Source organism: Coregonus lavaretus (assembly GCF_964263955.1).
Source record: "Coregonus lavaretus genome assembly, chromosome: 37".
Lineage (NCBI taxonomy): Eukaryota > Metazoa > Chordata > Actinopteri > Salmoniformes > Salmonidae > Coregonus > Coregonus lavaretus.
Window position 1 is genome coordinate 4795186 of NC_140024.1, and position 72089 is coordinate 4867274.

At 42.9% G+C, this 72089-nt stretch overlaps 1 protein-coding gene across 1 annotated transcript; it reads left to right on the top strand.

Moving 5' to 3' along the window:
- Positions 1-1218: 1218 nt before the first annotated feature.
- On the top strand, positions 1219-57918 carry LOC311111470 (tetraspanin-4-like). The gene is made up of 7 exons (XM_084154205.1): positions 1219-1560; positions 39425-39616; positions 44417-44491; positions 53465-53566; positions 54699-54830; positions 56390-56473; positions 57433-57918. Exons 1-7 carry the CDS (start codon positions 1234-1236, stop codon positions 57499-57501), a joined length of 981 nt encoding a protein of 326 aa, XP_084010331.1. The 5' UTR covers positions 1219-1233; the 3' UTR covers positions 57502-57918.
- Positions 57919-72089: the final 14171 nt, after the last annotated feature.

The window sequence follows — 72089 nt, forward strand, 5'->3', positions numbered from 1 at the left end:
AAAAGAGGCGCACAGAAGGGAGGGAGAGAAGAGGAGGAGAGGGAACCTTGCCTGAATGCAATGCTCTACTGGCTGGACTGTGGAAATTAAGGAAATGTGTCTACATCAGAACTGATAGACAGAAAGGGAGGGAGACAGAGGTGTAGAAGGAGAGTGGGAGTGAGGCAAGTAGCAGGTAGACCTGCGAAACAGCAGCTGCGGGAAGGGAAACAGACGAAAAGCAGAGAGGGGGAGTTAGAGAGGAGGAGAAAGAAAGGACGAACCAGGACGAACAGGAAAACCAGGAAAGGAAAGTGGTAGAGTGCTCACCTAAAGGAAACCAAAGAATGCTCTCCTCATTTCAGTTACCTATCCTTTTCTCACACATCTTTTCCTTTCACTCATCCCCACACATTCAGCTCAGTGCTGTCTCTTCGTCTGCACATCTTCTCTCCTTTTAACTTTTCTGCATGTGAGCGAAAGGGGAGCCAAGACAATGGGCATTGGTGAACATTCAGAATCAATTCCAACTGAATGTAGTACTAGCGTGCGCTCTTAATGGAGAAGTGGTTCTTGTGTAAGAGAGACTGATTTGCTAAAACACTGTTGTTGTTTTCTCTGCCAGAGCGCACCTGCTCTGGAATTTCTAATGGCAGCAGGTGTGACATATCACTCAGCCGACCGACCAGATTAGAGCAGTTTGGGAAGTGCCAAGCGCTCCCGCGATTATGTGCTTATTTTTTCAAGTGATAGACAGGTGTAGTTGTGGGATTCAGGAAAGGAACATATAACGAACAAGTGTTGTAGGCTTAAGCAAAGGGAAACTGGAATATACAGGTGTTATAGGATTAAGTAACGTTAAAACGGGAATATACAGATGTAGGATTAGGAATGAAGGCACTCTGGATAACCACAGATGATGACAAGACGTCGTCCACAGACAAATTTGAGGTGATGTGTTTTAATCTTAGCTGGTCTATCAGTTGGACTACATGCCTGATCCCACTTCAGTTTCTGTGGTGAAAACACTGTAGGCTGGTTAGCTTAGAAACTATTGGGAACAGTTGCTATTCCACGTTACAGGCACCACAACTATGCACATTTGTCCACTGAGGACACGTTATTTGGACTTTGTGTTTCTGTTCAGGTCTTAAGTGACTTTTGTGTGGGCTCTCAAAGACGTCTTGAAGCTCTTGAAAGAGGGGATTGGAATAAAACTTAGGCTGTTGCTAGTGTCTCACCTCCGGTTGGTCCATGAGGCGCTCGAGCACGGAAGAGACGCCGTACCGGCGCAGTCCCTCACTGGACAGCAAGCCCGAGACGCCGCCCTTCACCTCGGGCTTCCACAGCTACAGTGGCGAGTACGAGTATAAACGGCCGCCCTTCGCGTTCGGCTTCCACACGGCGCCTGGACCGCAGGCAGCTAAAGGCCGCTACACCACCTCGCAGGGGAAGAAGTATGTGGTGTTTTACCTGGACCTCTCCTTCATCTTCCTCCTAGAGCTGCGGCGCTGCAGGATGGCTGAGGGCTGCATGAGGGGCCTGCGCTACGGCATGGTCTTCTTCAACCTCCTCTTCTGGGTGAGTCCAGCTTTTTGGTATTTGGGGTGTGTGTGGTGGGGGTGTTTGAGATATGGCAAGTCTTGGTGAGTCCAGTGTGTGTGTGTGTGTGTGTCTGTCTGACTGTATAGGTGTTACATGAGTGATTGTGTGGGTGTGCTTCATTGAGTTTAGTTTCTGTATTTCTATGTGGGTGTATTTCTGCCTGTTTGTGTTCAGCCTATGCATGCGGAAACCTGTTTGTATCACGGGTATCATTATTGATATAGTCACACTCTAATTCATTATCACATCTATCTTAATCTTTTACAAAAGTGGCTGCTGTCAATTCGGTCCATCTACTACACAATTGTATATTTTTACACTTGGGGGCTCTTGACTGTGTGTGTCTGTTTGATCGTGTCAGTCTCACGGCGATAGCATCTGTCCCCTCACTCCTTTGATGCCTGCACGGCTGTCAAATGTGTCCGCAATGCTTCAAATTCACAGATGTCTATCTCTTCTTTAGCATTCTCTCTATACTCGCCCTTCATGACCTTCCTTAATCCTTTCCTCTGCATGATCTGGGAATTTGGGTCTCTACAGCATCCTGATTCGATGGTCCCCTTTGACTAATTGAACGCGCATGTCCTCTTTGGTAATAAAATGAGGCCTTGTACATTGGAAAGCAATCACTGCCAAGGCCCATTCCCTCCTAGGAGCCAGTGACCTCCAGACCCCTTTTCTATCAGTTATAACCTGGGGGGGGGGGGGCAATACATGCTGACAAATACAATTATCACTTAGATGTGATAGAGGTCTTGTCATGGGGTATGCTTTTTACCTCTTCAGACAGCGTTAAGGTATTTATGCTTCTAATAAGATGAAACAGGCAGAGCTCTTCAACTGGAAATGGTTGCCCTTTTAAAAGTCTGGAGCTAAATGACAGGGATGTTCATTGTATCCTCTGTCTCTCTCTCTCCCCCCCATTTATTTTCTGAAATTCACTGAAGAGGATGGTCCTCCCCTTCCTCCTCTGAGGAGCCTCCACTGATGCCTATCCATGTGGTAGGCCCAACATTTTGTTAAACAGGCCGTTGCATTGGCTTTTTGTAGTCCGGATTCCTGTGACTAATTAATTTGGTTATTTAAGCTCTTAATATCAGCTACCCAACTTTATCAGGAGTTATCGTGAGCCTATTTGCAATGTGTTTATAGAGCGGGAAATGCAGAAGTATAAAAATGTTCGCTATGATCAGCTTGTCAAGAATGTACGGCTACAAACATTAAACCACTGATCGTGACAATGGGATGAAACTCCTGGACAACAGTTGTGATTGTCCATTCCGTATTGTCCATTTTACTGTGACCTGTCCTGTTTTTAGGATATGTTGTTCGTTAACATGACGGCACATTTTTTATTTGATTGGGTGCCATTTAGGTTAGGGTATTTGATCGGAGAAACCTGCATGATGTAAAAAGTGTCCGTCTCATTACATTGTCATACATTCTATCTCCAGCCTGTAGGCTACAGAAAAGGCCATATTTCTGCCATATCCTATATCTGCTACATGATTTATTATAGATAATTTTTTTACGGAACGTTGGTGGAGCGCCGCAGCGATGCATCTCTCCAACAGCACCCTGGAGAGGCGTGCTGGGAATGGACAAGCAAAATATTTTGCACCCCTGCCTTTGACAAAGTGGGCACTGCTTATCACATGGCAGCATCAGCGCTCACCTAAAAAGTCAATTTGCCACTGGTTGGGAGAAATTGTCATTGTTTTTGGGCAAAATTATGTGAGGTATAATGTGTTGTTGGAGGTGAGTCTTGGTCAGTTTAGCTCAGAAAGTTGCCACCAGGATAGGCAGTAGGACAGGATAACATAACACCAAGGACTGGGTAGAGAAGTGTCTGAACAGAAAAAATGCAACTTTAGAAAAATGATTGATCCAGCAGGCTGTCAAGCGGCGGAAAGATAAACAGATCATATACAAAAGACCCAGACTTCAAAGTTGACACACCAGACCTACCTCCCAACATCGCCTCGGTTGAAAAACCAACCAAGGAGGAGCTGGTGGCAAAACTTTTCAGCCGAACTTTGCGACTAACTTTAGCCTAATGATGGCAGTGTGATGTTATGGAACGCCATCAGTAACATGTCATGCAATCATTGGTGGCTGCGTGCCGTGTGACTGCTATGCAGACCACCTGGAACAGCACCATTCTCTACCTCAGGGGTGTATTCATTCTGGTAAACTCATAGGCATAGAAATCAGAATGAATAAAACAGGCTTGTATCCTCTAACCCTGGCAATTTGACTGGTCAACTCATGCTTACTAGGTGTTGTCCAATTAATTCTGTAACCACTCCCTCTTCTAATCAGGGTTGATTGGAAAAATCTGTTCAAAAGAGGACATTGTATTATCGTATTTTTGCACTCCCTGACGAAGGCCATGCAGCCGAAACGCGTCAGAGGTTTTTTTTCAAACTTTGTTTCCGTTGAACATGCCATTCAAATAAAGGCATTTTAATTAATTATATGAAGTGTGCCTCGGTCCTCCTTTCTTTTTGATGAATTAATGGGTACACTTGCAATGGCTGCCTGGTGTTGTCATAAAATTTGATTTGTCACATGCTTCGTGAACAACAGGTGTGGACTAACAGTGAAATGCTTACTTACAGGCTTTTCCCAACAATGCAGAGAGAGAGAAAATAGAGAAATAATAGAAAAGTAAAACACGTAATAATAAATACACAATGAGTAACGATAACTTGGCTATATACAAGGGGTACCAGTACCGAGTCGATGTGCAGGGGTACGAGGTATTTGAGGTAGATATGTACATATAACTAGGAATAAAGTGATAGATAATAAACAGTAGCAGCAGCGTATGTGATGAGTCAAAAAAAGTTGGTGTAAAAAGGATCAGTGTAGATAGTCCGGGTAGCAGTCTTATGGCTTTGGGGTAGAAGCTGTTCAGGGTCCTGTTGGTTCCAGACTTGGCGCATCGGTACCGCTTGCCGTGCGTGACGCAATCATTTCCATGGTAATGTGGAATGTTCATTCAAATGATGCTACAGATGTGGCTCATGCAATGGAATGTATTTTTAGTAATGTCAGTTGAGTTAATTAAACAAATCACAGATTGATGGGTATACTCCCTGCTTTTACTTCCTGCATTGCTCCTATGGGTACAATTGCAATGGCCGGCAGTCCACCCATTATGCCATCATTGTCTTGAATGGGAACACCCGTTCTATTCAATGATGAGGGCACGGGTGCGTAGGATTCTGTGGGAAGATCTCAATTGCATAATCCTTGCGTCCTCTTTCGTCTCTTTATTTGGCAATTCAATGCCAAGACATCAATCGTAGTTTATGTAACATTAAATACACATAATTTTTTATGCATTTTAGGTCATTTCAGAAATTCAGCATTTTGATATAAAAATACAGAAATCTAAAGACTCAACCAATGGACCTAGACACTGTCTGGGGGTACTGACAAACAGCAAGGCAAGTGTTATAAAGGGCCCAGAAGAGTTTTGGGGTGAACTTCCCCTTTAATGCACGGCTTTGCTGTTTTCAGAAACAAAAATCTGTGTGTGTGTGTGTGTATATGTCTGTCTGTCTGTCTGTCTGTCTGTCTGTCTGTCTGTCTGTCTGTCTGTCTGTGTTGCAGGGCTTGGGAATGATATGAGAGGGGGTCACTGTATTTGAGATGTTTCCAAAACTTAATTGCTATTTTTTGAGTTTTTATTATTAGTGGATATTGGCCTAATTCTGCCCTGCAGATGTGTATTTCGATGTTCTATTATTTAGTTTCAGTTTTGGTTTTAGTGTTAGGGACAGAAAGTAACCTATGCCTGGGAGGCTTTTGGGATGTCTCTTCTTGCCACTGTGGGGAAGGTGATGGGTCAGGTCATATGTCAGGTTTAAAGGTAGACTCAGTGAGGTGATGTAGATGTACGAAGTAAACAGTAGTAGTGGTTAAATTTCCGCAACAACCAGGAGCATTGAAGCGCGACTCTAAACTTCTTAGCTGTTTTGGTCCCATAGCTACCACGTTGTAGCAGTATGAAGCGCTCCCGTGCACATGTGCAGATACACTGTGTGAAATCAAACCGACTGGGTACAAAATGGTTAAATCAACGTTGTTTCAATGTAATTTGTCAATGTATTGTGACATGGAATCTATCTGGAAAATACATAGGATTTTTTAATAAAAGTAATCAACGTAGTTTTGAGGGTTACATTTCAACCAATCATGGTAACCAATTTTTCGACATAGACAAACCTTGAATAAAATATGTTGAATTTGTACCTTTGAAACAATGTCAGATCTTCAACGTAATATCCACTATAAGACAAAAACAATAGGCAGGGCAGCACCTCCTACTGGAGAGTTGAACTATCTACAGCATTGATCACCAACCGGTCGATCACGATCGACTGGTCGATCTGCAAGGCATTCCTAGTCGGTCACCAAACATTTCTGTAAAAAACAACAACGGTAAAGCCCTGCGTTCCAATTTGTTTTATTCGTTTCGCACTGTTCGCGGTAGGTGCACTTGATTCAGCAGCCCTAGCACCGGGAAGTCTGAACGGTAGAGCTCTGCTTGCATTTTGACTCAGAAAGTGATCTTGACTCAGAAAAGGTTGGTGACTCCTTCGGTCTCCGATCAAGGGTTTTAACCAAGCCCAGCCCTGCTTAGCCTTGATATTTCTCACTGACTATAACCAATGTGCTATCGTGAGAATTATTGTTGAGAAATCTCCATTTAATAGGTTCACTGTTGCTATCAAAGTCATTTCTAAGGGAAGGTTCAAGAGAGCAAATTAAATGTAACCATACTTTATCAATCATATATCATCAATGATGGATTATATAGCATTTGGAAAGTCATCAACAGATATTGTTTAAATTCAGAGGTGAGCACAGAGGAACTGATTTGATACACTAGCTTACTGGCTAGACACGATTCTACTGTCAGAATGCCAGGTAAATGGGCAAAATATGGGCGAAAATAATGCAAAGACTGAAGGAGAATGGGGTATAATGAAATGGATTCAGACCATCCCAGGAGATGACAGAATAGCTTACTCTAGGTATTGCAAATCAGAAATGTGAGCCCACCACATCTATCTTATTTCTCATGCACAAACGGAGAAGCACAAGAGAAATGCTGCTCCATTTTCTAATGCAAGAGCATTGTTTGACACAGGCACTACATTTGCAAGAGGGAATAACCAACTTTGCAACTGAAGATCACCTGGGATGTGTTGTTGAAGACATTGCAAAAAAAGGAATCAATATCCACAGAACAAAATGCACAGCGCTCATAAATGCAGTTACAGTGCATTCAGAAAGTATTCAGACCCCTTGACTTTTTCCACATTTTGTTACGTTACAGCCTTATTCTAAAATGGATTAAATACAAAAAATATTCAGACTGTTTGCTATGAGACTCGAAATTGAGCTCAGGTGCATCCTTTTTCCATACATCCTTAAGATGTTTCTACAACTTGATTGGAGTCCACCTGTGGTAAATTCTATTGATTGGACATGATTTGGAAAGGCACGCACCTGTCTATATAAGGTCCCACAGTTGACAGTGCATGTCAGAGCAAAACCCAAGCAATGAGGTCGAAGGAAATGTCCGTAGAGGTCCGAGACAGGATTGTGTCAAGGCACAGATCTGGGGAAGGGTACCAAAAAATTTCTGCAGCATTGAAGGTCCCCAAGAACACAGTGGCCTCCATCATTCTCAAATGGAAGAAGTTTGGAACCACCAAGACTCTTCCTAGAGCTGGCCGCCCGGCCAAACTGAGCAATCGGGGGAGAAGGGCCTTGGTCAGGGAGGTGACCAAGAACCCGATGGTCAATCTGACAGAGCTCCAGAGGTCCTCTGTGGAGATGGGAGAAACTTCCAGAAGGACAACAATCTCTGCAGCAAGCCACCAATCAGGCCTTTATGGTAGTGGCCTGATGGAATGCCACTCCTCAGTAAAAGGCACAATGACAGCCTGCTTGGAGTTTTCCAAAAGGCACCTAAAGACTCTCAGACCATGAGAAACAAGATTATCTGATCTGATGAAACCAAGACTGAACTCTTTGGCCTGAATGCCAAGCGTCACATCTGGAGGAAACCTGGCACCATCTCTACGGTGAAGCATGGTGGTGGCAGCATCATGCTGTGGGGATGTTTTTCAGCGGCAGGGACTGGGAGACGAGTCAGGATCGAGGGAAAGATGAAGAATTCCACACCTGGAGCGAAGTCATGGAATTCGACTTGACAGATTAGCATCTCCTGCCACTCGAGGTTGTGGACTTCGGGGTTCAGTTCCCCCTAGCCCTCTCTGAAGACAGATGAATATACCCACCAATAGCGCAGGACATGAAAATGGTAGTTCTGACAAGGGAGAGAAGAGACTTCCAGATAACATCAAACAACTGGAGGTACTCAAGTCTCTCTCCCCGAGCATTGTGCTCAGTAGCATCAAGCCACATCTAGATGCTCTCTTCTTCTTCCCTCTATTCAAAGGAGATCCTGGAAAGGCTGACCAACAGTGGAGAGTGATCCACACTCTAGAATGGATCAACAAAGAAGACAGTAAAAAAGAGAGGTTTTGGTGACAGGTGGCTAGACACACTGATGCTGTGGGGGTGAGAGAGACTTTGTCATTTCGTCAAACAATCATCTTTATTTAAAATTGATTCATTATTGCAATAATGAGGCTTGTCCACCCAACACTCTTGAGTGTTGGGCTGAGAACTCTCACATACAAAGATATTTTATAGCACGAGACCCCCTCCTATTCTACATAACAAACAGCAGATGTGTGGAATGGGTCAAAAAGTGAGACTTGATATATGAGAAAGGAGTATCCCCCAGCCAGATAGCATTTTGCTGTGAAGACTGTTCTCATAAAAAAATATAGAGGTAAGATGGATATCGATTTTGAGACATGTCATGTAGTATTTTTTTATATATTTTAGTATACACTTTTCATATTAATTCGAAATTCCTGTTATTTTTTGAAGATTTCTCACAAAAACAAGCGTATCTCTGTGAAATGTCAACGGAGCACTGAGCTTATATCAAGCTTTTTATTTTCAAAGCCTTTTACATTTAATTCAGCTTATGTTATGCTAATTTTGCTTTTTGCGACCCTTGAAAATAACTTTGAAGACGACTACAACAAAATGTGTTCAGAGAAATCTGTCGATGTGCCCTTGAGCAAGGCACTTAACCCTAATTGCTCCTGTAAGTCACTCTGGATAAGAGCTACTGCTAAATGAATGCTAAATATGTTTGTTTTTTAAATATACAAACAAATTGTTGGTGGGTGGACACCATGCAGCATGTTATTCCAGGACAGGGAGTTTTAGCTATCATTATTCCAGGCAATAATTTAAGACTACAAAAATCTATAGGACAAGTATTGTACAGCTACTACATTCCTTATGGCTGGACTCACTAATTTAATTCATGCTAACAAATAAGAAATGCCACATTATCCCTGTCAATAGGCCTAGAGCACCCTGCCTCTATCCTTATCCTAGTTGTTGAAATTTCTAGCTCATAAACTACAATCCTTTGCTGTGATGATTTCTTTGATTAATTCTTGTCCCTCACTTTTGTCTAACCATGATCTATTTAGCTTTCCTCTCCTCTCCTGTGTCCTGCTCCCAGAGATCATCAAGTTCTATTCACCAAGCATGGGTCAGCTGATTCCCTCACCTGTGAGGAGAACCGTCCTACTGCAGTTTGAACTAGCCCTGCCGTTACTATTAGACATTGAGACCCCATATGCATTTGCCTATTTTCTTTGTGGGTTTTCTCTTACACAGTCCACACATTCTAGTGCATTTTAGAGTTGAGGAGCACCAACTACAGACGCACATGCTTGTTAGAGCATCTCGTAGACTAAATTCAATCAGTTTGACGTTGTTTTACTATTGTAACATGCAGTGATGAATATTATATTTACCCCGTCAGGAGCCCATACTTTTGCCGTAGATGGTAGAGTTCTCGTCTTTGGGACTACACGATCTTAAGATTGCATTCGGCTAAGGCACTTCTCTCTACATCGGTTGGCTACATTTACATTTACATCATTTAGCAGACGCTCTTATCCAGAGCGACTTACAAATTGGTGCATTCAACTTATGATAGCTACAACCACCTTTTTTTATGTGGGGTGGGGGAAGAAGGATTACTTTATACTATCCCAGGTATTCCTTAAAGAGGTAGGGTTTCAAGTGTCTCCGGAAGGTGGTCAGTGACTCCGCTGTCCTGGCGTCGTGGGGGAGCTTGTTCCACCATTGGGGTGCCAGAGCAGCGAATAGCTTTGACTGGGCTGAGATGGAATTGTGCTTCCGTAGAGGTAGGGGAGCTAGCAGGCCAGAGGTGGATGAACGTAGTGCCCTCGTTTGGGTGTAGGGTCTGATCAGAGCCTGAAGGTAAGGAGGTGCCGTTCCCCTCACAGCTCCGTAGGCAAGCACCATGGTCTTGTAGTAGATGCGAGCCTCAACTGGAAGCCAGTGGAGTGTGCGGAGGAGCGGGGTGACATGAGAGAACTTGGGAAGGTTGAACACCAGACGGGCTGCAGCGTTCTGGATAAGTTGAAGGGGTTTAATGGCACAGGCAGGGAGCCCAGCCAACAGCGAGTTGCAGTAATCCAGACGGGAGATGACAAGTGCCTGGATTAGGACCTGTGCCGCTTTCTGTGTAAGGTAGGGACGTACTCTGCGAATGTTGTAGAGCATGGACCAGCAGGATCGGGTCACCACTTTGATGTTAGCGGAGAACGACAGGGTATTGTCCAGGGTCACGCCAAGGTTCTTTGCACTCTGGGAGGAGGACACAATGGAGTTGTCAACCGTGATGGCGAGATCATGGAGCGGGCAGTCCTTCCCCGGGAGGAAGAGCAGCTCCGTCTTGCCGAGGTTCAGCTTGAGGTGGTGATCCGACATCCACACTGATATGTCTGCCAGACATGCAGAGATGTGATTCGCCACCTGGTTATCAGAAGATTAATTGTGTGTTGTCTGCGTAGCAATGATAGGAGAGACCATGTGAGGATATGACAGAGCCAAGTGACTTGGTGTATAGAGAGAATAGGAGAGGGCCTAGAACTGAGCCCTGGAGGACACCAGTGGTGAGAGCACGTGGTGCGGAGACAGATTCTCGCCACGCCACCTGGTAGGAGCTACCTGTGAGGTAGGACGCAATCCAAGAGTGAGCAGCGCCGGAGATGCCCAACTCGGAGAGGGTGGAGAGGAGGATCTGATGGTTCACAGTATCAAAGGCAGCGGATAGGTCTAGAAGGATAAGAGCAGAGGAGAGAGAGTTAGCTTTAGCAGTGCGGAGTGCCTCCGTGACACAGAGAAGAGCAGTCTCAGTTGAATGACCAGTCTTGAAACCTGACTGGTTTGGATCAAGAAGGTCATTCTGAGAGAGATAGCAGGAGAGTTGGCTAGAGACGGCACGCTCAAGAGTTTTGGAGAGAAAAGAAAGAAGGGATACTGGTCTGTATTTGTTGACATCGGAGGGATCGAGTGTAGGTTTTTTGAGGAGGGGTGCAACTCTCGCTCTCTTGAAGACGGAAGGGACATAGCCAGCGGACAAGAATGAGTTGATGAGCGAGGTGAGGTAAGGGAGAAGGTCTCCGGAAATGGTCCGGAGAAGAGAGGAGGGGATAGGGTCAAGCGGCAGGTTGTTGGGCGGCCGGCCGTCACAAGTCGTAAGATTTCATCTGGAGAGAGAGGGGAGAAAGAAGTCAAAGCATAGGGTAGGGCAGTGTGAGCAGGACCAGCGGTGTCATTTGACTTAATAAATGAGGATCGGATGTCGTCAACCTTCTTTTCAAAATGGTTGACGAAGTCATCCACAGAGAGGGATGAGGGAGGGGGAGGAGGAGGGGGATTCAGCAGGGAGGAGAAGGTGGCAAAGAGCTTCCTAGGGTTAGAGTGGTAGAAAGTGGCTTTAGCAGCAGAAATAGAGGAAGAGTAAAAAGATGACAGGTCCGCAGGCTGTCTAGTTTTCCGCCATTTCCGCTCGGCTGCCCGGAGCCCTCTTCTGTGAGCTCGCAATGAGTCGTCAAGCCACGGTGACCAGGGTGGGATCCTTTCGATACACCTATAGGGCCTTGGCACATGAATGCTCCTAGAGTGAAGGGGGATACTGATGACAGTTCTACTGTCTCCATCAGAGGCTCAGCATTTTGTCATAGATGGTAAAGCTCTCATTTCTGCACTGCAACATTGTAAGATTGTGCCCCCCACGGCACTTCTCTCTCTCTACATTGATTGGTAGGTTACACTATATTTAGATACTTCAAATACTGCCTGAGGCACCTTTGCTATTTGTCTCCATACTCAATAAATGTTGAAACACTAAATGTGATGTTGTTCTTTGTTCTAATGTATATGCATGAAACGTACATTATGGAAAACATGCCTCACTCAGTCATAGTAAAAGGGGTTGGAACCCAATCGTTTCGTTCTGAACAGAACCACCATTTTTTTGTTTCATTCCACTGTTCCGACAAGCAAAATAAAGTTTGGAACCAGTTCGAACCAAAGAAAAGTACCAGTTTATATCTTGCCTTTCTGTTCCTTTTTTAACCTGTTTTTTACATTTAGCTCATTAAATTACTTCACCAATCTGTGTGGATAGCAATTACAGCTGTGACTCTTTCTATGAGTTTTCCACACCTGGATTGCAACATTTGCCCATTATTCTTTTCAAAGTTAGATTTGGCCTTGTGTATTAGCTTATTGTCCTGCTGAAAGGTGAATTCATCTCCCAGTGTCTGGTGGAAAGCAGACTGAACCAGGTTTTCCTCTAGGAGTTTGGGTTTCTTTTTTATCCTGAAAAACTACCCAGTTCTTAATGATTACAAACATACCCATAACATGATGCAGCCACCACTATGCTTGAAAATATGGAGAGTGGTACTCCTTAATGTGTTGAATTGGATTTGCCCCAAACATAACACTTTGTATTCAGGACAAAAAGTGAATTGCTTTGCCACATTTTTTGCAGTATTACTTTAGTGCCTCCCTGGTCTTTGTGGTTGAATCTGTGCTTGAAATTCACTGCTCGACTGATGGACCTTATAGATAATTGTATGTGTGGGGTACAGAGATGAGGTAGTTATAAACTATTATTGCACACAAAGTGAGTTCATGCAACTTATCATGTGAGTTGTTAAGCAAATTTTTACTCCTGAATTTATTTAGGCTTGCCATAACAAAGGGGTTGAATACTTATTGACTCAAGCAATTTCCGCTTCCATTTTTTATTCATTTGTAAACATTTTTATAAACATAATTCCACTTTGAGATTATGGTGTATTGTGTGTCTAAATTTAATCCATTTTAAAAATCTAAATTTAATCCATTTTAAATTCAGGCTGTAACACAACAAAATGTGGAAAAAGTCAAGGGGTGTGAAGGCACTGTATTACCATGCCAAAACATGATAAAACAATTTAGTTCACTGACAGAGAGAGAGTTAATGAAACACTAGCTTCCTTAGCAGGCTAATTTACATTTACAGTAGCTGGCTAGGATAGACAAACTGTAACATTGGCTAGCTTTCAATAAATTGGTTAAGTGGTCAACAGAGTTACCTCTGCATACAATGAAGACAATTCACATTGCATCCTGCATTTTTCAAGTGCACTCAAAAACAGATATTTATCTTATTTCAGCCTTCATAACACAGAGATAACAGCTCGAGTTTTCACGTGAGGCTGTGTTTACATCTTAGATAGAAGCAGGCCATTGGCTGCCCTCATCATGAGGGGTATGTACGGGAGTTCTGATTGGTTCCTAGTTTAGCAGTTCTGCACATTTGCCTCAGCAGACAGAGTGCTGAAATATTCTTTTTATGAGAAGATTTGCAGGTGGCAACAAATGTTATAGTCATCATAAGAATGTTTTACTATCATATACAAAAAATCTGCTCCTCTCTCGATGGAGATCGAGTCAAAACTTCATGACCTTTGATCACATGAGTTTTGTTCATGCAGTCGACATGAGGTGCAATTCGGACAATTTTTATCCCCATGATGCAACACACTTTGAAAGGCGGTCACCAACTTGACAAAAGTGATCCGCTTGAACGCGCCCAAGCTCAATGTACCCACTAGATTCAGAAGCTTGAAAATCCCACTAAACCCCATTAGATATTTGTCCCCCCAAAAACTAAAACTGAACATAATTCATGATGGTTTTTATTTATTTGTATTTATTTTTGGAGTCAAAGATAATAGTTTCAGTATAGTTTTAGTTTTTCTAACAGGATTGTTAATTATTTTATTTCAGTGTACTAAATTGTTCTTTCATGATTCGTTTTTAGTTTCAGTTTTAGTTTACTATAATAACCTTGGTTACAGCAAAGCGTTTAGTCCTTTTGTTGAAAGCATATTGAAAAGGGGATTGTGTAAGGTGTGTGTCAAAGAGGGAGTGTGTGTGTGTGTGGCCTTTCTGGCACTAAGACACTCACTTAATTCAAATTGAAATCCAATAAGCATTCAATTACTCCGGGGCAAAATTCAGTTATCCTTATGTAAATTTTCTCCATTACCTTAACTGGGTGAAATAAGCTTAATACATTCTCACTCTACCCTGGAGTATTAGTGTCTGCTGAACGGCAGCGAGGCGCAAGTGGTATATCAGTCCTTCTCAGACAAGCTGTAGAAAATAGAGAAATTACAGAAAAAAAGGATCCCTTCTCCCAGGGCATACAGCGACAAGCCCCCAAACGTTGCCAAAATGACTTTACAGAAGAATTACAATAACAGTGTGCCTCCCAAAATACGCCAGGATGCACGGCGCCAATCATCTAGCTTTCGGCAGCCTCAGCTCACTTGAGCCGCAAAGGGCTCCACGCACACACAGTACACTAGCAGCAAAGTCCCCAATAAGTCACTTAATTACCGTCACTATGTAATTAATCTTGTTAGTGCTGACTTGGCGTACTCACACTGTGGGGACCCACGGGTGAGACCCACACGGAGAGAAAGACAGAAAGAGAAATGGAGAAGAAGGGAGAGAGAGAAAGAGAGGGAACAGGAGAAAGAAAGAGAGAGGGATTAAGTTCCTAGTCCTCAAATGTTTTTTTTGCCTGTGTTATGTAGGTCAGAACCCAGCAGTCTACAGGATCCATAGGCTCCCAATTCCTGGAGTTTTGATAGTTCTTGGCTCCTTTCTGTCTTTCTTGATTTAGCCAGATCAATGGGAATTTGCCTGCCTTGTGATATGAGCTTCCCCTCGCCCCCTCCAGACCATCGAAGATATTCAGTAGGAACACCTTGCATTGTAATTCAGGTTTATAGACCGCAGTTTGCTGCTTTGGTGGAGGTTGGTATGTTTGCTGTATGCATCTGCATCTGTATACGTCTTAAGCCAATCACATGAGAAGTAAGACAAGACATCTATTGGTTTGCATTTCTAAAGTGGAAATTTCAAAAACGTGTAGAGAGGATTGTTGCCGCGCTGTGGTGTCAATGACACCCCCATTGAGTGCATGTTGCAGCTGTGGCTGATTTTACATTTTCATGTATCACTTATGCTACAGCTAATTGGCATACCTGGTCTATTCCTGTTCCTAGTCTACTTATAAATGATTTAAGATGCACACTACCATGGTATACCAGGTGTGGTTCCCTAGTGTATGAGAACTGTAAATAACAGGGTATATGCACATTCTACATGACATTAAATGCTAGATTGTTTACAGCATGCAATAATGTCTTTGTGACTCATGCTGCCGCATCACAATACAGGTGATACTATAGTCTTGGATACTGGACTACTACTCGACCACGCTGGCAGGTACCAGAATTAATTTGGACCAGGATTCATCTGGTTTTTGCACAGATCAGAGTACCAAATGTTACTACACAGAAAAAAAATGAACGCAACATGCAACAATTTCTACAATTTTACTGAATTACAGTTCATATAAAGGAAATCAGTCAATTAAAATAAATAAATTAGGCCCTAATCTATGGATTTCACATGACTGGGAATACAGATATGCATCTGTTGGTCACAGATACCTTAAAAGAAAAGTAGGGACGTCAGTATCCAGTCAGTATCTGGTGTGAGCACCATTTGCCTCATGCAGCGTGACACATCTCCTTCGCATAGAGTTGATCAGGCTGTTGATTGTGGCCTGTGGAATGTTGTCCCACTCTTTTTCAATGGCTGTGCGAAGTTGCTGGATATTGGTGGGAACTGGAACACACTGTCGTACAACGTCAATCCAGAGCATCCCAAACATGCTCAATGGGTGACATGTCTAGTGAGTATGCAGGCCATGGAATAACTGGGACATTTTCAACTTCCAGGAATTGTGTACAGATCCTTGCGACATGGGGCTGTGCATTATCATACTGAAACATGAGGTGATGGCGGTGGATAAATGGCACGAAAACGGGCATCAGGATCTCGTCACGGTATCTCTGTGCATTAAAATTGCCATTGATTAAATGCAATTGTGTTCGTTGTCCGTAGCGTATGCCTGCCCATACCATAACCCCACCGCCACCACAGGGCACTCTGTTCACAACGTTGACATCAGCAAACTGCTCGCCCACACAACGCCATACACACTGTCTGCCATCTGCCCGGTACAGTTGAAACCGGGATTCATCTGTGAAGAGCACACTTTTCCAGCGTGCCAGTGGCCATCGAAGGTGAGCATTTGCCCACTGAAGTCGGTTTACGACGCCGAACTGCAGTTAGGTCAAGACCTTTGACGACGAGCACGCAGATGAGCTTCCCTGAGACGGTTTCTGACACCCACAGTTTCATCAGCTGTCCAGGTGGCTGGTCGTATAGACTATCCCGCAGGTGAAGAAGCCGGATGTGGAGGACCTGGGCTGGCGTGGTTACACATAGTCTGCGGTTGTGAGGCCGGTTGGACGTACTGCAAATTCTCTAAAATGACGTTGGAGGCGGCTTATGGTAGATAAATTAACATTCTGGCAACAGCTCTGGTGGACATGCCTGCAGTCAGCATGCCAATTGCATGCTCCCTCAAAACTTGAGACAGTGGCATTTGACAAAACTGCACATTTTCGAGTGGCCTTTTATTGTCCCCAGCACAAGGTGCACCTGTGTATTGATCATGCTGTTTAATCAGCTTCTTGATATGCCACACCTGTCAGGTGGATGGATTATCTTGGCAAAGGACAAATGGTCACTAACAGGGATGTAAACACATTTGTGCACAACATTTGAGAGAAATAAGCTTTTTGTGCGTATGGAAAATTTCTGGGATCTTTTATTTCAGCTCATGAAACATGGGACCAACACTTTACATGTTGCATTTATATTTTTGTTCAGTATAGATCTGAATCAGATGGAATATGTATACGCTTCTCAGACATACGGTATCAACCCGCTAACAAAAACTAGTCCTTAGGATTGATTGCCTAAAGTTGTCAGGATGTTATGTCATGCAACATTATGTCAAACCTCAAGTTTCCTCCTGTTGTCTTAGAACAGTGTGTCTTAATCCTGGTCCTGGGTACCCAAAAGGATGCACATTTTTGTTTCCCCCCTAGCATTACACACCTGATCCCACTAATCAACTCATCATCAAACCATTGAAGGGGACTGATTGTACTGCACCGTACAAATCTCTGGATGTCCAAACGAACAAGCCATGGAGTAAAGGTTAAGACAATTTGAAGAGAAATGAGGCAGCTGTTCCAGCACACTCGTTCATCTTTGGACGCGTAAAGGCAGACTCGTCTTATATTGACATTTCTCCCCCCCTTGCCGCTTGCCATTACTGCTGTAGAGAAATTGTGTCTCCCATTCCTTTTTTTTTTAGATCAATTGTTTTATTACATGTTCAAGCAATAGGCAGAATAAACAACATTGGACAAATATCAATTGGATTGTCAGCGAACGTCCAACACATAATCCCATCATAACCAATAATGCGGTATATTCGTAGTACATGCACAGACATTTTTTGTCTTGCCCATTAACCCTCTGAATGGTACACACACAATTGTCTCAAGGCTTTAAAAAAAATCTACACTGATTGAAGTGGATTTAACAAGTGACATCAATAAGGGATCATAGCTTTCACCTGGATTCACCTGGTCAGTCTGTCATGGAAAGAGAAGGTGTTCTTAATGTTTTGTATACTCAGTGTAAGTGTGATGCACGTGACATTCCAGCAACTTTGAGAAATACAATTTTATATCAGTTGTCGCTGTTGAAATTCGGGACTTTCTACACTCTTAGAAAAAAAGGTGTTATCTATAACCTAAAAGGGTTCTTCGGCTGTCCCCATAGGAGAACCATTTGAAAAAACCTTTCTGGTTCCAGGTAGAACCCTTTTGGTTCCAAGTAGAACCGTTTTGGGTTCCATGTAAAACCCTTTCCACAGAGGGTTCTACATGGAACCCAAAAGGGTTCGAGCTGGAACCAAAAAGGGTTCGAGCTGGAACCAAAAAGGGTTCGACCTGGAACCAAAAAGTGTTCTCCAATGGGGACAGCCGAAGAACCCTTTTGGAACCCTTTTTTCTAAGAGCGTATGCATATTCTTGAGGCTAGCATAGCATCTCACTCTCCATTGAATATAGGCGTTTGACGTCGAAACCCCTCATCGAATATTCAAAAAAGTATTCAAATAACGAGATGTATCCACCAATCCATAGAGAGGAATAGGCGGAAGCTTGACAGCCCGCAGTTCAACTCTGTCGACAACAAATCTCATTGTTAGGGCAGAGACACAAGCATCTCTCCACATTAAATGATGAGACGTGTCAGGGGTCTGTGGCCTTGGATTACACAAAGTAAAGCTACGGCTATACCACGGTTACTGGGAGCCAGTGGGAAGGGTACTGGTCCCCTTAATAACCCCACAGCATCACCAGGGTTTACAGTAAGAGGGGGGACCCTTGACCCGATCTCTCTCTCTCGCTCTCTCTCTCTCTCTAACACTCAGATGAAAAAGAGCTCGATACTACCTAATTGACAGCACCTTGTCGCCAAAGGAACCGAGTTTAGGGAGCAATGGAGTCCCACTCGGAATGAATATGCCGGCAAGTGACATTGATCCAAGCTGAGTGGATCTCCTGGTGCACCATGACATACACTCTGGATGGAATCAAAGCCTGTGGAAATTCCTGGTTTCTTCCGGCAAATAAGAAAATAATCAATGTTAATTAGTGTAGAGGTAGGCTCTCAGGGCTGGGCAAGACAGTTACAGGGCACCATGGGAAAGCACTGTTGTTTTTCAGGAACAATTAAAAAAGAAACGGCTCTAAATGTTGTGCAAGTCGTGTCACAAGTAGATTTGTATATAGCACACAGTATATTAAACAAGAGCAAGAGCAAACGTGAGAGTAAAAAGAGAGAGATGTATATGGGAAGGGAGACAGATTGTACTGCACCATACAAATCCCTGGATGTCCAAACGAACAAGCCATGGAGTGAAAGTAATGTCAATTTGAAGATAAATGGATTCTCTTTGATAAATGAGGCGACTGTTCCAACACACACATTTCTCGCCCCTTGCCGGTTGCCATTACTGCTGTAGAGAAATTGAGTCTCCCATTCCTTTTTTGGGGGGGGGTCAATTGTTTTATTATATGTTCAAGCATAAGGCAGAATAAACATAATTAGAAAAATAAGAATTGGATTGTCAGCGCATGTCCAACACATAATCACATGATTATCAATAATACGGTATATTCATAGTACATGCACAGACCCACCATGCACAGATCTACCACTCTTGGTCAGTCTCCCATTCTAAATACATCTGGACTGTGGAAGTTGTGGTTTAGGGCTTATTCAGTGGGACTGAAACATTTAGAAGGTTTCAATGTTTCACATAGAAAGGTAAATGTATAGAGTGGATACAAATCTCCATTCTACACAACAGAGAATCATGGCTGGTCTATACAATACATCTCTATCTGAACTTTCTATAACGTTCCACTCTGCTGAATAAGTACTATGGTTTGATTTGCTAATGCTAATCACACATTTACAACCTGAGAAAGGTTCTTTGTCACCGGCGGTTTCTGACAAACCTTCCCCGTTGTCAAGAACATACGTCAACCTTAATTTAATTATGCTAACGACATTCACCTCATGATTACATCCATCCAGCACCTGCCACAGTTGAGCTATTCTTGTATCGCTCCAGAATCGCAGTGCTTTGGAGTCATAACCTCCCAGTGGCGCAGCAGTCTAAGGCACTGCATCGCAGTGCTAGCTGTGCCACTAGAGATCCTGGTTCGAATCCAGGCTCTGTCATAGCCGGCCGCGACCGGGAGACCCATGGGGCGGCGCATAATTGGCCCAGGGTAGGGCAGGGATGTAGCTCAGTTGGTAGAGCATGGCGTTTGCAACGCCAGGGTTGTGGGTTCGATTCCCACGGGGGGCCAGTATGAAAAATACATATAAATATATGTATGCACTCACTAAACTGTAAGTGGCTCTGGATAAGAGCGTCTGCTAAATGACTAAACTGTAAATAATGTAGTGTCTAGGGAAAAAGACTACTCCTGAAAGGGATTGAACTGGGATGCAGTGCCTAACATTGTACTGTTTAAGGCCCTATGGAGAGAACATTTTTTATGTCATGATTACCCAGCAAGAATGATTCTTTTTTAAAGGAACTCAGTCCAGCTTTCAACTTACTCTTGAAAGTTGCAATAAGTTGCAATTGGGTAGTGCATCATCAGTTTTCCTCTTGTCACATCAGTCATTGCATACCCTAGAGAGCTATTTTTTAGCCCATAGATTTTGTTGTAATGTTTGAGTCACTCAAATATCACATGAATACACATTAGACCTGGCAAAATGTATAGAATTGCAAGAAAATTAGCTTTAAAACTGCAACATTTTCTCTGCACCCCATGACAAAATGTGTAGAATTGCAGGAAACCTGCAAAAATGTTCTCTCCACCAACAAGAGGGGTGTGAACAGTTTGTGTCATGAACAGTGCTTGTGCCCATAGAAATAGATGTGGCGTTCGCGTGCAAGGGGGGTGTGGAATGTTCCCCAATGCTGGAAGGGGGGCCTGAGTGAAAAGGTTTGGGAACCCCTAACTTAATGGGTAGTCGTTTAGAATGCAATGTGGTTTGTAGATCAGCTAGTCTGCCAAGTGCCTTGCTCAGGCATATCCTCTCGAACACGTTTGATTTCCTTACTGGGTGTTGACATGTTGGGCATGAGGCAAAGACTGCTAGAGGTACAGTAAGTGGTTTGATTGTAGGATATATTTGAGCAGCTTAGAGTTGTCCGAGCAGCTTAGAGTTGTCCGAGCAGGCTTCTAATCAAACATGGAGTAGGATCGACTGCTGAGTTTTGGGGCATATATAATTGTGTATCCCCTCTTGCTTTTTTTGTCTCTCGCTTTCTCATTCACAGTCTTTCCCACACACACACATTCACACAAACACACTGGCAGAAGACATGGCCCCTACTCCCCTGCCAGGCTATAAAAAGAGGGTTTATTAACACAGAAAAAAAGTTCCATCTTATCTTATTGCTGGTCAGAAATAAGAGGGGGAGGGAGAGGGGAAAACAGAAAGAGAGAAGAAGCTGGAGTGGAGGGAGAGGGGAAGCAAGTCTGTGTTAAAGTATTAACCCAAGCAGGTGGAAAATTATAAAGAAAGAGAAGGGGATCAGGGAAGTAGTTGGGAAGTGGCTCGGCGTGGAGTGGGCTTTCAGCTCTACGATTCTCCTGCCCTCGTCCCTAATGCCCTTGTTCAGTAATTGAGCCAGCTTGGTTCTGCAGAGCAGAAGTCCACAGAAAGCTGCCTTGCCTTACTGCCTGAGCAGTGAACACTGAGATGGACAGCCCAGCCCGGGGGAGAAAGGTGACTCGTATTAGAAAGACAAACACTAAGCATACAGTGGCATAAAGGAATTAGGACGGACGACCCTAGCTATATAATGATAATGCATTCGGCGCAGCAGGGAGTCCGAATGGCATCGATATAGAAAGAGCTCGTCTGTAAACATTGCGGGACCTGTAAGCGGAATACAGGGCCGGCTGCTTGGGGAAGAAGGGAAAGAAGAGAGAGGGATGAGAGAAGGATGCAGGGATGAATATCAGTGGAACAGGTGGAGCAACAGCAGGAGGCAGAGGGGGAGTGGAAAATTATGGAAAGGGCCAGGCCAACTGATTCATAAACCACCTTGATGATCATGTAAGGGCCGGAGCGAGATTGTTTATTGAAAATTAGCTCCATGCTGTAATAAATGGAAGCAGACTCAATATGGATACAGACATAGTTTAGATTTTTGTTGGAGTTCGCACTAGCTCATCCTAGTAGCCGAAGGGCTGTGTTATTCATCTATTGATCAGTATATCTAGTAGCACATTAGTGTGTATGAAATAATAGATAAAAAAAGTGTTTATTAATTATTAAAACCCATTTATATATTGATACAATTATACTTTTTGGGGTTACACACATAACAGCATGCGGTAAACACTTAACATGACCTTGTTGGCTGCCAGATAGGGAAGGTTTCTAATATTTAAGGGTCCCCTCCTGAGGTATGTGCTGTATCCTTCTACGGTCTGATTCTCCTTACATGGACGGGACTCTGTCTGGCCTTGCAATAATGTGCTTCTATGCTGGAGATAAAGAAACAGGTTTTTCAAGTAGACTGGTCGATTTAATCATAACACATTCTTTTGAGGTCCTATAATGTTTTCAGGATGCTTTAGTCACATAACTCAAAATACACCTATTTTGTGGTTATCACAATTAAGCAGTCAAGTATAGCCTCTTTTCCAAAGGAATCTTTTTGTTGAGGAACATAAAGAAGAATACTACTGGCCATTTTCCAAGAGTCTGGACCAGAGAGAGATAATTACAGGGTCAGCCACAGTGCAGCAGCTTTGGAGCAATATAGGTGTTAGCCTAAGTCATTTAGGTGTTAAGTGCCTAATGGCAACATGGCAGTAGACAGTACGCTTTCTACGATTCTGATTCTGATATTTGTAGTCTTTTGCTTTTTCCCAACCCCAGTCCGGGCTAGAAAGACACCCATGTATTGGTTGGAATCACAGGATCAGCAACAGTACAGCACCCCATAAATAATTTAGGTGTTCAGTGCCTTGCCTAAGGGCAACAGATGTACATGGTATCAGCAACCCTCAGCTGGTAAACCTCCAACTCTGGTTCATATGTCTAACCTCTAGCCTAGCTACCTCCCAGCCTTGTTTATGTGTGTTTTAAATAGAGAATAAATAGAAGATAATTCAATCTTGAAAGGCCACACCATCTACCAATGTAAAATACTCACTAGTGGCTTCCTTTTCTCTCTTCAAAATATTTGCTAGCAATGACATGGCTAATGTTGTTTGGTTAGCGAGTCGCTGACATACAATAGCAGAGAGGATACTGCCAAGTATATTCCCTCAGCTTGGACTGCCAGTCAAATGAACCGGGCTTCCTCGCGGCTAGCTAGCTAGTTGATGCAGCAGCTGGCTAGAGAACTGTTAATTATGTATGGCTTTTCTAAATGCTTAGCAAAGTAAGCAGGCCATGGCATGAAGTGATTGTAAGTCAGTCTCTACTCATCCACGGGGTAGACAATGATGTGTCATTGTGACATCCTTAAGCTGTGACCGTGACAATGTTGATTGTTTCGTGCTTGTTTCAGCTGATAAATTATGCTAGCTAAGCCAACCACCTGCCATTCCGCTTTAATAATGACTAAGTATTAGCTATATTATGATAGCGCTAGTATAGCTCTTCTGACAGTGGCTATAATTGAAGTGTTATTTTATAATGTCTATTGATAAAAAGTTATATTTTAAATGAATACAGTACTATTAAGAAATTTGGACAAATTCAGTCATTACAGTTCAACCTAGACCTAGATGACGCCACATCAAATAAACACTTAATACAGTGGGGTCGCAGCACACGCTATACCTGCAGTGTCTTACTCAGTTCCGCCAAGAGCCATATACCGCTTGTGTGTATGATCACTGACAGAGAGGAGTGGAGTGGGTTTGATCAAGTCACATATTTCCATGCACTAGTTTTGTTCCCTAGCAGATACAAAGTTGTTTGATACAGTGGAATACAACGCCTCCCTTGCCATTTGGCTCACACCTCATTCCGTTTGATGCTGAACCCTATTGAAATATTCAACACTAACTAACTAACCTCCATCTCATTTCTTACCTGTCCGAGTGGCAAGAGAGACTAGGCCTTCCGTAATGGCACCCTATTCCCTTTTTAGTGTACTACTTTTAATGGCACCCTATTCCCTACATAGTGTACTACAGGGCACATTGGGCTCTCAAAGTAGTGCACTATATTGGGAGTAGGGTGCCATTTGGAACGCAACCAGAGATTCTCTCATAACTACACTGGCTGTGATGGGGCTAGCCTGAAACCCCTTCTATAGTAATCCTGAAATGTACTCTTCCCATGCCACTCTCTTCAGAGCAGCATTGGCTGGGTGAGCTGGCCCTGCTACTTTATAAGCTAATCACCCAGGGCAGATTTGCCATTTGGAAAAATACGTGTGTGGGAAAGATGGACTACCACAGGGTGGGAGAGAGAAAGGAAGGGAGGGAGGGAGGGAGGGAGGGAGGGAAAGAGAGGCGGAGAGAGGGAGGAATGGAGAGAAAGAGAGAGAGCGGAAAAGGAGGAGGAAGGAAGGAGGGACAAGGGAATTATGGCCGGTCTCACTCAAATTAAGCGTTAAAACACACACACACACACACACCGAGATTGAACGAGGGAATATGAGCTGTTTGCACGCACAGAAACAGACACACACACACAGTGAAGCGTCATGGTGGGGGTGTTTGATTGCTAGCTTATGATTTGGAACACATTTTGATATAGGATTTTATGGAAGAGCCCCTTGGGGGAGTGCATCCGTTAACTGTAAATGTAGGGAAATTGCCCCGTTTCAGGATCGTCACCAGCCTAATGAAACTCAATGTGTGCTCTTCAGATTCACTGAGTCCATTTTTCCTCCTATCTTACCTCGCTCTCTAGCTTCCTCTATTATAACCAATTTTTCTTCCCCAGTTCATTCTGTGTTGCACCTGCTCTCTCTTAATCTTCTTCCTGCCTCCTTCCCTTCCTCTCACAGATGTGTTATGCTGCTGTATTGTTCTCATGGGTCACGGTTTGCTTCTATGTCTCTTTGCTCTCTCTCACTCTCTTCTTCCTCCCTGCATTATTAATTTGTTATGCTACTGCCATTCTGCAGTACACTTCTCATTTGCTGTGGCGTGTATTCATCGATGCCAAGGGAAGCCAGGCTTTATTTTTGGTATCTTTTAGTTGTCACTGTATTAGACTAAGGATATGTAATTTGATGATGTTGAAGTTGAAATGGTGCTGGAAGAGTGGAGGCAGCTCCTGTTTTCTTTGCGACTTGCGGTAGTCTAACTCTTCGTGGTTCTAAATCAATTGTTGTTTAGTAGTCTGAAAATGTTGGAAACATTACCTTGCTTGACCATGCTGTAGGTCATGTAACTGTTTGTTACATGCAATATACTTTGTGGACTTCACCGGACAGATGTTGCTCTCCGGTTTTGTGATGAAGCAAAAGGTGTGGTTGAATTTATTCTGCCACTGTGTCTTCTTATAGTCTCGGCCTTAGGCCTATATACAGGGGTGAAAGAAGAAAACATTTCTTCCCGGTGCAGGACCTCCCCAAAATGTTTATGGGCCAATCATAGAATTACATATAGAATCCCTATTAATTCAATAGGATCACTGTGGGCCTAGTCGTAAAGATTTGTCATTCAACTTTTAAAATGTATGATCTTTTATTGTGTCATAAACACAAACAGTCATGATATTTTCATCTTATTGTCAAACAATCACTTCAAAGGGATCCTTTACTAGGCTACCCATTTACCCACTCACAACATATTTACAGCCTCCAAACAGTGGTGAATGGAAAGAGACATCAGTTACACAAAACACCAAGAACTGTAGTCATTAGGCCAGAATGTATGCGTCAACTGCTGTCTGCGCGCGTCTCGGTGTCAGCCACTCATCTCTGCCTTTTTCTGTGTTCTCGTCTAACCACATCACATTTTGGAGCGTAGGCTATACCACCTGTTTTGAAGTCCATTCGCTAATTTTTCATGCCTCTGACATGCGGTAATGATACAAAGTGGTGTAATAGCCTACAGTTTAATTGACATTTTGTTTTAATTATCGTGATAGGCTCATGTTTTCTTTTGTCGGGACGCTGTATTGGACCGGCTTACTTTCACCCCTGCCTACAGTATATATCACGATGGCAAGACATATGTCACGCCCTGGCTCTGGGGACTCTTAAAAGTTGAGCCAGGGTGTGTAGTGTCTGTGTTGTGTTTTCTATGTTCATGTTCTAGTTTGTGTATTTCTATGTTGGCCGGGGTGGTTCCCAATCTGAGGCAGCTGTGGCTTGTTGTCTCTGATTGGGAACCATACTTAGGCAGCCTGTTGGCACTTGTTATTTGTGGGATCTTGTTCCGTGTAAGGTTTGTTTTGGTGTTTAACCTTGGACTTCACGTATCGTTTGGTTTGTTGTTTTGTTCGTGTGTACTAGAAAATAAAGAATGTACGCATATCACGCTGCGCCTTGGTCCGTTGCTTACGACGATCGTGACAGAAGATCCCACCATCAAAGGACCAAGCAGCGTGTCCAGGAACAGAATGCCTGGACCTGGGAGGAGATCCTGGACGGGAAGGGATCCTGGACTTGGGAGGAGATTCAGGCCGGAATGGATCGCCGTCCCTGGGAGGGGACTGTGGAGGCGCGCTACAGAGAGGAGCAGCGGCAACGCAGAGGGTACCGGCCGAGGAGGAAGCCCGAGAGACAGCCCCAATAAACATTTTTGGGGGGGCTAAAGGGGTGGTTGGCGGAGCCTAGAGTTAGAGCAGAGCCAACTCCCCATACTCAGGCTAGAAAGCGTGAGACTGGGCAGGCTCCGTGTTATGCGTAGCCACGTACTGTGCCGCGAGTGTTCCGGCACAGTCCTGTACGTCCTGTGCTAGCACCACGCATGTGTCGTGCTAAGGTGGGCATGCAGCCAGGACGGAGTGTGCCGGCTCAACTCTCGTGGCCTCCAGTACCCCTCCTCGGTCCCGTATATCCTGCGCCAGTGCCACGTGCTGTAGCGCCAGTACGAGTGCACAGCCCTGTACGTCCTGTGCTGATGCCTCACACATATCTTGGGGAAGTAGGCATTCAGCCAGGACGGGTTGTGTCAGCTCTCCGCTCCAGACCTCCAGTCCGCCTCCACAGTCCGGCCCGGCCCGTTCCTGCTCCCCGCACCAAGCCTATGGTGTGTGTTCCCAGTCCGGCCCGGCCCGTTCCTGCTCCTCGCACTAAGTTAGTGGTGCGTGTTCCCAGTCCGGCCCATCCTGTTCCTGCTCCCCGCACTAAGTTAGTGGTGCGTGTTCCCAGTACGGCCCAACCCGTTCCTGCTCCCCGCACTAAGTTAGTGGTGCGCGTCGCCAGCCCGGTCCGGCCTGTTCCTGCTCCCTGCACCAAGCCAGTGGTGCGCGTCGCCAGCCCGGTCCGGCCTGTTCCTGCTCCCCGCACCAAGCCAGTGGTGCGCGTCGCCAGCCCGGTCCGGCCTGTTCCTGCTCCCCGCACCAAGCCAGTGGTGCGCGTCGTCAGCCCGGTCCGGCCTGTTCCTGCTCCCCGCACCAAGCCAGGGGTGCGCGTCGTCAGCCCGGTCCGGCCCGTTCCTGCTCCCCGCACCAAGCCAGTGGTGCGCGTCGTCAGTCCGGCACAGCCCGTGCCTGTTCCACCGGTGCTGCTCCACACCGGAGCCTGAGCAATCCGCTCCACCGGTGTCCAGTCCAGTTCCGGCCAGCGGGGCCAGACCAGACGCGCTACGGGGGAGTAGCGAGAGAGTGGTGGTCACGCCCGGAGCCGGATCCGCCTCCGAGGCGGAATGCCCACCCAGCCCCTACCCTCTTGAGTTTGGTTGGCGCGGTCGCAGTCCGCGCCTTTGGGGGGGGGGGGTACTGTCACGCCCTGGCTCTGGGGACTCTTAAAAGTTGAGCCAGGGTGTGTAGTGTCTGTATTGTGTTTTCTATGTTCATGTTCTAGTTCGTGTATTTCTATGTTGGCCGGGGTGGTTCCCAATCAGAGGCAGCTGTGGCTTGTTGTCTCTGATTGGGAACCATACTTAGGCAGCCTGTTGGCACTTGTTATTTGTGGGATCTTGTTCCGTGTAAGGTTTGTTTTGGTGTTTAACCTTGGACTTCACGTATCGTTTGGTTTGTTGTTTTGTTTGTGTGTACTAGAAAATAAAGAATGTACGCATATCACGCTGCGCCTTGGTCCGTTGCTTACGACGATCGTGACAACATATCAACTAACAGGTTATAGGGCAAACAACGCAATTATCACAACACAAAGTTTGGAATATGGCTTTTTTCCCTGGCTTTCCCAGTGATTTTACCCACACACCGCTACTGCTCTTTGGTCACTGTTACCAAATATTTGTTATAACTAACCCAAGATAGACCACAGCCTGTCATTTCCAATGTGAGCAAATTAATCATAGTGGGCAGAACAAGCAAGGAAGTGGGCAGAGCAAAGCACGAGCTAGCGAGAGCCTATTGGCGCATTCTAGCATGAATTTGCATATTTCCGTTAGGGAACGCCTACTCTGTGAAGTTGCGCGTGTGCAAGAACTACATTTACCCTTGCACTCCTTCTAAACAATGCAATGTTTTGAAACTTTGTCAAAAATTTATCCACTCTGTTCGTAACAGATTCTAGTTTTGGAAACAGAAAACTGTATTGAGATCAAAATGTTTCGTTGATGAGAAAATGTCCAGAATGTCGGCCAAAATCCATCTGGCTCCATCATTTCCCACTGCCGGCCACTGGGCTTCCTCTCACCACCATATTTGGTAGTGAGTGGAAACGCCAACCGGATGATTCACATTTATACATCCTCATTGTCCTATCTGTGCTGTTACTCTTTCTATTTCCATTTTCTTTCTTTCCCCTTCCTTCCTTCCCTCCCTCCCTCCCCACCCCCCCCCCCCCTTTCTCTTTCCCCTCTCAACCCCTCTCTTTCCCCCCTTCCCTCCTCTTCTCTTTCCTGCCTCTTTTTTCCTCTCCCCCCTCTCTATCCCCACTCTCTTCTTGTGCTGTTTGATCTCATGCTCTCATTGTCGGCTCAACCCTCAGAAAATCTCATCCCTCGTCATGTCACTGATGTGTGTCATCCATGATGCCTTTATCTCTCTGAGTCTGGGCTATATGGAACCAGCTGTGGAGGCCACCACAATCATCTCCTATCCATCTTCCATTTAATGGAGTCCTTTAGCTGTACTATTGTGGAAGGATGCTCTGCAATGCTATTAGTGCTGCCTGAATGCACAGAAAGGCTGAGTGATGAGGTACATTATCGAAGAAGATAAAGAAATATGGAAAGGAAGAGTGTCACAAGGTCATTTGTTTTAGAAATGTGATTGGCAAGTACAGTAAATAGCTTCTGATGTTACTTTTGTTTCAGGCTTAATTCAGTGTTACTGGGTTTTTTGTGTGGTTTTTTTAAGGTTGTGTGGTAGACTATTGGAGACATTCGTACATTCTTGGTGGGAAAAGATAAAACAAAACGTCTAAAAACCTTGACATTGCAGACTACTGTAAAATGAACCATGACGCTATACATCAACGGTTTCCCAGGCGTTCATGCTAAGCACCACTCAAATATTAAATAACAGCTCTGTGACAAGTTGTCGAATTGCTCTAGCCTAGCATGCCTATGAAAAATATGTTTCATAACATGTTCGACATAGCACCGTTGGTTACTTACGGCTGCTGAGTTGTGTATATGTAGCGCGTATATACTGAACAACAATATGAACGCAACATGTAAAGTGTTGGTCCCATGTTTCATGAGCTGAAATAAAAGGCCCAACAAATTTTCCATACGCACAATAAGCTTATTTTTTCACAAATGTTGTGCACAAATTAGTTTACTTCCCTGTTAGTGAGGATTTCTCCTTTGCCAAGATAATCCATCCACCTGACAGGTGTGGCATATCAAGAAGCTGATTAAACAGCATGATCATTACACAGGTGCACCTTGAGCTGGGGACAATAAAAGGCCACTTGAAAATGTGCAGTTTTGGCACACAACACAATGCCACTGATGTCTCAAGTTTTGAGGGAGCATGCAATTGGCATGCTGAACTGCAGGAATGTCCACCAGAGCTGTTGCCAGAGAATTTAATGTTAATTTCTCTACCATTCAACGTCATTTTAGAGAATTTGGCAGAACGTCCAACCGGCCTCACAACCGCAGACCATGTGAAGCCATGCCAGCCCAGAACCTCCACATCCGGCTTCTTCACCTGCGGGATCATCTATACGACCAGCCACCCGGACAGCTGATGAAACTGTGGGTTTGCACAACCGAATAATTTCTGCACAAACTGTCAGAATCAGTCTCAGGGAAGCTCACCTGCGTGCTCGTCGTCCTCACCAGGGTCTTGGCCTGACTGCAGTTCGGCGTCGTAAACCGATTTCAGTGGGCAAATGCTCACCTTCGATGGCTACTGGCACGCTGGAGAAGTGTGCTCTTCAGGGATGAATCCCGGTTTCAACTGTACCGGGCAGATGGCAGATGGCAGACAGCGTGTATGGCATCGTGTGGGCGAGCAGTTTGCTGATGTCAACGTTGGGAACAGAGAGCCCCATGGTGGGGTTATGGTATGGGCAGGCATAAGCTACGGACAACGAACACAATTTATCGATGGCAATTTGAATGCACAGAGATACCGTGACGAGATCCTGAGGCCCATTGTTGTGCCAGTCATCCGCCGCCAAATCAAATCAAATTTTATTTGTCACATGTGCCGAATACAACAGGTGAAATGCTTACTTACAAGCCCTTAACCAACAATGCAGTTTTAAGAAAAATAAGTCTTAAGTAAAAAATGTAATAACAAATAAGAAAAATAACAAATAATTAAAGGGGGTACCGGTACATTCCACAGGCCACAATCAACAGCCTGATCAACTCTATGTGAAGGAGATGTGTCGCGCTGCATGAGGCAAATGGTGGTCACACCAGATACTGACTGGTTTTCTGATCGACGCCCCTACCTTTTTGTTGTTGTTGGTATCTGTGACCAACAGATGCATATCTGTATTCCCAGTCGTGAGTCGGGCCTAATGAATTACTAATTGACTGATATCCTTATATGAGCTGTAACTCAGTAAAATCTTTGAAATTGTTGCATTTTGCGTTTATATTCCTGTTCAGTGTACTTCAAATGGTTTACGAGCTAGCTTAAACACAACGTTAGCTAAATAAACCTAGCTTATTAATGCCGGAGACCCGGGCCCTTGCTGAGTGACATGGCTGTGGACAGAGATGATTGGTGTCACGGGGAAGTGTGACAAGGTCTGACAAACTGGGCAGCTACCGCAATCACTATCACTGTTCTCTCCAAGTAGAGTCGATATAATGAGCCTAGACCCTGGGGTACCTGTGTGTGAGCCGTGTGTGTGTGTGCTTGCTGTGTGTACAATACATGCTATTGTGTGTGTGTGTGTGTGTGTGTGTGTGTGTGTGTGAGCCATGTGTGTTTGTGTATGGTACATGCTATTGGAACAGGGGAGTAGGAAGAGGAGGAGGAACGAGGGAGAATCCCCTAGAGATGAGAGCATTATTGATTACCATTTGCATCCTTCTCTCTTTCTCTCCCTCCCCTCTCTCTTTCCTTCTTTCCCTCCCTCGCTCTCTTTCCTTCTCTTCCTATCTTTCTCTCCATCTTTCTTCCTCTCATTCTCTCTTTCTTTCTCTCACCCTCTTTCTAACTGCCACAGTTTATTTATAGGGTTTTGCAGGCGCTCTGTTATTTTGTTTGGTGCTGTGCTCCAGAGAGTCAATCGTACCCCGCCTTCTGTAAACCACGCGTGCTGGAGCTCTTCTCATGTGCCGAGATCACAGCATCAGTGGAAGGAGATGAGCTTTCTTCTCGAATAGGCCTACAACCAAGCACTGCATCAACGCAAGCAGCTGTAGCACTCAGTGGAATTTCAAAATGCACCAGAGGCTTGACACATTGTATTATGCACCACCACAGTATACTTGTGTTCAGAGAAGCTGAAATGGTCTAACCACACGGACACCATAGTGAAGAAGACACGACAGCGGCTCTTCAACCTCAGGATGCTGTAGAAATTCGGCCTGTCCCCGAGGTCCCTCCCAGTGTTCTACAGGAGCACCGTCGAGAGCATACTGTCGGGCTGCATCACAGCCTGGTACGGCAACTCCACTGCCGCTGGACCGCAAGGCTGTTCAGAGAGAGGGTGATGCATGCAGCCGAAAGCACCATTGGGTGCACACTGCCTGCCCTACAGGACACCTACAACACCAGGTGTCACAGGAAGGACAAGAAGATAATCAGGGACCCCAGCCACCTAAGCCATGCCCTGTTCTCCCCACTTCAATCACTCAGACGCAGGCAGTACAGGACCATCATGGTATAAACTGAAAGACCTGCCAATAGTTTCTACACTCAGACCACCTGCTTCCCTCCCCCCTGCCAATCCCCCTATGGACATTCTCCCCACTACTCCCCCACATGGACATTCCCCCCCACACCCTCAACTCTCACTTACCTTACCTGCTACTCCCCATACTCCCCCTATGGGCCATTACTCTGCCCCCACCCTAATGACATTCATCACTGTTGCAGTTGTTAATATGTATATTATTACTTTTTTATTTTTATTTCACTCAATGGTCATGCTGCTGCTCCCCCCATGGTCATTCCACCCCACCCCCTGAAATGTCTTTACTCTGCCTCCACCCCAATGGACATGTATTTATTCATCACTGCTACAGTTGTTTTTATGTATATAGTTCTATTTCTATTGTTTTTTATTACTATTTCATTATTTTATTTCACTAGTCCTGCATGTTGGAGCTCGAAGATGTTCACTGTACGCTGCAATCACACCTGCAACCCTGTTACTATTAAACAATCTGAATCTGAATCAGTTTCAAACTCCCACTTGGCTATACTCTGAAAAAAGCTATGGTCTCAAGATGCAATACATCCTTCTTTTCCTGGAGTGCATTCTTGTTAAAGACAAGCGTTTAGATTAGATTGAATTGTGACCTCTGTCTTGAATGAACCGCCGCCTGAGTGATCAATTGCATTTTATGTTCGCCAAGGTCTCAAAATGCTTTACATTGTATGTAGGGTAAATTGCCCCATCCACCGCCAATGTGTAGCACCCACCGGAATACTCACAGCAAGTGGGCTATCACGGTGGAGAGGCGAGGACTGATGGTGTCTATTTGGAAGCTAGGGATGATAACATGGCCATGGTGGTGAAGAGGCTTGCTGCTAGCTGAGAGCTCTCTATTCACCATGAAGGGGAAACATTACAGTACTGGGGATGAGAGCATCTTAATATTCAAGGACCTTTAGCTTTTCAAGCCAGTAGTAGGGGGATGTAAGCAAGCTCGCTAGCACTTCCAGGAGATATGCAAGAGATCCACTGGTTCTCAGGCTGTGTATTCATCAGATGCTCTCCTGTGTGCCTCCATTTTTTGGGAGGGGGTGATAAAAATGCCTGACTGAGAGTTTGCCTCTAGCCTAACTGGGCTAAGAGTATTATTATTTATGAATCTTGGCTCTACTCTACAGGGAGATACTGTATATTACTCTGCAACAACTCACATCCTGAAACACGTGCTCCTTTAGTGCTGTCTTACATTGCTTGAGAATAGGAGTGTCTGAATTCCAATATCTGAGACCTTAATTTAAATGACAGATTTACCCACTAGCACAACAAACCATACAACAAACCATAAATGCATACTGAAAGCATCTTCCCTTTATCTATTCTAACTCCCACATATACAAACAGATTGTGGGAGATGTGACAGAGCGGAGGGCCACATTTGGCAGATAATACATACAGCATTACTGTCGGGACTCCTGGATAAAAATCTATAACACAACATCTGGAGGATAGAGATTATGTTATGAATACTGATATGTAAGAAGATACAAATCAGTAGCCTGGTCCCAGATCTGTCTTGCCAACTCCTATGGTCATTGTCATATAGGAGTTGGCAAGACCAAACAAAGAGATCTAGGAACAGGCAAAAAAAACTGTTGTTTGGCCCAAGTTTTAGCTATAGACACCAGAAGTCCTCAGGGGCGATTCAGCTCCCTTTTCCAACCCACTTAACAAAGAATGAACAATCTGCTTAGACTCACTAATCATTTGTCTTAGTTTGGTGTCGAACCAACTCGCTGCTGGTGAGAAATTCAAAAGGACGAGTCCCTTACTGAGTTGATGAATTTGTCCAATTAATCACCGGTAATTATGCAGAAGTTCTGCATAATTATGGCACACCTTTGCAATATTTTCCATGCTGAAAATGGAATAAACAATTTGTTTTAATACACATCTAAATCTGATTACAAGTGCACTGGGTTTCTCTTGACGTTACAGAACTGCTGGGATGTAGCCTATAGTCTTTAAGTATGGTGAATTGTTCTTAGCTGCTTACAAGAAACGACTTCCGGTGATCAACAACTTCAGCGTTTCATCAAGTTCAGATTGAACCTGATGATGTGGGACCCAACCTGTCCTGAATTGAATAGTCAATAAAAACCTTCATGTAATTTTTTTTGGGGGAAATGCTCTGTTTTTGCCACTGCTAGAAATCATCTTGCATTGTGCTGTAAAACGGGCTATCATCCAATTCATAACACCACATGATGCATAATACCCCTCTGTCAAAATACAGATTGGTTAGAAATAAATAGGGCTACATTTCAGTGCTGAGATCCTTTTGATATGCAGCTCGTTCACTAGCCACAACGCCTCTGTGGTGTCATGTAAACAATGAACTCTACTGAAATTGAACTGAAAATCCACCCTTATTTCTTAGTGATGGGCATTCCGTGTCTTTTCGATGAGCCGCATCATTTGGCTCCGTTCACGTAAAAGAACCGCATCATTTGGCTCCCAACCGGCTCTTAATTCAAAATGCTTGAAAATCTGTCATGTAAAGCACAAAAAATAGGCTACCATTATGTCAGATCGTGATATGCACGTTCAAGTACATTTTTACCTAGCCAAATTATTCAATTTTTTCATTTGTTTTTACACACTGCAAAAATAACCTTGGACCAGAGTGACGTGTTCTCCCCAGAATTTATGGTTTCTGCAGTGAGAATTTACCATTTTCAGATAATGATTTTGTAACGTATATTTGCAGACAATCGTTGTTTGAAGCTCAAAAAGCAGTAGTAGCAGTATGTAAATCAGGGCGCCAACGTTCACCAAAAACAGCCATTCAAAAAGAGCTGTTCGTTCGCAAACGACCCATTACTAGTATTTCTCCCCTCAAATGTTTTTGTCATGCTATTGTTAGTAGAAAAGTGGGGCAGTGTTTTAATCGTGCCATATTTATGCAAATGTATGGAATTAAGTTGTCTTGCCAATTGGGACGTTTAATTACATACATTTGCCACGGGATATGATCTAGTTAATTGCCGATAGAGAGAGCGAGATTCCTACGTTTTAGGTGAAACGTAGTACACCACGAGGGAAGGAAGGAGACATGTTGGAGCTGATATTTTTAACTCTGGCAAATTATGAAAGTATATCAACAGTTTTCAAACTGTCCTTGCTATCTGGGATCCTTGGGACGTTCCTACCACATTGAAGTTGGCATTTAAAATGGTTAAGGCAAGGGTTAGGGTAACGCCTCGATCAGACTGAGTGCCATTACATTTTGGTACACCAGAAGTATACTGAACAAAAATATAAACGCAACATGCAATAATTTCAATGATTTTACTGAGTTACAGTTCATATAAGGAAATCAGTCAATTGAAATGAATTCATTAGGCCCTAATCTATGGATTTCACATGACTGGGAAGGGGCGCAGCCATGGGTGGGCCTGGGGGGGTCATAGGCCCACCCACTGGGGAGCCAGGCCCAGCCAATCAGAATTAGTTTTTCCAGCTGTCCGGGTGGCTGGTCTCAGACGATCCCTGTAGGTGAAGAAGCCGGATGTGGAGGTCCTTGGCCGGCGTGGTTACACGTGGTCTGCGGTTTTGAGGCCGGTTGGACGTACTGCCAAATTCTCTAAAACAAAGTTGGAGGCTGCTTATGGTAGAGAAATTAACATGTAATTATCTGGCAACAGCTCTGGTGGACATTCCTGCAGTCAGCATGCCAATTGCACGCTCCCTCAACACTTGAGACATCTGTGGCATTGTGTAGTGTGACAAAACTGCACATTTTAGAGTGGCCTTTTATTGTCCCCCAGCACAAGGTGCACCTGTGTAATGATCATGCTGTTTAATCAGCTTCTTGATATGCCACATCTGTCAGGTGGATGGATTATCTTGGCCAAGGAGAAATGTTCACTAACATGGATGTAAACAAATTTGTACACAACATTTGAGAGAAATAAGCTTTTTGTGCGTATGGAAAAATTCTGGGATATTTTAATTCAGCTCATGAAACATGGGGCCAACACTTTACATGTTGCGTTTATATATTTTTTCAGTATACATTTTTTTACAATTGAGCCCCGAGTTTAACCTTGCAGCATTCCATTGCAGAGGCAGTTGCAGTGTGTTCTGTATACGTTGGACTTGATGGAAATAGTAGGTAAAAAACTGTGAATGTAACATTTTTGTTGCACACATATCCAGTAATAATGTTTGACTGCAGAATTTATTTTGCATCATTGATGGAATGACACTTTTGGTCTGATCGAGGCTTTAGGCGGAGATCGGCAGTAGAAACAATAACAAAGGGACTCCCCACCCGTTTTGGTAAAAAGGTAAGGGATGGGGCTGGAGAAATGTAACCACTCTCAAATTCATAGACAACTATGGTTGCAACGAATGACCATCCATGATATCAAAATTATAGTTTTAAGCATGTTTTGAGGCTATATAGTGTTTGTTTACTTTTACTTTGTTGACAAACATTGGAGTAAAACAAGTTTATATTTTGGGTTATGATGGGGTATGACAGTTGAACTAAGCTCATGAGATGTTTATAAGTTATTTTCTTAAAAAATCAATGGGTACATATCATTAATTGTGACCGACCACCTCTATTCGGTCTTATGTTGCAAAATTTTAAATAGTGTTTTTTACATTGGATAAAAGTAGAGACTTAGAGCTACAAAATGTGACCCGTTTCAGGAAGCTAGGCGTATGTCGAACATCACTACTTCACAGGAGAGGCATTTAAAAGTTTAAAAAAAGAAATGTTTAAAAAGAAAAATGAGTTTTTTGTCAGAAATGTCTTCTGCAACGTGAACTTTCATGTGCCTTAATAACAAACTTGTATGCCATCTGTAAATACGAATAAAATTGTTAAATTAGGAGCCTAGTTGGTTTAGCCACGGAAGAAGACAGGAACCTTCCAGCTAGCCATGATTGGCTGAGATAATGGATGGGCTGGACATGCCGAGAGATGAGTTCGGATTGGTCTGCCATGTAGCCCGCTTCTGTCTATATCATGAGCTGCTCAGCATTTGCAGATAATCCTTGCTACTGCGGCTTTTTTGAAAGCAAAATTGTTCCTACAGGTCTCAACAACATTGCTGCCCAGAATTTAGCAGGTCAGTGGGGAAAAGTTGTGATGGACTACTTTCTGCGATTACGTTCAAATGGCTCTCTTGTGAAGTAGTGACGTGCAACATACGCCTAGCTTCCTGAAACGGGTCACAATTTATAAGTAAAAAAATGGATGTAGCAACTGCTGATTTCTCCTTTAAGGTTAGGGTTAGGACAGAGAGGAAGAGGTGAAGCGAGAGGGTTTACTCCCCCCAAAATCTATGTTAATCAGATCAGTATGAAAAATGTATGCACTCACTAACTGTAAGTCGTTCTGGATAAGAGCGTCTGCTAAATGACTAAAATGTAAAATGTAAATCATAAATTATTAAGTAAGTGAGGAATGGTTTGTAAGGGAGGGGGGCAATGAGCGTGTCAAGATAAAAATAAATAGCTATTTTAATAAGAGGCTTATTTATCTAATAGAAGTTTCGTAACTTCAATTCTCGACAGACCAGATGTGCAATCTTTCCCTATTTCTACACCACTAAGACATAGACTGTCAGATTATATTCCAAGCAATGAAACACCAGTTGAAAGTAATTTTATGGTGTGTTCATGATGCCATGCCCTTATCAAAACTTTAGTTGGCACAGCTCATCTGCTGGCTAAAATATGTCATAATGAACGTTTCATCGTTATACTTTACTCTCAAGCATGTGCTTTTCAATTTAAAAGATTGTAGGCTACATTGACATTGTTGGGAAATAGCTATAGAACTGCCGTTGTTTACTTTTGCTAGTTACTTTTTGGTTGTTGCTTTTGTTAGTTTTCATTTCATTTCAGCAGACCAATTTAACAAAAGTAAGTGCTTGAGTATAACCAACACACTGAATAATACTAATCGGTTGAAAGGGACGGCAGTCTGGCCTCACAATAAATTGACTAGAGCCTTGGAGAGTTTTCTTTTTCTCTGAAAATAAACTCTGAAAAGGATTACGACACCGAGGTTGCATCCCAAATGGCACACTATTCCCTATGTAATGCACTACTTTTGATCTGGTCACATAGAGCTCTGGTCAAAAGTAGTGCACTATATAGGGTGCCATTTGGGACGCAAACCAAGTCTCGCATAGAACACCATGGATTCATGAACCATGAAAAGAGGTAAGTGTAGTCTCATAAGGAGGGCAGACGGGAGTTCTTGAAAGGCTCCCGAGAGAATTTTCCCATCACCCCTCTGGCGCTGTCAGGCGGTCTGATCTGTACATCTCTCTAGTCTCTCCATCACAGTTCAGGGTTAGAGGAGGGCAGCCCACATACCACATACTGTTGCTGTCAGTCTGAGGCCCTCTCAGCAACAGTATGTTATGGAGATGTACTAACTGAGGCACAGAGCATGTGGTATTTACGTATGTAAAGCACTATGTATCGATAACATAGGGCCTTGGAGCATGTATCATATCTGTTTTACCTTGTCATTGTTATTTCATGTACATTAATGCAGTATCCTTGTCTGTCTGTCTCTGTGTCTATCAATTTATCCGTCTTTTCTCTCTCTTTCTGCTCTCTTCTTTCCTATATCTCTCTCTCTCTCTCTCTCTCCCTCTCTGACCATGATTCCCTTCTGACTTCTCTCTCAGGGGTATGATGATAGGCTTGTATGAGGAGAGACAGCAGTATAATCATCCTCTAATTTCCAGCTCTTCTAATATTCTGATCATGGTGGATGGTGATGGATGACTTGCACCAACCTGTCTAAGTGATTGGAGCGGTAGCACACAATGCTTCAGAGCAGTTTTATTCATGACCTGCCCTACTTTGAGCTCAAGAGCTGATTAAAAAATATCTGCCATTGTTCTACAAATGGGAATAGAAGTGAGGGAGAAAAACAATAATCACATATTTAGCCATGCAAATCGAGTCTACCAGTCTTGGTTGAGCATGCCGGGCAATGCATTTCAATGCATGGGTGGTCCTCTGTAGCTCAATTGGTAGAGCATGGCGCTTGTAACGCCAGGGTAGTGGGTTCGATCCCCGGAACCACCCATATGTAAAAATGTATGCACACATGACTGTAAGTCGCTTTGGATAAAAGCGTCTGCTAAATGGCATATTATTATATTATTATTATTATTATTATTATTATTTCCTGTCATCGCCTCGGGATTTGTGTGTGTTGTGTTGTGTGTAAATGTATATGTGTGCACCAAATGTTGTGTGTTTTTTTTGTGTAAATGCTACTCACTTTCTCTCTTTTTTCTTTCTTTCTTCCTTTGTCTTTCTCTCTCCTCCTTCTTTCTCTGACAGTTGGGGGGTTGTGGAATACTGGGCGTGGGGGTATGGCTGTCAGTGACCCAGGGCAACTTTGCCACACTCTCCTCTTCCCTCCCATCCCTCTCAGCAGCCAATCTACTCATTGCGGTAGGGACCATCATCATGGTGATTGGTTGCCTCGGCTGTGTCGGAGCTGTCAAAGAAAGTCGTCCGGTGTTGCTGAGCGTGAGTATCCATCAAAGAGTATCTGCCACTCTTGTTGACAAAAATACCCTTGATAATTAGTATTTATACACATTCACATTTCTGCTGTAAGCATCATGTTATATTCACACTTTTACAATTGTAATTTAGCAGATGCTTTTATCCAAAGCGACATACAGATGTCAACATTGACAGACAGTGACACATTATGTATATTCAGTATATGCAGCCCATGCGGGAATCAAACCCACAACCCTACTGTTGCCAGCACTATGCTTCAACCCACTGAGTCATTGGAACCACACTTTAGACCAGCATTCATAACTCCAAGCTCCATATAGATCTTCCCATTAAAAACGCTATTACAAGTCAGAATTGTCTCTGGTTGATACAAACAAGTCTCACATCGTATAACAAACCATATAGTTTTATTTACTTCGAACGACTAACAGTCTGTTAACATTAGCTTTTAAATAAAGTTTATGACACCAGTGCAGCAGGTGGCTCAATTACTGGCCCCATGGGACCGACCATCAAACGTATCGTAGAGCTAAAGCCTATCATTAGTATCAGCCTTAACATTCTCCCAGAGCGCCTAGCCGGTTGGACCACTGTGTCGATGTGATTAGAAGACGATGTCAGCAAAGGCTTTTTTCGCAGCGACTGGCGAATCATCTTGAGCCTTGACATCGATTTCAAAAGAGACAGCTCTAACCCTCTGCTTTAATTAGAAAAGCAATTAGAGATTTAATAACTGAACTGATCATTGAGGGGGAAATAAATGAAGATTTCACAGTGCTAATTGTTGAAGTGTGGGGTTTAAAAGTAATAAGGTTGAGTGGTAATTTGTAACATGGAAATAACTTGTTGTGGGCTGCATTTTACAACAGTTGTGTACTAAACGGCTTGTAAGTCTATTAGTGAAGTTATGTTTTAGTCCATAATCCATAATTGGAGAATACAAAGCTTTTTTCCAATATCCACACTAGCAGATAATTTTGAATGAATCAATGTAATGGGCATTCATTCTAAGTGGTACAGTATGTGATTATGGACATTGGAATGTAGCCTTGACCTTGTACACACATTTCAAGTGGTTTGCTAGTATGCATATTGGAACAAAGCCTTGGGCACACATTCTAAGTAGTGTATTAATATGGAATGTAGCCTAACAGCCATCTTGGTGGACTGCCATGCTTTTACGCTGGGGATGGATCCTTCCAGTCTGACTGCTCTGAAGTGGTCTTGTGGAGACAAATTTCAGATCCATTAACACATTTCAGTCAATTTGAACCAGGTCGCTGTAAACTGGGTTGTCGAGCAAAATGGCCAACATTCCATTATGTTTAACCTGCAGCCAGGGCTCTAAATTACATTTTTAATTGGTAGCACCAGAAAATGTATTTTTTTCTTATTGATTGAGATACAGCCTATATGAATTCTAGCTACTTTAAGCACATGTTGTGCCCTATAAATAAAATACTATCCATTGGCACACTGGTTGAAGCAACATTGTTTCCATGTCATTTCAATGAAATTACGTTGAACCAACGTGGAATAGACGTTGAATTGAGGTCTGTGCCCAGTGGGTAATATGTAACACTGTAAAGACATTTGTTTATTATAAAAGCTAAACTGTTGATACGAATACCTGTCATTGATATTACAAAGTCGTTTGTGGAGTATTAGGTTTCTACATTGTGTAAAAGCACTATTTTCCTATTGAGATGCATTACATTGAAAATTGTACACTGTCTCTTTAAAAACGTCAGGTTTGTGATGAAGACATGCAAGAGATCTGTCAGTTATTCATTGCTATGGTCATTGATCTCCTGAAAAAGCTATGCCTTTTCCTTTCTTTCTGTGCCCCCAAATGTTTGGATATACTGGTAATGTTACCAGGTTGTTAGCTAGCTAGCCAATGAGGTAACATGACTGAACAAAGTGTAAACAAATGGTTAACAACGCGCGAGTAGTTTTACAACGGCCCATGACATGGCTTATGAATGTAAAATGTGGTCCCTGCGATCCACTATAAGTACATACAAATCTTGTGCCGGTAATATGGGTCAGATCTTTTGACCTGGTTGTGTTATAAGCAAGCCGTTTTCGCTGTAGTAATGGTGCAACCATGACGCTATCGAATCTGCACTCACCTTATCATTACAACAATTATTATCTGGGAGATGTTTTCCTAGTCACACAGTGTTCCCAAAATAAAAGTCCTGGTCACACAGGAAATTATTTATTTGCATATGCAAACAAATTGGTGGCACTTTAGAGCCCTGCCTGGAGCTAAAAACAGCCTCTCTGGAAGCTTCTACCTCCACCACAGACTCACTGCATTAAGTCACGGTCCAGGAGTTTATAGATTGATTCCAAATTGTAATCACGCCTCAGGGTGTGAAATGAGACATGCAAGACTGGCCCCAGGTCAAAGGTGATGTGCACCAAGGCCAGATTCCGGTCCAATCTTTAAAAAACACCACCACATTGCTTTCGCCTAGCCAGTCCTTTCAGATCAGTGGCTACACAACAAAGCAAAGGGGCCGCCATTCGAGAGTAATTTGGGACCTAGCACAAGATCAGAATCGAGATGAGACACCTACAATCATACAGTTGTAACCTCCCCACCACCCCAAGTTAGTTAGTTAGTTAGTTACCGGTCTGATGCAGCTGGATTCTTAAAGGTATTGATTTGGGAGGCACCGTCCAGGCGTGGCACACCTTCAGTTTCTTCCTCCTCCTTCGATCAACAAAGAGCCTCGGTGGCTTTCATGCTGAATAGGAATCACAGAGAGTAGATAAACGCCCCGAGATCAATGGCCGACCAGCAGTTTGATTATAGTTCTCCACTCTCCCTGCCAAGGCATTGATCTCCACTAAACTGGGATATCAGCAAAGCTGGTGAGAGGAGAAACAAGTCATAACAGGACTGGTTTGGCTACTGTAGAGGGGGCTTCCCTCACAGCCACGTACAAGTATGCACACACACGTTTGTTGTTTTCGCCGGCTTGAGTGTGGTGTACATTGAGTGAGGCATTAAGTGGATGACAAAGGCTTTGCGATACCTTGTCAGTTGCACAAGTGAATGCATTCAACCGAAATGTGTCTTCCGCATTTAACCGAACCCCTCTGAATCAGAGAGTGCAGGTGGCTGCCTTAATCAACATCCGCGTCATCCACACCTTGCTCAAGGGCAGAACAGCAGATTTTACCACCTTGCCAGCTCTGGGATTCGAACCAGCAACCTTTCGGTTACTTGCCCAACGCTCTTAACCGCTAGGTTACCTGCTGCCCCGACATTAGCTAAACTCAATGTTGCTTGTTAGTTCACACAGCAGCATGTGGTTCTCATTCGAACTATGGAATGTGAATGAGTCAACTATCAACTTGATTGATGGATTGCCTGCTATCAAATTACAACCAATATCATGTTATGCTGACCAGACCGCTCGCGCGCATGTTGATTTTGTCCACCCACACCAGACGCGATCAGGACACGCAGATTGAAATATGAAAACGAACTCTGAACCAACTATTATAATTTGGAGACAGGTCGAAAAGCATAAAAAATGTATCAATTTAGCTAGCTAGCTTGCTGTTGCTAGCTAATTTGTCCTGGGATATAAACATTGGGTTGTTATTTTACCTGAAATGCACAAAGTCCTCTACTCCGACAATTAATCCACAGATAAAAGGGTAAACCAAGTTCGTTTCTAGTAATCTCTACTCCTTCAGGCTTCTTCTTCTTCTTTGGACTTTATATGGTGGTTGGCAACCAACTTTAAGATGCATTACCACCACCAACTGGACTGTGGACCTCAGTTCATCTTTCAATCACCCACGTGGGTTTACACTTTTATCTGTGGATTAATTGTCGGAGTAGAGGACCTTGCGCATTTCAGGTAAAATAACAACCCAATGTTTATATCCCATGACAAATTAGCTAGCAACCGCATAAATGTTTAATGCTTTTCGACCTGTCCCCAAATTAATATAGTTGGTTCAGAGTTCGTTTTGATATTTCAACCTGCGTGTCCTGATCGCGTCTGGTGTGGGTGGACAAAATCAACATGCGCGCGATGGCAGACGTACACGCCCGGTCTAGTCAGCATATCAGCACTCAATTACCGCCTCCCTACCTGACATCCTATCTAACTGACAGCCAATTGGTTTTCCTACTTCCATCTGAATTGAAGCAACTCATTCTGTGTCTCTGTTTCTAATTTCGTTAGTTGATGAATTGCTATTGGTTGAACGATTGTGAATATGGGACCAAATACTTAACTTTTTACTACTTTAATACACATATTAGTGAATTTTGCCTAATACTTTTTGGTCGCCTTAATTGGGGGGACTATGTACAAAAAGTGCTCTATTTTCTAAACTGTTCACCCAATATGAATAAAAATGCCCTCAAATTAAAGCTAACAGTGTGCACTTTAACCTCATAGTCAAATGTGTCCCTGTCCTAATACATTTGGAGCTCACTGTATCACGGCCCAACCTGTCTCTCTTGAGTATTACTGTCCCACTCCTTCCCTTCTCTTTCTCTGTCAGTCATAAATATAAGGCGGAATGATCTAAAAGGCGTTCGATGTCGGTCTCCTCAAACTCACTCTTCCTGACACTTAGTCTCTCCCGTCTTCCCGCTCTTCATTTCTCAAGTTAAAGTTCATACTACACAGCCATGTATTATGCCTCTGGCGAGCGTTTCCCGGGCCTGATGGGCTAACTCATAAAATGCGGTGCCCTTTTTCTAATGCACTCTCTCTCTCCCTCCCGCTTTCTCCCTCTATCTCTCCTCTCCCTCCACAGTTCTTCATCCTCCTTCTTCTGATCTTCTTCTTGGAGATTCTGTCCATCATGCTCTTCTTTGTTTACCAAGACCAGGTAAGGCGATGTCTCGCTCTTATTTATTTATTTTATTGTGGTTGATTCTGGTACAGTTTTTAACTCTCACAGAATGTAATCACATGTATTAATTTAAACTCATCCAATATGCTTTTCCCCTGTACAATAAACAAGTCGGATTGAAAAGCAGAGGAGCAATGGCTTTTCAACATAAATACATCTCTGCACATCAGAGCATTTCCAACTTGGGAAGGGATTAATAATACAATTCGCACACACACACACATCCTGCTCCTACATACGCACGCACGCGTACACTGGCACCATCTAAACAAGTGTTGCTCCAATGATGGGACACCCTCCAATCTATCGAACACGGCTACTCCATTATGCATGACTTTTGGCATCCTCGCTACCGAGGGCCAGGGCCAAGGCCGTTGGTGTCTATAGTCTCTGTCTATACCTTTTAGTAAATAATGATCCCACCCATCGATATTTTTCTCCACCCTCTTTATTTCCATTGAGTGTATTAGATTTTTCCCACTCTCGTACTATGTATTGCCTTTTATCCGTGGTTATGTAATCAACCCATACAGGCTCTGTTAAATCTGAATCCTCCGTCCCACAGCCATTATAATCCATTGTCTCACTCGTTGTGTAATTCTAGAAGTGTTCCTGGGATAGGTAGCATCTTCCTGGGCTCTCAGCCAATATATCCCTTCCGTTATGAATGTTAACTTTCCTCAGTCCCCACCCTAGTCCCTATGTCTAACATTCCCGTTTCCCTATCCTCCATTCCGGATCTGAATTATTCAGTTTAATTTCTTAACTGTTCTACTCAAAGTGCTTCTACACCTGCATTACTAGCTGTTTGGGGTTTTAGGCTGGGTTTCTGTACAGCACTTCGAGATATTAGCTGATGTAAGAAGGGCTATATAAAATAAAATTGATTGATTGATTGAAAGTAGTGCAATGAGAAACTGAGTAAAAGAGCGGGGCACTGTAAAAGTCAGGCATACTGTAGATGTACTGTAGGACTTCTTAGGAAGGAAGACAAAAGGGGAATGGTCCTCTAGCGGCTAGTTTAAATGGACTCTACAATGTTCTTGAACATCAGGGAGTCATTCCACATGGACATAAGACAGCTATATGTTAATGTTATTGTTGGGAAGGCTGTTCTTTTTTTTTTTTAAACAGTGTTTTCCATTCCGGGTACTGGAAGCCAGATGTGTGTGCTGGCTTTTATGGCAGCCCAGTACTAACACACGTGATTCAGCAAGGTCTCAGTGATCAAATGAGTTGGTACATGACGTTAACGGTTATGTCAACTTGCGTTATAGCCAAATGTATCAGTTACCGCTGCAAATCTGAGTTACAGAAACAGCGTACAGTATGTTGTTGCCTTTTTCAGTAATATTCAACCTACCAGCCACGTTGATTCAACATGATTGAGAAAGTACGAAATAATGAGGAATATTTGCCCAGAGAGCTGATTCCCTGATCCTTCATCAGTATTCTGTTGCCGGGTCTCATTCCCACAACTCCACTGCTCCACTGATGGCCTGGAACACTCCCAGCTGTCTCATCACCACATCAGCCAGTGCCACCTAATGCCACTCTAGTGCCAGCCTACAGCTGCCAACCTTGCCATCTTTAACTGACTTCAATCCCTGTAACTCCAGGCAAGCATGGCAGTACCACCTAGTCCAGTTTTTCCCAATCTTGGTCCTGGGAACCACAAGGGGTGCATATTTTAGTTTTTTCCCTAGCACTACACACCTGAGTCAAATAATCAACTCATCATCAAGCATTTGATTATTTGAATCAGGTGTGTAGTGCTAGGTAAAAAACTAAAATGTGCTCCCCTCTGGGTCCCCAAGACCAGGATTGGGAAACGCTGACCTAGTCTCTTCATTACCTAGTCACATAACCACCTAATCAAATAGGGTCATTAAAAAAGTTACAGCAGCCAGGCAGGGGTTCCTTTCCAACTAGGTCAAACTAATTACTGTAGGAAAATGGTGATCCGTACGGTGTCCATATTAGGACAGACTCACATGACCATGGAAGTTGTCAAAGTCACCTGGAGTTGGTGTCGGTCACTTTCAGTTGGTATACACATTATACCTTTTTTTTCCTTTTTTCTTTTTTACAATATAATTAATTAATTAATATTTATAAAAGCTTCAATGACGACAACATTAGAATGTGACTCAAATGAAAGACAGTGACATTTTCTCCAATGTCACTGTTTCTTTTAGAACTGATGTTGGCACATATAATATAATAGCATGAATGATAGTCCTTACATAAACAAGGTGCACATTTTACCTCAGCAACATGGGACTTCTGAGGTTCAATGTAGCAATTTGAAATTGAGTCATGTAACCACTGCCTGAATGAATTTCGAGCATGGAAAAGTTCCATTTCATGCTGAGAGAAATGTTTGGTTGGTAAAACACACTACTAATCATAGTGATTCACCCATTAAATTAATGGCAACATGAAATTACTAATTCATTGGAATACCTACAAAACATAAAATGTTCTGCTCTTTGTGTGAAAAGGAGGAACCCATTGGTGAAATCCTGTAGTGGTATTTTAGAATAAGGCTGTAACGTAGCAGGGTCAACTGGCACTCAGGCATGCTCAACCAAACGCTCAAAGTACAAATACTAGCCTACAGTGAGGGAAAAAAGTATTTGATCCCCTGCTGATTTTGTACGTTTGCCCACTGACAAAGAAATGATCAGTCTATAATTTTCATGGTAGGTTTATTTGAACAGTGAAAGACAGAATAACAACAAAAGAATCCAGAAAAACACATGTCATAAATGTTATAAATTGATTTGCATTTTAATGAGGGAAATAAGTATTTGACCCCCTCTCAATCAGAAAGATTTCTGGCTCCCAGGTGTCTTTTATACAGGTAACGAGCTGAGATTAGGAGCACACTCTTAAAGGGAGTGCTCCTAATCTCAGCTTGTTACCTGTATAAAAAGACACCTGTCCACAGAAGCAATCAATCAATCAGATTCCAAACTCTCCACCATGGCCAAGACCAAAGAGCTCTCCAAGGATGTCAGGGACGAGATTGTAGACCTACACAAGGCTGGAATGGGCTACAAGACCATCGCCAAGCAGCTTGGTGAGAAGGTGACAACAGTTGGTGCGATTATTCGCAAATGGAAGAAACACAAAATAACTGTAAATCTCCCTTGGCCTGGGGCTCCATGCAAGATCTCACCTTGTGGAGTTGCAATGATCATGAGAACGGTGAGGAATCAGCCCAGAACTACACGGGAGGATCTTGTCAATGATCTCAAGGCAGCTGGAACCATAGTCACCAAAAAACAATTGGTAACACACTACGCCGTGAAGGACTGAAATCCTGCAGCACCCGCAAGGTCCCCCTGCTCAAGAAAGCACATATACAGGGCCGTCTGAAGTTTGCCAATGAACATCTGAATGATTCAGAGGAGAACTGGGTGAAAGTGTTGTGGTCAGATGAGACCAAAATGGAGCTCTTTGGCATCAACTCAACTCGCCGTGTTTGGAGGAGGAATGCTGCCTATGACCGCAAGAACACCATCCCCACTGTCAAACATGGAGGTGGAAACATTATGCGTTGGGGGTGTTTTTCAAAGAACCTCCTTCCCTCAGCCAGGACATTGAAAATGGGTCGTGGATGGGTATTCCAGCATGACAATGACCCAAAACACATGGCCAAGGCAACAAAGGAGTGGCTCAAGAAGAAGCACATTAAGGTCCTGGAGTGGCCTAGCCAGTCTCCAGACCTTAATCCCATAGAAAATCTGTGGAGGGAGCTGAAGGTTCGAGTTGCCAAATGTCAGCCTCGAAACCTTAATGACTTGGAGAAGATCTGCAAAGAGGAGTGGGACAAAATCCCTCCTGAGATGTGTGCAAACCTGGTGGACAACTACAAGAAACATCTGACTTCTGTGATTGCCAACAAGGGTTTTGCCACCAAGTACTAAGTCATGTTCTGCAGAGGGGTCAAATACTTATTTCCCTCATTAAAATGCAAATGCATTTATAACATTTTTGACATGCATTTTTCTGGATTTTTTTGTTGTTATTCTGTCTCACTGTTCAAATAAACCTACCATTATAATTATAGACTGATCATGTCTTTGTCAGTGGGCAAACGTACAAAATCAGCAGGGGATCAAATACTTTTTTCCCTCACTGTATTTGAACCTACGTCTGGTAAAAGTATCTGTTGATTCAAACTTCATAGGCATAAGCCAGCATGAGGGTCATGTACAAACTGTCTCCTAGGAATGCAGGGATTTTAGGTAACAGTCTAATTCAATATTGCAATCAGGTTGAGATAAAACCATAATACAAGAACTAGATAGGAGCAAAGCAGCATTGAGGAAAATAGGCTGTGGAAAACAAAACGTGAACAGCTTCTGTCAATGTTTTCCTATGAATAAATATGAATACATATGAATACATTTGAATAAACATACGACATTAAGCGGAATGACTCCAGAGAGAATAGAACCACAGAAAGGCCCCATTTTGACACTATTCACCCCTTGACGGGAGCTATCACAGACGAGCATAGATAAGCAGTTTGCCATTTTGGGACGATGCACAGAGCCTTCCCCTTCTCTTCATATTTCCTGATTCCTCGTCCAATAAACATGTCATACAGTACAATGTCTGAAATACAGTGCATTTGGAAAGTATTCAGACCCCTTTACTTTTTCCACATTTTGTTACGTTACAGCCTTATTCTAAAATTGATTACATTGTTCCCCCCCCCCCCCCATAAATCTACCCACAATACCCCATAATGACAAAGCGAAAACAGGTTTTTAAAAATGTTTGCAAAATTTATAAAAAATTAAAAACAGAAATACATTATTTATATACACTACAGTTCAAAAGTTTGGAGTCACTTAGAAATGTCCTTGTTTTCGAACAAAAGCATTTTTTTTGTCCATTAAAATAACATCAAATTGATCAGTAATACAGTGTAGACATTGTTAATGTTGTAAATGGCTATTGTAGCTGGAAACGGCTGATTTGTAATGGAATATCTACATAGGTGTACAGAGGCCCATTATCAGCAACCATCAGTCCTGTGTTCCAATGGCACGTTGTGTTTGCTAATCCAAGTTGATCATTTTAAAAGGCTAATTGATCATTAGAAAACCCTTTTGTTATTATGTTAGCACAGCTAAAAACTGTTGTGCTGATTAAAGAAGCAATAAAACGGGCCTTCTTGAGACTAGTTGAGTATCTGGAGCATCAGCAATTGTGGGTTCCATTACAGGCTCAAAATGGCCAGAAACAAATAACTTTCTTCTGAAACTCGTCAGTCTATTCTTGTTCTGAGAAATTGGCAAGAAACTGAAGATCTCGTAGAACGCTGTGCATTGCTCCCTTCACAGAACAGCGCAAACTGGCTCTAACCAGAATAGAAAGAGGAGTAGGAGGCCAAATACATTAGAGTGTCTAGTTTGAGAAACAGACGCCTCACAGGTCCTCAACTGGCAATAGTACCCGCAAAACACCAGTCTCAACGTCAAAAGTGAAGCGGCGACTCCGGGATGCTGACCTTCTAGGCAGTTGCAAAGAAAAAGCCATATCTCAGACTGGCCAATAAAAAGAAAAGATTAAGATGGGCAACAAAAAAAAATTCAGACCCTTTGCTATGAGACTCGAAATTGAGCTCAGGTACATCCTGTTTCCATTGATCATCCTTGAAATGTTTCTACAACTTGATTGGAGTCCACCTGTGGTAAATTCAATTGATTGGACATGATTTGGAAAGGCACACACCTGTCTATATAAGGTCCCACCGTTGACAGTGCATGTCAGAGCAAAAACCAAGCCATGAGGTCGAAGGAATTGTCCGTAGAGCTCCAAGACAGAATTGTTTCAAGGCACAGATCTGGGGAAGGGTACCAAAAAATGTCTGCAGCATTGAAGGTCCCCAAAAACACAGTGGCCTCCATCATTCTTAAATGGAAGAAGTTTGGAACCACCAAGACTCTTCCTAGAGCTGGCCTCCCAGCCAAACTGAGCAATCGGGAGAGAAGGGCCTTTGTCAGGGAGGTGACCAAGAACCCAATGGTCACTCTGACAGAGCTCCAGAGTTCCTCTGTGGAGATGGGAGAACCTTCCAGAAGGACAACTATCTCTGCACACTCCACTAATCAGGCCTTTATGGTAGAGTGGCCAGACGGAAGCCACTTCTCAGTAAAAGGCAAATGACAGCCCGCGTGGAGTTCCTAAAGGCTCCTAAAGGACTCGCAGACCACGAGAAACAAGATTCTGTGGTCTGATGAAACCAAGATTGAACTCTTGGTCTTGAATGCCAAACGTCACGTCTGGAGGAAACCTGGCACCATCCCTATGGTGAAGCATGGTGGTGGCAGCATCATGCTGTGGGGATGTTTTTCAGTGGCAGGGACTGGGAGACTAGTCAGGATCGATAGAAAGATGAACAGAGCAAAGTACAGAGAGATCCTTGATGAAAACCTGCTCCAGAGCGCTCAGGACCTCAGACTGGGGCGAAGGTTCATCTTCCAACAGGATGACCATAAGCACACAGCCAAGACAACGCAGGAGTGGCTTCGGGACAAGTCTCTGAATGTCCTTGAGTGGCCCAGCAAAAACCCTGGACTTGAACCCGATCTAACATCTCTGGAGAGACCTGAAAATAGCTGTGCAGCAATGCTCCCCATCCAACCTGACAGAGCTTGAGAGGATTTGCAGAGAAGAATGGGAGAAACTCCCCAAATACAGGTGTGCCATGCTTGTAGCGTCAAACCCAAGAAGACTTGAGGCTGTAATCGCTGCCAAAGGTGCTTCAACAAAGTACTGAGTAAAGGGTCTGAAATAATTATGTAAATGTAATATTTAAGTGTTTTATTTTTTATTTCTAACAACCTGTTTTTGCTTTGTCATTATGGGGTATTGTGTGTAGATTGATGAGGGGGGGAAAACAATTGAATCCATTTTAGAATAAGGCTGTAACGTAACAACATTTCGAAAAGTCAACGGTCTGAATACTTTCGGAATGCACTGTTTCAACACTGTCGGAAATAAAACGTTGATCTCTCCTCTCCCTTCACTGCACTGACTGGAAAAGATTTGAAAGGGGAAAAAAATATGCTGGAAGCTCAACATTAGCCTAGCTTTCACCTGGTACGTTCTTTCAGATCAGTGCAGATGAAGGAGCAGAGGCGAGGACTGAGGAGAGGACAGATTTTTAGACAATGAGAAAGAGCAAGGGATGGTTTTCAACTGCAAGGGAAAAACAGTTGTTTCTAAATCACCCATTTGATAACAACATGATTCAGGCTAATCCATAGCAGTGTGTATAAAACAACAGTGGCTTCTGTAAGCAGCATCAAGTTGATTAGAATCACTCAAAGCAATGACTTTCAGACTGTGAGGCCGCAGCGGTTGCCAGTTGCTGAAAAATGATACAAAATCCTTCTTTGAATCTCTAATCTAATATGGTAGGTTTCGCTGTCTTGTGGTGACCCGGCATATATGAGTCAGTGTGTTCCAAGGCAATACACGGGATATGCTAATGTCTCTCCCCCTACCGTATTTAAAGCCCATTTTTGTTTCACTTATCTCTCACTTTCTATGTTTCTTCCTGACTTGAAAGAAAATGTATGTGTTTGTCTGTAGGGCTGGTTTCACTGGAAAGATATTATTTCCTTTCTTTTATCCATTTTCTTTCCACAAGTTCTCTCCTTCCGTTGATCCGATGCCATGAATGTCTCCATTGAGCATTTAAAAAAAAATTTGAAATGTAATTTCCCCCGCCTACAACAATGTGTTTTATACCCACATAATGCCAACTTTGTTTATGTTTACTTTCAGGTCGCAGTTGCAAAAGCAGTGAATTATGGTCTTCCATATTGTTTTTCGCATTTTTTGTGTACCTTGTCTCGTGCTTCCTCTGCTATTCATTTATTTCCTGCTCTCTCTCCCCTTTCTCTCTCTCCCATTCTCTCCTTCTCTCGCTCTCTCTCTCTGCCCTTCACCTACTCTCTCTCTCCTTCTAAATAATTGATGCCTCCCTCCTTACCTTGCCTGCTGTAGTCAAGGAGGCGACGGCAGTCCCGAGGACAACATTGATTCGGAGCTAACAGTGAAGCAGCAGTTCACCCTCCCTACTAATGAGAGCCTATTAGGCTCAGCTTGAAAAGTCAAACTTTGACTAAAAGTTTAAAACATTTATCAGAGTCGATTAGTCTTTCTCCAGACCGATTTGATCATGCATTTTTAAAAGTTACAGCAGTGTCATGATTGGAAGTCTGAGCCAGTATCTGCTGGAAAGATACTAGGATACTTATTTCCTAAGGGACATATTCTGACTTGAAATAGCACTAAACTCGAATTTGTCTCCCATTGACGTCAATGAATGACGCGAAAGTCAGAGTTAAGTGTGCATCTCAAGTCAGAATAAGGCCCGTTGTGCTTTCAGCAGAGCAAATTTTGCTCCTGTTATTCTCAGAAGGGAATACAAGACAAGAACAAAGCTAAAATCATGAAATGTTATTTTAGTAACACTTCCCATGAAGGCCTTACTCATGCTATGTTATCCTTTGTGTTACCTTTGTGTTCTACATTATACCAGTATATTATTTTGCTCAGAAAAATATCAGGTATAGAGTCTATTATTCATGCTACATTGCGGCTGTGTTGAAACGGCTGTAAACAGATGTGATTTAGCCGAGTGGGAGAGCCCTTTTGACAGCGGATTGAACAGACCACTGATGGTGTCAGCCTGTAGCCCTCTACACAAACATGCCAAAAGACTACATTACCCTACTGGCACAGTTTTTGAGAGAGCAAAGGCTCTGGGTCAATGGCGATCAATCAGATTGATGTCTTGTTTGTTGACTGAATGTGTAAATAAGGTTAAGTCGTATGTTTCGGAGTCGTGTGTGTTTTGCATGAGTAAGGATGTTCATGTCTTCACCTTCATGTCTTTGTGTGTCTTGTATCCAGATTGATCACTATGCCCAGAGGGATTTGAAGAGGGGACTCCAGCTCTTTGGCACCGAGGGCAACGTGGGCTTGACCAATGCCTGGATGATTATACAAACGGATGTAAGTCCTTAAGCAAGGCACTTAACCCTAATTGCTCCTCTGTCGTTCTGGATAAGAGCGTCTGCTAATTGACTAAAATATAAATATAAAATGTAAGTCAACTTGTCCTGCTTAGACTGTCCCCTGGTGGTCAACAGTAGAACAGTACAGTCGTCTTAAATTAGCCTGGTCCCAGATCTGTTTATGCCACTGCATGACAATGACCATAGGAGTTAGCAAGACAGCACAATCAGATCTGGGACCAGGCTAGTGTTAAAACAGGCTAAGCTTGGAGAAATACAGTACTGCACGCTAATTACATGATCATATGTACCACTTCATAGGGACGAGGGATTACGCAATCTAACCTGTTTCCAACCAATAAGAATAGCCTTGGATAGCCTTGGATTCTTTAAATAGGCTGCCAAACAGTAAGAGAAATGCAAATTGGACTGCACGACTCCCCGAAGAACAACACTGTTTGTTTCCACACTCACTTTGATGTGCTTGGCTTTGTATTATTCATGACCAAAATTCACAGCTCAAATCATGGGCAAAGGAAGGTAGGAAACACAAGGTGAGGAAAGATAGTAGAGAAAAGATTGAATAAAAGGAGCTGATAAAAATGGCGCAGGCACTGCTGGTGAAAGCTGTCGAGAGACATCAAAAGATACAAGATACCAGACTTTGGGCTGTTTGATTACAGAATGGGCCCTTTTTACATTATAAAGTCCAGTTTGATTGTTTGTAGTGTGCATTAGTGAGGTTGTGTGACTGACTGCACATCTGAGTGAGAGGGAGAGAGAGACCATGTGTTCAAGATTAAATTCTAGATTGAGTCACATGTCAAAACCGCAGCAAGAGTTCTCATTCCATAAGACCAAGTTTACCCTCTCCACCCACCACTGAATACATTACCACACTGCAAAATGCACCCAGGCAAAGATCTAGTTTCAATTCAGTAATGACCACTTTGGAGTGATGAGGGAGAACTATCCAAATAAAAGACGTGACAGAGATATGTTTAACATACATATGTCAGTGCCTAAGAACGATCTCTGTTTATGAATCATACAGAATGGTTTTAGTGTGTAGCATGTTTGGTTTTCCTCTCTGTTGGGTCATTGACGTGCAGTGTCCTTGTCTGGTGTAGTTCCGCTGCTGTGGCGTGACCAACCATACGGACTGGTTTGAGGTGTATAACGCCAGCCGCGTGCCCGACTCCTGCTGTCTGGAGTACAGCGACAACTGTGGCCTCGAGAACCCAGGGACCTGGTGGACCGCGGTAAGATGCACAGAATCACACATACTCTCTCTCTCTCTGTCTCTCTCTCTCTGTCTCTCTGTCACACGTATGCACACGCATGCACACTAGTTGTTCCCAAATGTTGTTTTTGGTGCCCAAATGTAATTTATTTGGTCCAAAAGCCTTCCTTGTGACCAACCAGGTAAACAAAGCATTACAGTATACTGTTCATAAATCTCAGACAATCCACCCACAGTCCACTGAGTGTTTGCTAAAACCCAACCCACGCTTTGGGAAACACTGCTCTGCTGAAGATAATTACCTGTTCTCGTATGCCTTATACCCCAGGTATTGAAATATAAGGGGTATTTAACCCTAAGGTCAGAAATCGGTCTTCTCATGGAAACGTCTGTAGTGTTAGACGTTTTTGTGAGAAGACTGATTTTCGGGATGCCTCCTGGTCTGACAAACATGGGCGTATGCGGTGGATTGAGATGCAGCCCATACAAAAAACCCAGATATCTCTAGTTTAGACAGATTTTGATGTTGATTTTTTAGTTATGTTAATCGTCTCTATGGGGTTTTTAAATCTGGGCCTTGAGGTCTGCAGCAGCCCTGCTGATTTTCTTTATTTTGCCCCTGGTAGTTAATTAATATATAATTATATTATTACTTGATTAATACCTGTGTTTGGCGAGATAATCCACTCAACTGGTGTCCCAGGTCTAAATCCCTGATTATAGGGGAAGACTGAAAACCAGCAGTGCTAAAACTGAGGCATAAATTCTTTCTGCCATATACCATGCCAGGCTCATGCACTCTGTGCCAGTCCCATCGCTGTATGCCATTGTCTATGCCACTTTTTTCATTATTACAACAACCACTTCAGCTGCTTTGAGGATATATAAACTATTCACAATTTGTTACGTAAAGACTTGTATTTGTCTAGTGGTATATCATCATTTTCATTGACACTGTGTTACACGTAATGTCTCTTGAACGTTGAAAAGGGAGAGTTGGAGAAACTGGTTGCAGTTGCCTAAGTGTATATCCTGTTCATGTTGGCAATGAAAAATTCATCCCGCTCGCTTGTTTAAATGTTGTCCCGGCACAGAGCAATGGTACCATCTGCAAGTTACTCCCATCCTTCCGTCCATAGTGCTAAATAGGGATGGTAGCTATCCCAGGGAACATTGGTTCAAAAGAGCAGAGGGGGGAAATAGTTGAAGGCATCCGCTTAGCTAACATGACAAGGAGATGATTTGCAGAGTAAAAGGCATGTATGGGAGGATGTGTCACTTTGTGTTGGGTGGTGTAGAAAAGGGCCTGTGGGCCCGATACTCTTGTAAGTCTACCAAGACTAGCACCAGATGGACTGAATGAGGAAACACATAAAACATGTTCGTTTTGTTTTCTCTAATCTTAAAAATAAAATAACTTTTTCTATGGCTGTTCTATCGACTGAAATTAAATGGAATTGACCCCAACCCTGCTGTAGGCTACACTTAGGCACCTCATGCTATAAATGTGGGTTAATGTGATGTTTTTTGTATAATGTGCTGTAACATTTTTGTTTACATTTCTGTGTGTCTCCACAGCCATGCTACGAGCGGGTGAAGGATTGGCTACAAGAGAATCTGGTGGCCCTGTGGCTATTTGCTTTGTGTACGGCACTCACACAGGTACAGACACTGGTGACACAATTGTACTGTTCAGTGCACATTGAAAGTGCTTTGAATGCCTATGTTTCAGTGGGTAGCATTTTATAGTGATGTCTATTGACAGGGAACCACAACATCTTAGCTTGGCACCAGAAGATCGGTATCTGCTTTTCCAACTTTTCCAACTTTGCCATACAGACCCCATTCCAAATATCTGCGCATATGAACATTTACTGTAGCTTGCATTGGGGTCAGACTGAATGACATGACAACACAAGTCAGAGGAGTTGGTTAAAGCACATATTGTACAGATCTGGAACCAGGCTAATCTCACTAATAATTGATAAGAAATTAGATGATTTGAAAGTAGGCCACTATTAACTATTACAGTGAATTCCAATTCCAATTTCTGAGGTTGTTCCTTTTATTCTCAATGGAGACACTGGTCGTGTCCAAATACCCATACTAACTTACTACATACTTAAACTGCATACTATTTAGCAAGTAGCGTAGTAAAAAGTATAAAGTATGCCACGACTGCAACCTGTGTTGCAGAATAAATGTAACCACACCTTTGTTTTATCACAAAAGATAGCAACCTCTGTCCAGTGAAGTCCACAAAGCATATTGCATGTATAGTTACATGACCTACAGCATGGTCAAGCAAGTTAATGTTTCTGACATATTCGGACCACTAAACAACTGTTGATTTATAATAATAATATAATATAATAATATGCCATTTAGCAGACGCTTTTATCCAAAGCGACTTACAGTCATGCGTGCATACATTTTTGTGTATGGGTGGTCCCGGGGATCGAACCCACTACCTTGGCGTTACAAGCGCCATGCTCTTTTATTTGCATACTCAAATGGCTTACTATTTAGGACGCAAGTATGGGTATTCAGACATGGCCACTGTATTGATGATGTAGTTGTGTCACATTGGTTTTGGTTGTGTATGTGTTCCCTTTGTTTAGATTCTGGGTTTGGTCTTCTCAATGACGATGTTCTGCCAAGCAGTCAAAGTGGAGACCTTCTACGCCTAGCAGTGTCCCCTCTGCCCCAAAGGATTCTGGGAATGAGTGAGGCACACACCCCTCTCCCCCTCCCTTTACTCTGTGACAGACCTTTCTCAGCAATGCCCTCGCCGACCAATCCTCATGTAACATCTTCACAATGTCATATCGGGAGCCGATGGATGGTCTTTGCTCAATGAAATGTTATTCACTCATTCTGTGGTCAACATATATATGTAATATATAGAAATACGTATAGAGATGTAATCCTTTTTGAAAGATATGTTTTAAATTATTTTGAATCATTCCATAATCTAAGTGTTTTGAAACGAGAGGAGAGCTAAGGAATGCAGGTCAAGAGTGCATTTTGTAAGACAGGCCATGTGAGTACTAAAGTGCATGGCTCTTATAATGGTGTTTACTAAATGTTTGGCTCGTCCAAATCGACTTTTCCTTGAGTTTTTTTTTCTTCCACCATCAAGAAATACAGTAAATTAGAATGCATTACAACAGTGAATTCATAATAATACTTATTTAATGAACTAGTTAATCTGGAGGGATTTATTATATATAAATTATAATAATATAAATCAGTATAGCAACTTCAATACTAAGAATGTCTGGATGTTCACAAAACCCATGAAAATAGACAATGGTCCCTAGGCCCATCTAGTGTTGTACAGATCAACAAAACCAACATGAGTCATCCTAGGCTACTAAATGTCTCTTGAGATCTGACTGTCACAGAATCTGTCAAGATCCTCGACAACGTCTCCCTGCTGTGGCCTAGGGGCATTTCTTTCTCACAGTTCTCATCAATGTTATTACATTCACATTGACCCAACTTCTGTGTGACCCCACGAATAACCATTCCCTGTGTCCCATGTCTACAGTTAGGTAGACCATACAGGCTTCCATACCAAATGCATGAGAACATCAGAAAACTCTGCAAAACAACCTTTGATTAGAAATATTTATGTGGGTTCAAAATCTCTCTTGGTAGCCTGACATGTAGTTTGACTGTCGGTGTCAGCGGAGTCTTGGTAGCAGCTGTGCATTTCTGTTTACACAATGAACACTGGGGAAAAATATATATTTACAAAAAATATATACAGTGAGGGAAAAAAGTATTTGATCCCCTGCTGATTTTGTACGTTTGCCCACTGACAAAGAAATGATCAGTCTATAATTTTAATGGTAGGTTTATTTGAACAGTGATAGACAGTATAACAACAACAAAATCCAGAAAAACGCATGTCAAAAATATATATATATAATATGTTATAAATTGATTTGCATTTTAATGAGGGAAATAAGTATTTGACCCCCTCTCAATCAGAAAGATTTCTAGCTCCCAGGTGTTTTTTATACAGGTAACGAGCTGAGATTAGGAGCACACTCTTAAAGGGAGTGCTCCTAATCGCAGCTTGTTACCTGTATAAAAGACACCTGTCCACAGAAGCAATCAATCAATCAGATTCCAAACTCTCCACCATGGCCAAGACCAAAGAGCTCTCCAAGGATGTCAGGGACAAGATTGTAGACCTACACAAGGCTGGAATGGGCTACAAGACCATCGCCAAGCAGCTTGGTGAGAAGGTGACAACAGTTGGTGCGATTATTCGCAAATGGAAGAAACACAAAAGAACTGTCAATCTCCCTTGGCCTGGGGCTCCATGCAAGATCTCACCTCGTGGAGTTGCAATGATCATGAGAACGGTGAGGAATCAGCCCAGAACTACACAGGAGGATCTTGTCAATGATCTCAAGGCAGCTGGAACCATAGTCACCAAAAAACAATTGGTAACACACTACCCTGTGAAGGACTGAAATCCTGCAGCGCCCGCAAGGTCCCCCTGCTCAAGAAAGCACATATACAGGGCCGTCTGAAGTTTGCCAATGAACATCTGAATGATTCAGGAGTGTTTTGGTCAGATGAGACCAAAATCGAGCTCTTTGGCATCAACTCAACTCGCCGTGTTTGGAGGAGGAGGAATGCTGCCTATGACCCCAAGAACACCATCCCCACCGTCAAACATGGAGGTGGAAACATTATGCTTTGGGGGTGTTTTTCTGCTAAGGGGACAGGACAACTTCACCGCATCAAAGGGACGATGGACGGGGCCATGTACCGTCAACTCTTGGGTGAGAACCTCCTTCCCTCAGCTAGGGCATTGAAAATGGGTCGTGGATGGGTATTCCAGCATGACAATGACCCAAAACACATGGCCAAGGCAACAAAGGAGTGGCTCAAGAAGAAGCACATTAAGGTCCTGGAGTGGCCTAGCCAGTCTCCAGACCTTAATTCCATAGAAAATCTGTGGAGGGAGCTGAAGGTTCGAGTTGCAAAACGTCAGCCTCGAAACCTTAATGACTTGGAGAAGATCTGCGAAGAGGAGTGGAACTAAATCCCTCCTGAGATATGTGGAAACCTGGTGGCCAACTACAAGAAACGTCTGACCTCTGTGATTACCAACAAGGGTTTTGCCACCAAGTACTAAGTAATGTTTTGCAGAGGGGTCAAATACTTATTTCCCTCATTAAAATGCAAATCAATTTATAACATTTTTGACATGCGTTTTCCTGGATTTTTTTGTTGTTATTCTGTCTCTCACTGTTCAAATAAACCTACCATCAAAATTATAGACTGATCATGTCTTTTTCAGTGGGCAAATGTACAAAATCAGCAGGGGATCAAATACTTTTTTCCCTCACTGTATGGGGGATTGGAAATGTAGACAATTACATTGATGGAAGCTACAATCTATCTGCAATATTAAAGCTGATCTACCCCCTAAAAAAAACACTGGGAAAAGTGCCTGCATCTTCAGATGCTACAGTTAAGCACTAGCCAGTGGTAGATAACAGGTGTATTTCCTGTCCACAACAACATCTTTGACTGGACAGGCGTGCACACACACACGCAGGCACACACAGGTAGGGGAGACCGGGTTGGGGAACAAAGTAACCCTTTTAGGCTTTTGTTTATTATGAAAAGATTTGAGTTAGATTAATATTTTGATCAACAACGTACATATCTACGTTTCTAGGACTTAACATGCTGCAGGGTTAACTACAACACTGTCTTCAATGGTAAAAATGAGTGGTAATTGAAAATGTTTATGATTTAAAACTGATATTTGGATGAAAATACACTAAATTTACAAATATTTCCATTTTATATATTTTAGGCATGTCATATTGACCAGAAACGCAAAATAGAGAAATTCATATAGCCTGTTTTTATATTAGCATTCAAAGGTATGAATTTGACTTATTTATTTAAAATGTTGCAGTGTCCAAATGAAAAAAACAAAGCAAACAACATTTAGTAACAATAATAATATGGCAACTACTGGTTAATAATAATAATAATACAAATAATAAAAACGTACCTTAACAGCATAAAAATGTTTTGTACAACTACTAATAGGCCTAAAACGAATAAAAACTACTGCTAAACTACTAATAAAACGATTAAACCTAAGTACCTATAATATATAGCCTACATGCATACATATTTACAAGTATCTTAACATCGAGGGTGTAGTGGGTTAAATCACGCTTTGGTGATTACATTTCACTTCCTTAAGTTACATTATATTTTTGTTAAAATGCAACAATTTCAAAATGTTTACTGAGTTACAGTTTAATTAGTAAATCAGTCAATTTTAATTAATTATTTAGGCACTAATCTATGGATTCCATGACTGGGAATACAGATATGCATCTGTTGGTGACAGATACTGTATCTTAAAAAAAGGTAGGGGCGTGGATCATAAAACCATTTGCCTCATACAGTGCGACATCTCCTTCGCATATAGTTGATCAGGCTGTTGATTATGGCCTGTGGAATGTTGTCCCACTCCTCTTCAATGGCTGTGCGAAGTTGCTGGATATCGGCGGGAACTGGAACACGCTGTCGTACACGTCAATCCAGAGCATCCCAAACATGCTCAATGGGTGACATGTCTGGTGAGTATGCAGGCCATGGAAGAACTGGGACATTTTCAGCTTCCAGGAATTGTGTACAGATCCTTGCGACATGGGGCCGTGCATTATCACGCTGAAACATAAGGGGGTGGCGGCGGATTAATGGCATGACAATGGGCCTCAGGATCTCATCACGGTATCTCTGTGCATTAAAATTGCCATTGCTCATGAAACCAACACTTTACATTTTGCTTTAACATTTTTGTTCAGTATATATTTACTTTAGGGCCTCAAAACCCATTGCATGACCACCAAACTGCAGTATGCTTAAACCTCCCTCAGTCACTACAGGCACCCTAAAGGTTATACTAAAATGTTTCACATATTAAAGGGGTATATGTTATTTCCTTTCAACATTGAACAAATGTCCACACATGCTTTTCTCCCCCCTACTCTCGCCAGCTCTTTGAGACCTCTGCTATTGCGCCTCGAGTTCATCATAGGCCTACTTTCTGTAAACCTCTCCCTCCACTCAGCGGAGCCATAATTCATTACCATGTTCGCTTGCGTTCTCCCTTCACGGTCACCCTCTTTCACCTCTCCACTCTCTCGTCTGTCTGAAGCCGCTGACTGAGTTGATGAAACAGCAAAGACGGAGAGCTGACTCGGAGTGCAAACATGACAATGGTTGAACTGCAGATATTTCACAGTCTGCTTTTATCTACAAAGGTGATTGTCCTGGGAGTACAGCCGCTGTATTGTCCTGGAGACTGAGGTCGTCTAGTAGAGTTGCTTTTTTTTTTTATGTCAGTGTTCGTACAACCACTTAATTTGTTAAAAGGTGTCTAAAGGAAGGTATAGCCCTAGGCTACAGGGTGCACAGCTCTGTTCCTTGAGTGCCACATGCAGATTTTCATTGTTGCTTTTTATAGGGACTGATTTCTACCTTGGAAACAGGTGAACACACTCTCCAGCCAATCACAATACAATTAAGTATCAAAATATATTTATATTTGGTCACAAAATAGAAAAACGATGTAACTGGGAATCGAAATGATATGCTTTGCGATCTGGAGGGCAGGCTTTTGCATCCCCCCAATGGTCCAAATGTGGAATCTGTACCCTTGCTGATATCATGGACAGTAATGGTTTGAGAACATTAAAAGATTTGAAAGACACACATTAACAGGTAACTCCTTTTTTCCCCCCATATTTACAATTTAGGTCAGTAATGCTATGGGAAACCCAACTACTGAACCATCCAATGATAGGATTTATAAATAATTTAAATGGGCTCCCGAAAGGACTGATCACTATAATATATATTTTTTTACAACTTTAGGAAAGCTCATATGCTGAGCTAGCCATTAAAAAAGTCCACAGATCTAAGTAAATCTAAACAACCCTTTAACTGGAACAGAATATGGAAAAATATATATTGGCATCCCGTAATCCGAACCATCAACCTTATACATTTTAAGTTTGTTCACAGGCTGTATTTAACACCAAGAAAAAGTTTTAGGATGAAAATGGCCCCAACTCCCAACTGTTCACTGTGTCCCCTAAATCAGGTAGGCACATTCCTTCATATGATGTGAGAGTGCCCTGCAGTTATGTGCTTCTGGGACAAATTTACAAAATTCATTTCGAAGTGCATTTAGGTTAGTATTGTGGAGTAATAACTACAATGTTGTTTATCCATCCTCAGTGTTCTCTTATCACAGCCATTAAACTCTGTAACTTTTTTAAAGTCACCATTGGCCTCATGGTGAAATCCCTGAGCGGCTTCCTTCCTCTCTGGCAACTGAGTTAGGAAGGACGCCTGTATCTTTGTAGTGACTGGGTGTATTGATACACCATCCAGAGTGTAATTCAAAACTTCACCATGCTCAAAGGGATATTCAATGTATGCTAAAAAAACAAAAAACAAAAACATCTACCAATAGGTGCCCTTCTTTGCGAGGCATTGGAAAACCTCCCTGGTCTTTGTGGTTGAATCGGAGTTTGAAATTCACTGCTCGACTGAGGGACCTTACAGATAATCATAAAAAATGTATGTTAAACACTTTTATTGCACACAGAGTGAGTCCATGCCACTGACTTATTATGTAACTTGTTAAGCAAATTTCACACCTGAACTTATTTAGGCTTGCCATAACAAAGGGGTTGAATACTTATTGACTCAAGACATTTCAGCTTTTCATTTTTAATGAATTTGTAAAAATGTTGAAAAACATAATTCTACTTTGACATAATGGGGTATTGTGGGTAGGCCAGTGACACAAAATCTCAATTTAATCAATTTTAAATTCAGGCTGTTACACCAAAAAAAATAAGTAAAGGGGTGTTAATACTTTCTGAAGGCACTGTACATACAAAAATATATTATTTTTATATATATATAGTACCAGTCAAAGATTTGGACACACCTACTCATTCCAGGGTTTTTCTTTATTTTTACTATTTTCTACATTGTAATTAATAGTGAAGACATCAAAACTATGAAATAACACATATGGAATCATGTAGTAACCAAAAAAGTGTTAAACAAATCAAAATATATTTTATATTTGAGATTCTTCAAAGTAGCCACCCTTTGCCATGGTGACACACTCTTGGCATTCTCTCAAACAGCTTCATGAGGTAGTCACCTGGAATGCATTTCAATTAACAGGTGTGCCTTGTTAAAAGTTAATTTGTGGAATTTATTTCCTTCTTAATGCGTTTGAGCCAATCAGTTGTGTTGTGACAAGGTAGGGTGGGTATACAGAAGATAGCCCTATTTGGTAAAAGACCAAGTCCATATTATGGCAAGAACAGCTCAAATAAGCAAAGAGAAATGACAGTCCATCATTACTTTAAGACATGAAGGTCAGTCAATACGAAAAATGTCAAGAACTTTGAAAATGTTATGGTGTGGGGGTGTTTTGCTGGTGACACTGTCAGTGATTTATTTAGAATTCAAGGCACACTAAACCAGCATGTCTACCACAGCATTCTGCAACAATACACCATTCCATCTGTTTTGGGCTTAGTGGGACTATCATTTGTTTTTCAACAAGACAATGACACAACACATCTCCAGGCTATGTAAGGCTATTTGACCAAGAAGGAGAGTGATGGATTGCTGCATCAGATGACCTTCACAATCCCCCGACCTCAACCCAATTGAGATGGTTTGGGATGAGTCGGACCGCAGAGTGAAGGAAAAGCAGCCAACAAGTGCTCCGCATATGTGGGAACTCCTTCAAGAATGTTGGAAAAGTATTCCAGGTGAAGCTGGTTGAGAGAATGCCAAGGGTGTGCAAAGCTGTCATCAAGGCAAAGAGTGGCTATTTGAAGAATCTCAAATAGAAAATATATTTTGATTTGTTTAACACTTTTTTGTTTACTACATGATTCCATATGTGTTATTTCATAGTTTTGATGTCTTCACTATTATTCTACAATGTAAAAAATAAAGAAGAACCCTTGAATGAGTAGGTGTGTCCAAACTTTTGCCTGGTAGTGTATATACAGTGGGGAAAAAAAGTATTTAGTCAGCCACCAATTGTGCAAGTTCTCCCACTTAAAAAGATGAGAGAGGCCTGTAATTTTCATCATAGGAACAAGTCAACTAGGACAGACAAAATGAGGAACAAAAATCCAGAAAATCACATTGTAGGATTTTTTATGAATTTATTTGCAAATTATGGTGGAAAATAAGTATTTGGTCAATAACAAAAGTTTCTCAATACTTTGTTATATACCCTTTGTTGGCAATGACACAGGTCAAACGTTTTCTGTAAGTCTTCACAAGGTTGTCACACACTGTTGCTGGTATTTTGGCCCATTCCTCCATGCAGATCTCCTCTAGAGCAGTGATGTTTTGGGGCTGTCGCTGGGCAACACAGACTTTCAACTCCCTCCAAAGATTTTCTATGGGGTTGAGATCTGGAGACTGGCTAGGCCACTCCAGGACCTTGAAATGCTTCGTACGAAGCCACTCCTTCGTTGCCCGGGCAGTGTGTTTGGGATCATTGTCATGCTGAAAGACCAGCCACGTTTCATCTTCAATGCCCTTGCTGACGGAAGGAGGTTTTCACTCAAAATCTCACGATACATGGCCCCATTCATTCTTTCCTTTACACGGATCAGTCGTCCTGGTCCCTTTGCAGAAAAACAGCCCCAAAGCATGATGTTTCCACCCCCATGCTTCACAGTAGGTATGGTGTTCTTTGGATGCAACTCAGCATTATTTGTCCTCCAAACACGACGAGTTGAGTTTTTACCAAAAAGTTCTATTTTGGTTTCATATGACATTCTCCCAATCCTCTTCTGGATCATCCAAATGCACTCTAGCAAACTTCAGACGGGCCTGGACATGTACTGGCTTAAGCAGGGGGACACGTCTTGCACTGCAGGATTTGAGTCCCTGGCGGCGTAGTGTGTTACTGATGGTAGGCTTTGTTACTTTGGTCCCAGCTCTCTGCAGGTCATTCACTAGGTCCCCCCGTGTGGTTCTGGGATTTTTGCTCACCGTTCTTGTGATCATTTTGACCCCACGGGGTGAGATCTTGCGTGGAGCCCCAGATCGAGGGAGATTATCAGTGGTCTTGTATGTCTTCCATTTCCTAATAATTGCTCCCACAGTTGATTTCTTCAAACCAAGCTGCTTACCTATTGCAGATTCAGTCTTCCCAGCCTGGTGCAGGTCTACAATTTTGTTTCTGGTGTCCTTTGACAGCTCTTTGGTCTTGGCCATAGTGGAGTTTGGAGTGTGACTGTTTGAGGTTGTGGACAGGTGCCTTTTATACTGATAACAAGTTCAAACAGGTGCCATTAATACAGGTAACGAGTGGAGGACAGAGGAGCCTCTTAAAGAAGAAGTTACAGGTCTGTGAGAGCCTGAAATCTTGCTTGTTTGTAGGTGACCAAATACTTATTTTCCACCATAATTTGCAAATAAATTCATAAAAAATCCTACAATGTGATTTTCTGGATTTCTTTTTCTCAATTTGTCTGTCATAGTTGAGGTGTACCTATGATGAAAATTACAGGCCTCTCTCATCTTTTTAAGTGGGAGAACTTGCACAATTGGTGGCTGACTAAATACTTTTTTTCCCCACTGTATAGTGCCTTCAGAAAGTATTTACACCCCTTTTACTAATAAGTCAAGGGCTATGAATACTTTCTGAAGGCACTGTATACACCTATCTTCATATGTTTTACTTTCTTTGCTTTCAGGCCCACAGGGAAGGGGTGGTATGGGGAGGGTTTTCTCTGGTCGCTGGGATGGGGTGCAGGAGGGTGGATCTATGTACTTTTTAAATATTTTGGCCCGTCTGTGATCTTACCACTCCTCCCAGAAGAAAAAAATTAATAATAAAAAGCTGTTCACAAAAATACTAGTATTTCACCTAGGAGTACATAGAGACTTGTGCCAGCTTGTGAGGATTAAAATAGCCCATAGTATGCTGCTATTTTAACACGTAGCTGCTGAAACCCAACTGTGGTCACACCTGCAGAGCCATCTGGGCTGGTGTGTGTTTCTATCTCAGTGTATTACATAGAACAGTAGTTAGCGAGTGCATTAGCATGTATTATGCAACATTATCATAATTATGCTTCAAAGTTATCAAGGTTACATTTTCCATCCGTTTTTTGTTATTTGATTATGTGTAATAACTGACAGACCATATAACTCAGCATGACAAGCTTATTCCATCAGGAGTCCTCCCTCGTGCCACCAAATATAATATTTACAGCAAATGACAAAGCAGGCCACCATCACTGAATATTTGATGTGGGTATTCACAAAACATCCAAGCTAATTATGACAATGACTTGTAGTCAAATTCGATATTTGCTGTGTGTACCTCAACTCTCAGTACAGTGCATGTAGTATTCACAAACATCAACCCTTCGTCTAACATCTACTGGCAGCTGAATAACACGACACAGCCCTAATTAAAGTAGAGTTAATTTCTTAGAACTAAAGATCTCAACTCACTCAGCTCACATTGTTGAATATAAGGTCATATTTATATTCTGAATTATCTCTAGTTAAGGTGAAGTTGATTCTGTTGATATGAGCTGCATGTTCTTTCATTATATTATTCTTAAACATTCTGAGATTAGACATTTCCTCTAACCAGCCCCAAAGGAATCTTCCAGACTCCAAATGAGATGGATCATCATCATGCATCACAGTCACGTCCAAACCTTCTCTGCCTACTTTGTCAGCACTTTCTGGGATTGCACCAGAATTCCCATAATAATATCTCTCAAATCTCTATATCATTACGGCTAGTTTGATGTTTTGGGGGGGGGTCAAAAACCCTACTTCAAAGCTGAAAAAAACCTACATCAAAGCTGAAAAAACCCTACATCAAATAGATTACATATATCTTAATCAAACTATAGAATTATGGATGTCTTTGAGGATGTTTAAAAATAAACTTGATACAACCCTGAAAATATGCCTATTAAACACTGCTCAAACAAATAAAGGGAACACTTAAACAACACAATGTAACTCCAAGTCAATCACACTTCTGTGAAATCAAACTGTCCACTTAGGAAGCAACACTGATTGACAATACATTTCACATGCTGTTGTGCAAATGGAATAGACAACAGGTGGAAATTATAGGCTTTTAGCAAGACACCCCCAATAAAGGACTGGTTTTACAGGTGGTGACCACAGACCACTTCTCAGTTCCTATGCTTCCTGGCTGATGTTTTGGTCACTTTTGAATGCTGGCGGTGCTTTCACTCTAGTGGTAGCATGAGACGGAGTCTACAACCCACACAAGTGGCTCAGGTAGTGCAGCTCATCCAGGATGGCACATCAATGCGAGCTGTGGCAAGAAGGTTTGCTGTGTCTGTCAGCGTAGTGTCCAGAGCATGGAGGCGCTACCAGGAGACAGGCCAGTACATCAGGAGACGTGGAGGAGGCCGTGGGAGGGCAACAACCCAGCAGCAGGACTGCTATCTCCGCCTTTGTGCAAGGAGGAGCAGGAGGAGCCCTGCAAAATGACCTCCAGCAGGCCACAAATGTGCATGTGTCTGCTCAAACGGTCAGAAACAGACTCCATGAGGGTGGTATGAGGGCCCGACGTCCACAGGTAGGGGTTGTGCTTACAGCCCAACACCGTGCAGGACGTTTGGCATTTGCCAGAGAACACCAAGATTGGCAAATTTGCCACTGGCGCCCTGTGCTCTTCACAGATGAAAGCAGGTTCACACTGAGCACATGTGACAGACGTGACAGAGTCTGGAGACGCCGTGGAGAACGTTCTGCTACCTGCAACATCCTCCAGCATGACCGGTTTGGCAGTGGGTCAGTCATGGTGTGGGGTGGCATTTATTTGGGGGGCCGCACAGCTCTCCATGTGCTCGCCAGAGGTAGCCTGACTGCCATTAGGTACCGAGATGAGATCCTCAGACCCCTTGTGAGACCATATGCTGGTGCGGTTGGCCCTGGGTTCCTCCTAATGCAAGACAATGCTAGACCTCATGTGGCTGGAGTGTGTCAGCAGTTCCTGCAAGAGGAAGGCATTGATGCTATGGACTGGCCCGCCTGTTCCCCAGACCTGAATCCAATTGAGCACATCTGGGACATCATGTCTCGCTCCATCCACCAATGCCACGTTGCACCACAGACTGTCCAGGAGTTGGCGGATGCTTTAGTCCAGGTCTGGGAGGAGATCCCTCAGGAGACCATCCGCCACCTCATCAGGAGCATGCCCAGGCGTTGTAGGGAGGTCATACTGGCACGTGGAGGCCACACACACTACTGAGCCTCATTTTGACTTGTTTTAAGGACATTACATCAAAGTTGGATCAGCCTGTAGTGTGGTTTTCCACTTTAATTTTGAGGGTGACTCCAAATCCAGACCTCCATGGGTTGATACATTTGATTTCCATTGATCATTTTTGTGTGATTTTGTTGTCAGCACATTCAACTATGTAAAGAAAAAAGTATTTAATGAGATTATTTCATTCATTCAGATCTAGGATGTGTTATTTTAGTGTTCCCTTTATTTTTTTGAGCAGTGTACAATGAGGTCCAAAAGTATTTGAAATGATACAATTTTCATCGATATCGGGTGAACCGTTTAGAAATTACAGCACTTTTTGTACATAGTCCCCCCATTTTAGGGAACCCAAAGTATTTGGACAAATTCACTTAAGTGTATTAAAGTAGTCAAATGTTTTGTATTTGGACCCATATTCCTCACACACAATGACTACATCATGCTTGTGACTCTACAAACTTGTTGGATGCATTTGCAGTTTGTTTTGGTTGGGTTTCAGATTATTTTCTGCTACCATGATTACGGATAAACAAGAATCGTGAATATTAGTATTTTTGTATTTATTAGGGATCCGCATTAGCTGCTGCCTGGGGTCCAAACACATTAAGGCACTTACATCACACACAAAATGAAAGATAAAAATAGTACATCATATAACATTATTATGCCACTAAATATCTTCAATACAAAAAGTATAATACCACCATAGAGTGTGTGTGCTAGTGTTTGTGTGCTTATGCGTGTCTGTTCTTGTGTGTGTGCATCTGTTCACAGTCCCCACTGTTCCATAAGGTGTGTTTTTACCTGTTTTTGAAAATCTGATTCTACTGCTTGCATCAGTTACCTGATGTGGAATAGAGTTCCATGTAGTCATGGCTCTATGTAGTCATGGCTTTATGTAGTCATGGCTCTATGTAGTCCGTTCTTGACTTGGGGATTGTGAAGAGACCTCTGGTGGGGTATACATGGGTGTCCAAGCTGTGTGCTACTAGTTTAAACAGACACCTCGGTGCATTCAGCATGTCAACACTTACAAAAACAAGTAGTGATGAAGTCAATCTCTCCTCCACTTTGAGCCATGAGAGATTTAGATGCATATTATTAATGTTATCTCTCCATGTACATTTAAGGGCCAGTCGTGCTGCCCTGTTCTGAGCCAATTGTAATTTTCGGAGGTCCCTTTTTGTGGCACCTGACCACACGACTGAACAGTAGTAGTAGTTTAAAATCACCCAGAAAATATACACTATATATACAAAAGTATGTGGACACCCCTTCAAATCAGTGGATTCGGCTATTTCAGCGACACCCATTGCTGACAGGTGTATCAAATTGAGCACACAGCCATGCAATATCCATAGACAAACATTGGCAGCAGAATGGCCTTACTGAAGAGCTCAGTGACTTTCAACGTGGCACGGTCATAGGATGCCACCTTTCCAACAAGTCAGTTCATAGAATTTCTGCCATGCTAGAGCTGCCCCGGTCAACTGTAAGTGCTGTTATTGTGAAGTGGAAACGTCTAAGAGCAATAACGGCTCAGCCGCGAAGTGGTAGGCCACACAAGCTCACAGAATGGGACCGCCGATTGCTGAAGCGCGTAAAAATCGTCTGTCCTCAGTTCCAAACTGCCTCTGGAAGCAATGTCAGCACAATAACTGTTAGTCGGGAGCTTAATGAAATGGGTTTCCAGGGCCGAGCAGCCGCACACTAGCCTAAGATCACCATGCGCAATGCCAAGCGTCGGCTGGAGTGGTGTAAAGCTCGCTGCCATTGGACTCTGTAGCAGTGGAAACGCATTCTCGCTTCACCATCATTCATTCCGACAGACGAATCTGGGTTTGGCGGATGCCAGGAGAACGCTACCTGCCCCAATGCATAGTGCCAACTGTAAAGTTTGGTGGAGAAGGAATAATGGTCTGGGCTGTTTTTCATGGTTCGGGCTAGGCCCCTTAGTTCCAGTGAAGGGAAATCTTAATGCTACAGCATACAATGACATTCTAGACAATTCTGTGCTTCCAACTTTGTGGCAACAGTTTGGGAAGGTCCTTTCCTGTTTCAGCATGACAATGCCCCCGTGCACAAAGCGAGGTCCATACAGAAATGGTTTGTTGAGATCGGTGTGGAAGAACTTGACTGTCCTGCACAGAGCCCTGACCTCAACCCCATCAAACACCTTTGGGATGCATTGGAACGCCGACTGCAAGCCACGCCTAATTGCCCAACATCAGTGCCCGACCTCACTAATGCTCTTGAAGCTAAATGGAAGCAAGTCCCCGCAGCAATGTTCCAACATCTAGTGGAAAGCCTTCCCAGAAGAGGCTGTTATAGCAGCAAAGGGGGGACCAACTCCATATTAATGCCCTTAATTTTGGAATGAGATGTTCGACGAGCAGGTGTCCTCGTACTTTTGGTCATGTAGTGTACCTCTCTGTTGATATCACATACATTATCAAGCATTTCACACATATTATCCAGATACTACAGTTTGCACTTGGTGGTCTATAGCAGCTTCCCACAAGAATAGGGGTATGATCTTTGTGGCTCTAACTTTCTCACTCATCATTATTCACGATTAATTCATGATTATCCATAATCATGGTAGCACCCACATTAATGTAGAAGTGTTTAGAAACATATTCTATTCTTATTTACAATTAAAGTGATTACAAAATGACACAATACATTATTTACCATTCATTTCTATTGGGCACAAAATAATCTGAAACAACGTAAACAAACTGCAAATGCATCCAACAAGCTTGTAGAGTCACAAGCTTGATGTAGTCATTGCGTGCTATGAATATGGGACCAAACTAACTTTTTACTACTTTAATACACATAAGTGAATTTGTCCAAATACTTTTGGTTCCCTAAAATAAG

Bases quoted from the DNA above. Each gene is read 5' to 3' on its own strand.
- LOC311111470 (XM_084154205.1), top strand. From the start codon at position 1,234: ATGAGGCGCTCGAGCACGGAAGAGACGCCGTACCGGCGCAGTCCCTCA. The intron at 44,492-53,464 runs GTAAGGCGATGT...TCTTGTATCCAG, and splicing joins TCTTTGTTTACCAAGACCAG to ATTGATCACTATGCCCAGAG. The intron at 54,831-56,389 runs GTAAGATGCACA...GTGTCTCCACAG, and splicing joins CAGGGACCTGGTGGACCGCG to CCATGCTACGAGCGGGTGAA.